General features: G+C 37.1%; 3 protein-coding genes across 3 annotated transcripts; all 3 read right to left on the reverse strand.

Annotated features, from left to right (window-relative positions):
- Positions 1–2,980: 2,980 nt before the first annotated feature.
- On the reverse strand, positions 2,981–17,698 carry LOC140227762 (uncharacterized). The gene is made up of 9 exons (XM_072308162.1): positions 17,687–17,698; positions 12,757–12,970; positions 11,227–11,406; positions 10,496–10,573; positions 9,867–10,136; positions 8,685–8,894; positions 6,173–6,290; positions 4,596–4,749; positions 2,981–3,796 (listed from the first exon to the last, which is right to left on the reverse strand). The coding sequence occupies exons 1-9, from the start codon at positions 17,696–17,698 to the stop codon at positions 2,981–2,983; spliced, it is 2,052 nt and encodes a 683-aa protein (XP_072164263.1).
- Positions 17,699–28,514: 10,816 nt separating this feature from the next.
- Positions 28,515–36,153, reverse strand: LOC140227971 (uncharacterized). The gene is made up of 7 exons (XM_072308353.1): positions 36,021–36,153; positions 34,817–35,038; positions 34,204–34,269; positions 33,533–33,608; positions 30,902–31,027; positions 29,920–30,139; positions 28,515–29,273 (listed from the first exon to the last, which is right to left on the reverse strand). Exons 1-7 carry the CDS (start codon positions 36,151–36,153, stop codon positions 28,515–28,517), a joined length of 1,602 nt encoding a protein of 533 aa, XP_072164454.1.
- A 12,240-nt stretch (positions 36,154–48,393) lies between these two features.
- Positions 48,394–49,473, reverse strand: LOC140227973 (uncharacterized). Its single transcript, XM_072308354.1, has one exon. The coding sequence runs from the start codon at positions 49,471–49,473 to the stop codon at positions 48,394–48,396; it is 1,080 nt and encodes a 359-aa protein (XP_072164455.1).
- Between the last annotated feature and the right edge of the window lie 22,616 nt (positions 49,474–72,089).

Genomic DNA, 72,089 nt, shown 5'->3' on the forward strand with positions numbered 1-72,089 from the left:
TAAAACATATTGAAGCACAAACATGCCCTCATCATTTCAACTGATTTTTTTTTTACTTATCAACATAAGCGTATACACACAAGAGTGCTAGAATTCTTTTTCTTAACTGTCATGGTAGCAGAACTAAAGTAAATGATGATGAGGAACACTTTTTGAAGTGATCTGGGAAAGCACAGCAGTTAAATCTGAGACACCCGATTCATTTTCTTAGGTTTATGATCATTCAATGCTTTTATACGTATGGAGTAATTATAATTTTGTATAAAAAATGTTTGGGGTTTTCTTTTGATAAATTACTATCATCATTTCACATTCACTTTCAACATGCCAGGGCTGGAAGTAGGAGATGATATTGAGACTAATATTCTTGCAGTGTGTGTCTTTGTATGTCACAAGTCATACGGTGTGATTTCAGAAGGGGCGTTTTCCCAAGCTGTAGAAAACTTATGACTACAGATGATTGCCCTCCTTCTGTCGATATATCAGGTCGAAGCGCGGGATGAACTACTCTTCCATACTCCACCGAGTGTGAAGTGAATGTAAAAGTGTTACTGAAGTTCGTCGAAGCATATTGTATGTTGATATTTTTGGTCTTTCGTAAGCTGTCTATGTCCATGAAAACAAAAAAACAAAAATCCCACTCCTCGTTTTTTTTTTTCACTTTTATATCCTTGATCGGTAATAAATTCATAAATGTTGTTTGCCTCAAACATGCAGCTAATGAACGAAAGTTGCTCCCTATTCAGTATACTTTCATTGCACTGAACACACATGTGTTTAATGTATTATAACACTATAGTCAGCATCGAAATCTTTGGATTCTGAACGCGGAATTTCACTTCTTGCATATGATTCAGATTGAGTCGTTGACAAAAAGGTTAATGAAATGGTGATTTTGTTCCTCTTTAATTCAAATCAGTTGCTCCGGTATAGCTGTTAACTTTAACGGTCGGCGTTTGGAGTGATCGTATCCTTTAGCTTGAGTGTTTTAATCTAAATAAGATGCATTTTTAGGATGAAGGTAGAGCTGTGATCAAACTCTTTCAAGCCTTTTCCAGGATGTCTCCTCAGCAGTGAGTTCTTCAATGACGATGTTTACACTTTCACATCATAATACCACACATTACATTAATCACGAAATAAGCGGCTAAGGGGGTTATGATTAAACGCATTTCCTCTCAGTTACAAAATTATCGATTCTCATGTTATTTGCCATCGTTGTGATATACTCGAAACCACAAATTCCATAAAGGCGTAATAATCTTTCTATTCCACGATGGGCTTTCTCCTTCCCTTCCTCAGCAAATTGTAAATGAACAACATCAGTCTTAAAACCCTACTGAATTTTCATTGTCTTCAACACCTTCAGTAGTAGCACTGCGGACACTGATTATCCTCGTTACAATGTAAATCAGTATTAATGACCAGATTTTAATCTTTATTCCAAGTCCGAAATGTTAGCTCTGGATGTCTTTTGGTCATAAATGAAATGATGCCGGTTATGTCCTAGTAATACGAATTCTGCTACTGCGTTACACCATACTAGATTGCTTCCTATGTTTTCAAATTTATGAACGATTAACTCCTTACCATCCACTTGATAATTGAAGCACTTGTTTCCAAAAGGCGCTAAATCTATTGAAAAAATGATGGATTTAATGCCTTTTGAAAGCAAGCTCTTCAATTTATGATGATATCACATGATAAATCCCTACCTGAAATTACTTTATACAATATCTCACTGAGATTATAAGAGTTATTAATTCTGTGTTACAGCAAACACTGAAACTGGGTAGGTTGATGTATCAAGCGTCAGTCGAAGGTCAATAGAAAAGCTCTCATAAGTGTTTGTTGCTTCCTTGTGCTATGTTCGTTCACTTGTTCACTAATGAATGAATGAAAATGCATTCGTTTATCAATGTACTACGGTAACATTATACTCCAACACATTTGATCATGGTACATACACAAACGTTATGGTGCGAAACAGGTATCTTCATTGAGGTGTACACATAATGTACGTTTGCAGCGTCTCAACAAAACGCTCCACAGCACTTAAAAATGAACTTTCTCTTATACTTTAGTATTCAACTTATAGCAACGCAACACTATATGACATTTTTTTACAAAACGGAGTAAACGTCTGTCTCTAATAAAAATATTTTAAAGAATGAGTTTTGAATATGACAACACTGCTTTTTTCATCATTTTCATCAATGGATTATGATAAACATTACAGGTTAAATTATTTTTGGTTTCCTTTGTATTTTTGACTCTGCACTTGAATTCAGCCTATTAAAGGTGAAAGTGGAATCTTTTAAGGCACTTTTAAAATTGGCATTTGTTCTCATACTTCCGGATTATATTGCATGGTTGTCATGCTTGTAATTAGGTTTATGAAGCCTATGGGATTCCCTAGCTCCGTCATGATGAGCATGGTTCAGAGATGATTTGGCCAAAATATAAGTCAATATTAGAAGGTTCGTCAGTGGGCACCTTCTCATTATTTTCGAAGAACCTTCGGACTTACAAACCTCATTTCATTTTCAGATTAACAAACCTTCGGCGTAACAAACTGTAATTAATTTTCGGAATAACAAACCTTTAGAATAACGAACCTTATCTAATTTTCGGATTAGAGAACGTTCGAACTACTGAATCTTTTTCGTTTTCTGATCAACAAACCTTTGGACTTACGAACTTTATTTACGAATCTCATTACATGTTAGGATCAACGAACCTTCAAAATACCGAATTTGATGTCCTTTTTAAAGACCAACAAGCCTTCTGAATCACTCCACAAATGTTCGGATTAAGGAACCCCATTTTATTTTCAGAATACAAACATCTGGGTATGGGGATTTTGTTTTTTTCGGACCAACTAACATCCAGAATGGCGAATATCATCCATCGTATATATTCGTCGTTGTTGTGACGTATACGTCAAGACACAGTTCATAAAATGAGTGTAAAAGCATATTTAGAGTTCTGGTTCACGAGGAATACTCTCATATACTGTTGAATTGAAGTCATCTTCTCTTCTTGGGGAAATGTCGCTTTCGTACAAATCTCTTTTTGAGGACGGAAAGTTGTTTTGGCTCTCACAGCGACCATTGATGTTTTCATCAGTATGTGCTTCTAAAACGAGATAGCCATGTTCGTCCACCTCATGCTCCACTCTTGGCGTGCTAGGATAGATAGAAGCCGCATATAAAGGATCGTTCTGGGTCATCGCATAAGGGCCAAATTCGTCATTTCCTTCGATATTCCAGTAAGTAGGACAGTACTGCGGTTCTGGAATAGGCGTGGATTGGTCAGAAGCTGAGGGAATTTCATGGTATATTGACGATTGGACGTTTCCAGACTGACTAGTGTCACCTGCAGCTCTTGTGGGCTGATTAGATAATGCTGTGCCAACTGTGTTACCACTGGGTGAGACTCTGTTGATCTCACAAAGCTCTATCGTACCCCGACTTGCTTGAGGTTTAACTCTAGTAACTCTGTGCAGACTGACATTGGAAAGGAGGTAGCCGTCTTCATCAACGTCTCTTTCCTCTTCACTGATATGTCTGGATTGAAGAAATATGATATTCTTGTTCCCCTTCTTTCCTGAACCTGACATGTCCATGTATAGTGCTTTCGTGTTATCGGCTCCAGTATTCATACACTCAAAAAAGTGTTCACTATCCTGGTGTATGACGTCATGAAAAAGGAGTGATCTAGTTTCAGCTGAGCTTTCAACACCTCTCCTGCTGCTCATTTTAGGTTCACGAGACAGGTCCAGTGACATGCGACCCTATCATACAAAAGTCACACACAAAACCACCATGAAGCACATCTGTCATCCTTTCCTGAAAATTATTTTTTGCTTTAAAGTGAAATATTGCTCATGAAGCTTTCATTGTCCAACATTATCAAAACAATTTGGAATAGAACTTTAGAGAAAAAAAAGAGACTCTGAAGAATAGGACCTATTCTAGTGCACCGAGTCAACTTGTGTTGATGACTGTGTGTGTGTCAGCATTAGAAAATATAAGCCAACTACATTTTTTTGTATTGTCAGATAAACGTAGAACTTGGGGCACTCAGCTGCAATATTCTATTCCTGATTATGTGAAACTCACTGCTGTCCGTAAAATGTTTTAATAGTCACGATAATGATAATAATAATACATACAATTTCTATAGCGCCGTTCTCCACAGACTTTGATTAAATGCTCAAGGCGATAGTATGCTTACACATTTTGAGGTGGAAAATTGAGATAACAAACAAAAGTGACTTGATGTACGATACTGCTTAAAACCACCACAACTTTCAAGAAATGATTCCAAGCACAGACCCATAATATTAAGGTGTACCATTGTAAGAAAATGCTAGTCAACAAGTTGACCAGATACGCATTATTCGATTTTATATGCCTATTAGAAAAAAAGCTAAAAGCCATGTGATTTTTTTTTTCTTGATTTTTCCTGTCATATTTTCTTTCTCAAGCCTCCTCACCCCCTCACCCCATAGAAACACTCATATTTACAGCAAAATTCGCCCTTCTTAAATAAAACCTGTTACCCAAAACACGTAATTTGTGTGTCATTACCGCTGCACGGTTCTCATACGTGTTCTCTGGATGAGCTGTGGCGGCTCTGTGATCTCCTGTGCCTTCAATATGAGTCGAAGTGTTTGGCGGATCCAGCTGTGACAGCTCTTCACTGGAGTGGACTTTCAACTTTTGACTTGAAGCTTCTCGACGCCTATACGCATCAAACAGGATATGAATAAAGAAAGAAAACAATACTCGTAAAATGCATCCTTTTAAACTGGAGGGAACGTTACTGTAAATTACAGCACAAATAGTTACATTATTTTTGATAAATTACTAATATTTTTTCCATTTTCTCATTGCTTTTCATAATCAAAGTGTGATACAAAATTACTGTCCCTCTAACATAATATAGCACAGTGAATTACAAACGAAATACCAAAAACATTTTTGTTCTTTTCTTTCGATGTATCTAAACTAGCGCAAATTAGTCTAACTTTTAACAGCAAAGTTTTGAGATGAGCTTTGAGAAAATTTCGCTGAATCTTACATTACATGTATAATCATGTCACCAAAAATCAGCAGAAGAGCGCAAGGGGTAGAACAAGTAATTCTAGCATAGATGTTTTCTCTGCTCTCTGACAATCATCTTTTTTTTTTATTATTGCGATTTCTATTTTTTTAAGAATGTCAAGTGTAGAAGGAATAATTGCGATTTTTCAAATGTTTTAAACAGTGGCAGAATGCTGATTCAATTCTAGGACTTCGACTGGGAGAAATAGTCATCCCCTTCTTAAAGACTGAATTTACCAATGGCACTAGCCTAACCACTCACACTTGCTTAAAGGGATCGTACAGTTTTGGTTGAGACCTAATTTCAGGTTTCTAACATTTTTGGTGAGATAATGAGAAACTTCTTATGAAATATGAAAGAGCATGTAATTCCATGAGGAATTAACGTTTATTTGATGAAAATTGGTTTTGAAATGGATGAGATATCCAAAACAGAGCGATTCTAATAAAGTGTGGGACCCACCTTTTATTACGATCGCTTTTTTTCTTTACTTTGTTTTTGGATGTTTCAGTCATTTCAAACTCGATTTTCATTAATAAACTTTGATTTCCTCTTAAAATGGTATGCTCTGAACTATTTCATAAGTGTTTTCTTGGTATCTCGCAAAAAGTTAAAAGCCCAATTCTCATCTCCACCAATACTGTACCATCCCTTTAACAGCCTTCAAACTTCCACTTCTTCGGTTTTTGCTTGTTTTTTGTGTGTCGTCCGTATTTTTCCTTTAGTTTTTGACTGTGTATACATAGGCGGCTTCTTTCTTTGTTTTGGTGGTGGTTTTTGTACAATAAGTCAAAAAAAAAAATGCTGTATCAATGAAATATTTTGGTCGACAATTGAATACACATTAAACACAATAAAATGTCTTTTGAACATAAACTCGGGTTTTCGCTACAATAACTCCACCCACCAACTATGTAAGAGGAATCCAAATCAGCAAAATTACTTCAACATTCATATGCATTCAATATACACTTACTTCTGAATATGCTTTGATTGTTATGTGAGTCGCATACAATGACTCACACCTCAGATCAACAATCTAGTTTTGACAAAAATTCACCTTTTCTGTTGATGCCTACACCAAGCGATGGACAGTATCCCAACCACAGCAAAAACAACGAGAAGGGTTCCCAGGATGTACGTAATAATATTATAATTTTTCTCGTAACTATTATGATCTGGAAGATAAAGCATTAAGTTCAAGTTTAATTTAGTTCAATTTATAATATTTAACACATCTAAAGATATAAATATATAATACTTATATATATTCCCAATGTCACATTTTATTTCGATACATTTACAAAAAAAAAAAGTATGATGTAATTACAATGTTTAATAATGTCTACACCAAGCGATGGACAGTATGCCAACCACAGCAAAAACAACGAGAATTGGTCCCAGGATGTACATAATATAATTTGTCTCCTGACTCTCAGGATCTGGAAGATAACGTATTAAAGTTATATTTAATTTCTAATTGCATTTATGTTTCCTGTATGACATTTCACATCTATACAATTACACACAAAAAAAGGAAAATTATGTACATATGTTTAATAAGCATTTATGTAAACATACATACATATATAAAACTTTTTTTGGATGGGCAAGTAGTAAAGTTTATTAAATCAGACTCTGATCTATAGGCAGAGCATTTAGACTTAAAAATCATAATCATTCTCGTAACTCTCAGGATCTGGAAGATAAAGCATTAAGTTCAAATTCAATTTATATTATCTAACATATTTAAGACGCAAATATATAATAACAATTATTCATATCTATTCCCATGTCACATTTTATTTCGATACAATTACAATAGATATGATGTAATTATAATGTATGATAAAACATGTATATTGCAATGAATTATAAATATATGTAAACATATATAATATGAAAGCATTTTGGGTGGTAAAGCAGTAAAGTTTATTACATCAAACTCTGATATAAAAGCAGAGCGTTTAGACTTTCCAAAATTATAAAAGAATGACGGGGGAACAAAATATGGTCAATAATTGCTTACTTTACTTCACAGTATTAATTGGCCATTTTGCACAGTTATATTGAAGCACTTTCATTGCACTTGTAATCCATTTTCCCTCATTGAGCTTATTTTTTTTTTTCTTCAGGAAAATGCCTTTTCATTAGATCAACAAATATTTGCATAATGATAGTTACATCACCACGAAAATCTGATAATCGATTAATAAGAGTTTTCTTTTCAGTTCCTTTTGAAGAATTGAGCATTGCAACATATCTTCATTTCTTCATGGACATTTTTTTATATTCTTGTATCATAAGAATTAAACTCTTCTTCAGTATGAGACATCACCCTGTCAAAAACACTCACACACACACACACACACACACACACACACACATGGCCCCTACACTGTATTGAAGTCATACCATTGTCTTGTTATTGTATGTCGCAAAATAGTAAAAAAAAAAAAATGAAGTTATAAGCTTTGCAGACAACAGAAAGTCAAGCTAGTCGCCATTACTCTCGATGTCTGCGAACTTCACAATTACCATCTTTTTGTTGGTGGTAATGTTTATTCTAAGCGCATAGGGGCCTTTGAGCTGGTAGTTTATGAATATGCCGAATATGAATTACTGTTAACATTGTGATCATTTTATCCTTGCACATACGGTTTTGCTCATATGTTACACGGTATTTGCCAACTGTAGTACATACTCTCAGAAGTGTTTCTATACTTTGTGTAGGCATTGTGCTGTTATTGCCATCTTGCCACTCTGCGTCTGTGAACAAACATTCCCATTAAAAAAAAAAAACATGGACAAACACACGAAAAGATGTTTTTGCACAGCAAAATAATTAATTTAGGAACTTCACGGAGTTAAAATATCGTCTATTAAAGTGTACTGGTGTGCGTGTGGTATAGTATGATACGCACGTCTGTTGTGGCATTTGCTCTTTTGATATACTTTCTAAGATACCAAATGAGTTGTTCAGAGCAAGTATCATACTCATAACATGACAGACAGAGTAAAAAAAGGTGATCTCTCCGAATGAATCACTCAACCGGTAACAACACAATTGTGTCTATTCTGTCTTCTAACAAATTATGCTGGTGAGCATTTTCCCACACCAAAAAATTTAAATTGATTACTTTCATTTTTCTCCTGTCAGATGCGAAAGTACTGATTCCGAGTCCATAAAACACCTCTCATTGGTGCGCTCTATTCAGTGTCGAACACTTTTGAATGTTCGATGTTTGTTATCATCCGCACTCAGATGATAATATCTCTCATATCGTGTAAATTCACACAAAATAGTTAAATCAAAATATTTGACAGCTCCTCCTCTTAGGAAGCCAAGGAAAATGCTCCCTCTCTCCCTCCCCCCCCCCCCTCTGTTTTCTCCCTCCCTCTCTCCCTCCCCCCCCCCCTCTGTTTTCTCCCTCCCTCTCTCCCCCTCTCTCTCTCTCTCTATCGCTCACTCGTTCTCTCTTGCACTGTTGTACAAAGCAGGGATTACGTAAGAGGATGATTAATGATAATATACTGTCAAATTGATTTTTAGGACAGGCCGCCTGCTTTACTTTCGACTGCTTGGCAAGAAGGGACTGAAGCGTTCCAAACCGGGAAGTAAGTCGACCATCCAGGTTGTCTCACACACTGCAGTGCTGCACTCCCGTTGACGGCGTAACCTTTGTCACAGCTGAGAGTTATCTTCGACCCGAAGTTCGTGATATCAGAATCCCAACTTCCATTGGGCACAATCCCAGGATGATCACAAAATCCGACAGAGACTTTCAATAAAGGAGACATGTAGGGATTCTCGTGAACCATGGGGGAAAGGTTAAAGTAACCAATACCATCACGATATAAAGATATTATAGAGAGAGAGAACTAGTGAAGCAATATCATGGATGAAGATCATGACACTAAATACATTTACAATCTATGACACCACTAGCAAATATAATGAATATGAAATCATAATGACTGCATACATTAATTTATTTCTGATTTTGAAGAGCAATACAGAGCATACGACTGGATGGCTTCCATAATGATTATTACTATTTCCGGGACCCTGTACCACCAGGGTGTCTGAAGTATCAGTTACTAATGAAAAGCATCGATGTACATTGATAAGTTTCGTTTAATATGCGGATGAACATGATTAAACATATAAGCCATTTCGTAATTCCACCTTTTTTTTCGTGTGTGTGTGTGTGTGTTTTGTTTTGTTTTGTTTTGTTTTGTTTTGTTTTTTGGTTTTTTTTTTTTTGCTTTGCTTTTTTTTTTTTGAGGGCGCTGGTTTGTAGTGACCAATCCACATGCAATTCAAATGCAAGGAACACATCCACCCGACAGCAACAAAGTGTTCATAAAAGCCTAGCGTTGGCAAAATGATTGAAAAAAAAAAAAAAATCTGTGTTCAGGCATTCAATGCAAAACAGTGCATTGATGCTTCCCACTGGTCTCCTGCTGGTTTAGGCAAATACGTCCTTCTTCTTCTTCATTTTTAACATGAATTCCAAAGAATTTTATGTCGGCAAGCCTATAATACATTATGTCTCTTGAGTGAAGTGCGTAACCAACTGAGAAAAAAAAAAGGGCATTTTCGAAATGTTCACATGACTTAATTACAAAAGGTATATTGTGAGAACTGCAGGTATTAACAAAAACAATAATACTGTCTTCATATTCATTGATGCTTACCTACGTGTTTCACACTCTAATGTCAAGAAATCTTTGCTTTTCGGATTACTCACGGTTAAATGAATGATGTCGGTTGGAGTCAACCTCTGTCGCAAGTGCACATGTCCAATTGTGAGAAAAGTTTCCGACAGAAATGACCTGTGCATACGTTTCAGACTGAAAACAAATGCACACTCCTTGTTGCATGACAGCAACGCCATTGCTTTGGGGCTGTCCTCTACAGGTGGACATGCACTCGCCGTCCGAATCAACGCCAAGTACAACTTGGGATGCTGCTTGAAGGTTTAGATGGTTGCCTTTGTAGCATCCGAGAAATCCAGGTTCTATGGCAGTCATAGAAAATTATTATTTGAACGTGCCTATGTTTGTTTGTTTTTTTATAAAGAATTATTCCAGTTGCTCGTACCTCAAATTGTAGATATCTGATACTTTTCAACAACTACTGAAATGACACTTTTACAAGTCCATTATTATATGCATGTAACACATGGAAATAATCATGGCAATAAAACTTATTCAGTTGACACCGGCATTTATCGTTGCTCTCAGTATCGAGTTTCATTTCGTCATGCACATCCATTATCAAACATGAAAAAAAAATGCATCTGTGTGCCGTAGAATCATACAAAGACATATGATAATAATATAATGTTCGCAAATTTCTGATTTCTGCATCTCTCACCTCGACAATGGAGTCTAACAATCCTGTTTGAGGAACACTGGGTTGTTGTCTTTAAGCAGTCCACTGTACTCAGAGAACCTGTGCATTGATATTGTGCAAAATATTTCATGAACTATTCTTAGGTTTTGAATGCTGCATTTCTCATGGAACTTTGAAACATAAAAAAAAAATCGCTGTCATTTTGATAAGTATGCATGCATAAGAAGAAAATAAGCTAGGGAGCAAAGAAACAGAATGAAATTATCATTTATGAAAATATATCTGGGCATCAAAGATTTTGCATGTACAGAAAGCAAATCTTTAAATATTCTAATGAAAGTTTGATTGCTGCGTCTATACCAATTAAGCTTGTAACAAATTTGTAATTTGTATTATTGCTCGTCATTTATATGTCAAGCAAAAAATGTAATATAGAAAAAAAAAACACCAATGAGATTAATATCAGTTATGCTATAATATCATGATATCAAAAGTGTTGCACGTACAGAAAACGAATTATGACAATGACAACACCTCACAAACTTTTGCTTACGAATTTCAATCTTTGAATACCTTGCAGATTTCACCGTCTGACGCAGACTACTACATGTAGTATGCTTGTCAACTATCAACTTCCCCTTTGTCTGTGATGCGATGCATGCTATATTCTACATGAAATGGTACACGTACATTATGCACTCACAAGATTTTATCGGCATGGATAATGACAATCATGACAATTCTGCGATTACCTTCACCACACGAGAGAACTAGAGTCTTGTCTCGTATTGCTGCAGTCCGATTGGCCAAAATAAACTGGCTTGTATACTCCTTTGCGGCCGGGAAGCCGAGCTCTTCGCAGACCAATTCAGCAGCTTCGGGGGTAAATTCATCATAGCAGACATATTTGTCTGATTCGATGACCAATAGGCCTTCAAGGGGAGAGGGTCCATCAACCAGCTTAACTGATGGTATCCCTTTAAAATTGATGTTCCAGAGAATAAAATCATTTGTGGTTGCTGCTAAACGAATAATTATGCAATCATTCATTGTAGCTCATTCGAGGTAAAGATGATTTACGGATGATTGTTACGGAGGAATATCGAAGTGATAAAATCTGTATTCCATATCAGGCTATTCACCGAAGTTTCCCTTGAGGATAAAGTATATCAATTAGAACAGGAGAAACATTGCACTCTTCGTTTTTGTTTTTTTGGTTGTTGGTTGTTTTTGTTTGTTTTTTTTTTCGGGGGGTTGTTGCTGTTGTTGTTGTTTTCTTGAATTAACATCAACCTTGAAGCCATAAAACCCCTCCTACAATCGCGAAACGAATGTAAAAAATGATAATGACCCGGTATTAGAGATACCAACGAAGTCTTGAAGGATTGTCAAATTCTTTGGACACATTGCACTGCTATTGCCATCGATTACATGTCTCTGCAAATTTCATTTTGTACCATTTCAGGGATAAACAGTGCATTTTACAATCAACCGTTTACCTATACTGCTTTGTTGCATTGACAATATGGATTTTGATACAAAGGTTGCAAAATTTATATGCAAGTGGGGTTATTTCTGCAATGATTGTAAGTCTTCGTTGGTAGAAACTGCCGTTAAATTTGATGTTGAGTATGAATGTGGATTATTGTTAGTGGCCACTATGGAAGAACTGAACTGTATAAAAACAATAATTCCACAGTAGAAACGGTGGCCTTAAATCCCCTGCGAATGACCATATACAGGAACTTGGGTGGGGGATACAGATTGAGAATCCGTGATTCTAGCCCCTGAGCTACAACAATTATTATGATATTCTCTCGTCAATGGATAAAAACTTGTATAAACTTTGTATTGGTAAACCATCGTATTGATATCATGGCTTTAGATGAAAATGACGCAATTTTAGTTCTTTGATTTCTTTTCAATTATGTCTACGTTTTGAGACAGTCTCATACAGATACTATCGATGTTAGGACTTGGATTTTTGTGCAGGATACCTATTTTCTAGTCATAGTATCATCATTCTGTGCCAAAAGAATGCAATGTTTGCTTGTTTGCATGTAGCTATTACCGTTTCACCTTACAGTATACATGGTCTACTGTCTGTCACATGTGCGCTTTGAAATCACATGCATTTTTGACAATTAAAGTATACGCGCCGTCTACATGATCATAATCTGTTGCAATTCAAAAGAAAAAGTCAGGTTTAGGAGAACTGAAGGAAAATTATTGTTGCAGTTAATACAACAAGCACAGCTTCCCCAATTGTAGTATACACTTACCCTCGTAACACTCCACGGACAAGGTAAATTTCACGGGGGAGATATACCATAACCGTTGCTTCGTCTGATGGGTTAGTGATAAAAAGGGAGAAGACTCCTTGTCTACCAATATCAGACTCCGAGAGGTCTTGTTTGCTATTTCATCAAGCCTTTCGAATCCCACCACAACATTGATGGAATTGAGGGTGTAGAGGATTCTCCTTCCAGGGGGTGCCTGCAGAATCAAATTATCACGGTTGTCGACGCATGATTTGTCACACCATATCTCCAGTTCTAGTGGAATCCCCGAACAATTTAGACTGAAATCTGTATGATGATAAGGATCACAAAGAGTGCACGTAAATTAATGAATTATGAGAATAGCAATAAAAGGAACAATGAAAAATTCCTCTAAGTATTCGAGCTGATGTCAGTTCTGTGACATGATTTAAAATGCCAAATCATGTACTATTTCTTGCCGAATTCTTGTAACGCATTCGTCTTCCTGGAGATCACATGTCAGTAGTTAAGTTATCAATCAATGTTCTTTCACAAACGCAGTAAATAAAAATGATAAAGGTTAACTTTATTGAACCTATTACTTGTGGGATTTATTAGGACAAAAGTTCAAGCATATCTGACAGAACATTCCATTCTCGTGTAAACACTGACTTGCTACAAGAACTGAGAAAGAGAGAAATGTGCGAGATATGTCAATGATGGAAAGAAAATTGAAAGGTACCCACATGTATTAGTTCCAAGTGCTGAGGACTTCATAAAAGGATTGCTAAACAAGAAATGAGCAGAAATCCATACGAGGAATATCATTCTTTCCTCCATCGCAAAAAAAAAAAAAAAAAATGGGGAAATCATAGCACAGCCACTGCAGATAACTCCGAAATAACAGCACGCTACGAAAGTCTGAAAGTCGGTGTAATGTTCCCTTCAATCCTTACATACAATAGAATACAATAGAAATACAATGGAATAGATATGAGCAAAAAATATTGTTGATGGTACTGAGCTGATTGATGACGTTGGAGTATTAAAAAGTCTGAGTGCATGATAAGAATGCGTTCGAGCAGAATCTCATAAAGTTGCCTGGGCTTTCAAGGAAGCGATACAGGAGGATCCACAGCATACAGCCACTCGAGAATGCCAATCATTAGTTTCAGTGATATAACGCCCACGCTGTCGTTTTAGATATTGTATTGTGTCTTGTTATTATCACAGATCTATTGTCATATTTCTGTGATAGTTACTGAAATTAGTAAGATATACTTTTGGACTACATTATTACTGGCTACAGAAAGTGCTTCCAGCAAGCTAAACGACTCCATACAGAATTGTGATGTACTATAGATGCATGTTTTGAACATGAAATATGTAAACCAAAGTGATAAACAAACCTCTTAAGCAAGGGTGGAAAACTACTTTCGACCAATAGTAAATTCACAAAGCATCGTCTCCCCCTCTCTCTCTCTCTCTCCATCTCTCTCTCTCCTTTTCTTTTTCTCTCTCCCTCTTTTCATCTCTTTGGCTCCTGCAGCTGTCGTACACTTTAAATGATATAAAATGTATAGTAGTCTTAATGCAAGAAGCTGAATCCGCCCATATTTTTTTTTCATGAGTACTGGATTAAAACCTGATTGATTAAGCTTTTTTGTATGTAATTGAAGTCTTTGAGATATTTAAGGACATGTCCATCCTCACATACATATGGATTGAGTGAATGCAACAATGTTAGCATCTCAGTAAAAGTTTTGGGAAAATCGGACAATCCTTCAAAAGTTATGAATTTTTGAATTTTCTGCGTAGTCATTGCTGAATGAGAAGACTACTACAGTGTATGATGTCACATGCGTAAAACAATATAAAGAATATATAAAGAGAATTTCACAAAATTCAGTTTTTTTTTTAAAAAGGGAACATTTCCCCGACTTGTCACTGACGTATGTTAAGTATGATATTATTCCCCGCCTTCTGAAAGAGGCAAGCCACGTGTGCTTTTATTATACGACAAAAGTGAAAATATGTTTGAATTTTCTTTACGTTTCTTTTATCATTCTACACACATGTGACATCTTTTGATCGTGCAGTGACTGAGCAAAACCTTCAGAAATTCATAACTTCTGAACGGATTGTCTGATTTTACTCATACTCCCTGATGGCTTCTACTGATATTGCTGCATTCACTTAATCCACACGTCTACACAAGAAAGCTGTAAAGACAATGCTGCTTTCTAGATATCAGTGATCTTATAATGTCATTGCAATTGTATCGTATGTGAAATTCCCTTGTTGAATTATCGCTGTTCAGAAGTTATTGCGTAATGTTATGTAACCGACCATGACCTGTAAGTGTTCACCTGTACCTCGGTGAGAAAATACTTTGCTATGCTTTACTATTCAGTGATCCAGCCTGCATCCGCTCTGCATCCGCTCTGCATCCACTCTGCATCCGCTTTTTCTGCTATGCGTCCGTTTCGCAATTATCTCCGGTAACCCCTTCGGAGCTGTCATCCCCTTCCATCCGCTTTCATCCGCTAGGCTTCCGATGAACATCCGTTTAACATCCCCGCTACATACTACCCACGTCCGTTCTATTTCCGTTCTGTTACCGCCAATTTTCGCCAATTTTGTTAATTTCTGGAGCGGATGAAAGCGGATGAAGCCATCCCCGAAATTTTGCTCGTCCGCTGTGTCCTTTCTGCATACGCTTTGTGTCCGTCGGCCAGTGGGACCGGGCCTTTACTTTGTGTATAGTGAAAGCAGACAGACCTCTCCTCTCTCCTTTCTCCTATCCTATCTCTATGCAAGTCATCCCTCCCCTTATTTTCCTATATGTTATGTATTATGTACGAGGGCTGCATGCAAATCAAGCAATGCTTAAGCTGTAGCCCTTCTGCATTATTCATTGCATCACTGATATGCTCTGTTGTACATTGTAAAGGCAATGAAGAAACTGTATTGCTGTACATTCTAAAGGTAATGAAGAAACTTACCTTGTTAGCACTTAATGTTTATGTATATCCATTTATATGTATGGTACCAACAATGTATATGATATATGTGTATGTATCTGCATAAGCAATGATATAATGCAGGAACCAATAAATCAAATCAAATCAAATCAAATCTATGAAGGTGGACTTGTCCTTAAGGATGGTCGCCAAAATTGCAGAGAAAAAGATCTGACGTTCTGTGAAAAGAGGGAAGCAAGAATTTCAGATTTACTTTATCTCGAGTTAGCTGACCTTAGGAATTATGAGATATTCAAGATGGCCGTCAAATACAGAAATTGCCTTATATTGTTTTGATAACAAGCAGTGAAAGTCAAAAGTTTGGATGATTTTAAACGTCATTGGAGGTGCAGAACACTTTGCTGGCTTAAATTCAATTAAAAAAAGATCAGAATCACCTACATTGACCTAGATGACACACATTAAGGTTCCCCAGATCCGTTCTGGGGTTTTCCCCGAGTTCTTAGATATGTAATCATTTTTGTTCTAATATTAGTGTAATAACTATGCGCGAAAATAGTAACGGATAAGCAAAGATGAATAAAAGTTAATAGAGGCGCCATTATTGCCACTACTATAGAATGAATATACAATTTTTTCAATGTTTTTTTTAAATCTTTATCATAATTATGTTGAATTTATTCCATATACTTGGGCTCGTTCCCCCACGATATGGAAAATCACGACAGTGGTAGACTCTTCCACCTGACGTGATATTTGCAGATCTTTCCTGCTCTGTAGAGTTATGTGAATGCAGTAGTATCTCTGCTCTGTCAATGTCGCGGAGGAAAAGGGCTCGAGTACATGTCACGAGACCTCTTCAGCTAATCGGTCACTCCCTGCGCGTGCGTAGTTGTCCAATCGAAAGCGTACTAGTACACTCAGCAAAAAAAAAGAAAGTAAACACTTTTTTAAGTTTATATTTTTCATAAACGTTTGGCTAAAGAGTATTATATACCATATGAAAGGTCATATAATTGGCTGTCAATCTGATAGGTTAATAAAAAGGGAAAATTCAGGCATGATTGAACATCTGTGCATTTCTCTCCCAAGGCACAAAAATAAAAATTGCAAAAATGTATAAGTTGTCATTCATGAGTAAATGCTCTTCCATACCGATTTTATAAGAATAAGAATAAAAGACAAATTAAACACAATAAAAAACAAAAATTACGTTGCAAAAATAAACCTATGATCTCTATGATATTCCTTGAAGGCCACAAGATCAATAAAGGTTTAAAATAATGGAGGAAAATGAAGAATCTTCTGTCAAGTCCAAATTCAAGTGATATGAGAGAAGAAGAATATTAACAAAATGGTTGGAATTTGAATTGATTTCCCAAATTTGAAAAATTGTAAATAACATTTACTTCGTGAACTTGTCTCATGAATTTTTAAATTACTCAATCAAAGAATGAAATAAGAAATTTTCTGATCATTTATACATTTTCGTGCCCTTACACCCTATTATTTGAGGTTTGAGCTGACAGAAGATTCGCAATCTCCTCATTTACTTTCCCACTTTACTTTTATTTGAGGTTATGAAGAGATAAAGAGAAGCAAAACTTGTTTTAAAATTTCATTCATGTCTCTCATTGTGTTTAACTTCTTTTTTTTTTTTTGGTTATCATTGTCCTCTTGAAGGGCATTTGCAAATGAAAGAGAACGTGTCAATTTTTGCAATTTTTTTATTTGCTTTGGAGGACAAAAACGAATGTGGTCACGCATGCGTAATATTTAAATTCATATTGACCGTATGGGTTGATAGCCAATTAAATTACCTTTAATATGGTACATAAAACATTGATTTTCATCAAATGTTTCTATGAGAAATATAACCTCAAAAAAAGTGTTTACTTTTTTGTTGAGTGTATATCCCATACGATTTCCAAGGCTTTCAGGAAAGTGGCATTAAAGCGAGTACTTACATTGTCGATCATCTTTCGATTCATTTACCACATACTCTCTCTCTCTCTCTCACACACACACACACACACACACACACACAACACAAATTTCCTAACAGGATACACTGTTTCCTCGATCGGGCAACTAAAGTTATAGACTGTTTACTTCTGTACCTGGCCACCAAATTTTGAAATTTCAAGATCTTAGTGGCCCGCTAGGGCTATCAGACACACACAAAAAAAGTATATAGTGTCTACCCAATACATATATAATTATATACATGTGTGTGTGTGTGTGCGTGTGTGTATGTGTGTGTGTGTGTTTGTGTTCACATTATGTATTAGTATACTTATGCATATTATGTAAAACATATTAAAGCACAACATACCCTCATTATTTCATATGATTTTTTTTTATTAAATGAACAGTAGCGTACACACAGGAGTGCTAGACATTTTTGTTGTTTTTTTTTTCTAACGTGTCATGGTTAACTCATTGCGCTTAAACAGGACTAAAGTAATACAGGTTGTATGATGAAGAACACTTTTTTGAAGTCCAAGATCCCCGATTCATTTTCTTAGGTTCATGATCATTCAATGCTTTTATACGGATGGAATACAATCTTTTGTCATAAATGTTGAGGATTTTCTTTTAAAAATTACTATCATCATTTCACATTCAATTTCAACATGCAAGGCTAGAAGAAGAGATGACACTGAGACTAATATTCTTGCAGTGTATGTCTTTGTATGTCACAAGTCATGCGGTTTAATTTGACTTCAAAAGGAAACTTTTCTTAAGCTGTGAAAACTTACTAATGACTTGAAATGATTGCCCTCCCGCTGGATGAACTTGTGCAACTCTTCTTCCATACACCGAGAATGAATGTAAAAGTGTAACTGAAGTTCGACCAAGCATAATTATTGTTTGTTGGTATTTCTGGTCTTCGGTCAGCTGCCTATGTCCATGAAAAAATAAAAAATAATCCTCTCTCAAAATTTGTTTTCACTTTCATATCCTTGATCGCTAACAAATTTTTAAATGCTGTTTGCCTCAAACGTGGAGTTAATGAACGGTAGATGCTCCCTATTCACCCCTATTCATCTACTTCCACTGCACTGAACATTTTAACTATTTTAGTCAGCATCGAAATCTTTTGATTCTGAACGCGGAATTTCACCTCTTGCACATGGATTAAATTGAGTCGTTAACAAAATGTTGATTTGATTCCTCTTTATTTCAAATCATTTGCTCCAGTATAGATGGTATAACTTTAAGGGTCGGCGTTTGGAGTGATCATATCCTTTTACTTGTTTCTGTTTTTCCAAATTCATGAATTTCTTCCGTCGAGATGTTTTTCATTGCAACTGATTGACAAATTGCCCTACATCGACGTATAAAATAAGCACTGAATTGATCAGTGTTTTTTAGTAGTAGCCATGATAAAAATCATGGGCGTACATACTCGAGCAGGATTCGAACCTACGACCTCCTGATCACCGGACAGGCGTCATCTCCACTAGACCACCGAGCTTTCGCCCGACAGCAAGTGTTGGTTCTAATCCTTATAGCATGCAGCGGGTACTGCTTTGTTATTCAAATTCATGAATTTCTTCCGTCGAGATGTTTTCATTGCAACTGATTGACAAATTGCCCTACATCGACGTATAAAATAAGCACTGAATTGATCAGTGTTTTTTAGTAGTAGCCATGATAAAAATCATGGGCGTACATACTCGAGCAGGATTCGAACCTACGACCTCCTGATCACCGGACAGGCGTCATCTCCACTAGACCACCGAGCTTTCGCCCGACAGCAAGTGTTGGTTCTAATCCTTATAGCATGCAGCGGGTACTGCTTTGTTATTCAAATTCATGAATTTCTTCCGTCGAGATGTTTTCATTGCAACTGATTGACAAATTGCCCTACATCGACGTATAAAATAAGCACTGAATTGATCAGTGTTTTTTAGTAGTAGCCATGATAAAAATCATGGGCGTACATACTCGAGCAGGATTCGAACCTACGACCTCCTGATCACCGGACAGGCGTCATCTCCACTAGACCACCGAGCTTTCGCCCGACAGCAAGTGTTGGTTCTAATCCTTATAGCATGCAGCGGGTACTGCTTTGTTATTCAAATTCATGAATTTCTTCCGTCGAGATGTTTTCATTGCAACTGATTGACAAATTGCCCTACATCGACGTATAAAATAAGCACTGAATTGATCAGTGTTTTTTAGTAGTAGCCATGATAAAAATCATGGGCGTACATACTCGAGCAGGATTCGAACCTACGACCTCCTGATCACCGGACAGGCGTCATCTCCACTAGACCACCGAGCTTTCGCCCGACAGCAAGTGTTGGTTCTAATCCTTATAGCATGCAGCGGGTACTGCTTTGTTATTCAAATTCATGAATTTCTTCCGTCGAGATGTTTTCATTGCAACTGATTGACAAATTGCCCTACATCGACGTATAAAATAAGCACTGAATTGATCAGTGTTTTTTAGTAGTAGCCATGATAAAAATCATGGGCGTACATACTCGAGCAGGATTCGAACCTACGACCTCCTGATCACCGGACAGGCGTCATCTCCACTAGACCACCGAGCTTTCGCCCGACAGCAAGTGTTGGTTCTAATCCTTATAGCATGCAGCGGGTACTGCTTTGTTATTCAAATTCATGAATTTCTTCCGTCGAGATGTTTTCATTGCAACTGATTGACAAATTGCCCTACATCGACGTATAAAATAAGCACTGAATTGATCAGTGTTTTTTAGTAGTAGCCATGATAAAAATCATGGGCGTACATACTCGAGCAGGATTCGAACCTACGACCTCCTGATCACCGGACAGGCGTCATCTCCACTAGACCACCGAGCTTTCGCCCGACAGCAAGTGTTGGTTCTAATCCTTATAGCATGCAGCGGGTACTGCTTTGTTATTCAAATTCATGAATTTCTTCCGTCGAGATGTTTTCATTGCAACTGATTGACAAATTGCCCTACATCGACGTATAAAATAAGCACTGAATTGATCAGTGTTTTTTTAGTAGTAGCCATGATAAAAATCATGGGCGTACATACTCGAGCAGGATTCGAACCTACGACCTCCTGATCACCGGACAGGCGTCATCTCCACTAGACCACCGAGCTTTCGCCCGACAGCAAGTGTTGGTTCTAATCCTTATAGCATGCAGCGGGTACTGCTTTGTTATTCAAATTCATGAATTTCTTCCGTCGAGATGTTTTCATTGCAACTGATTGACAAATTGCCCTACATCGACGTATAAAATAAGCACTGAATTGATCAGTGTTTTTTAGTAGTAGCCATGATAAAAATCATGGGCGTACATACTCGAGCAGGATTCGAACCTACGACCTCCTGATCACCGGACAGGCGTCATCTCCACTAGACCACCGAGCTTTCGCCCGACAGCAAGTGTTGGTTCTAATCCTTATAGCATGCAGCGGGTACTGCTTTGTTATTCAAATTCATGAATTTCTTCCGTCGAGATGTTTTCATTGCAACTGATTGACAAATTGCCCTACATCGACGTATAAAATAAGCACTGAATTGATCAGTGTTTTTTAGTAGTAGCCATGATAAAAATCATGGGCGTACATACTCGAGCAGGATTCGAACCTACGACCTCCTGATCACCGGACAGGCGTCATCTCCACTAGACCACCGAGCTTTCGCCCGACAGCAAGTGTTGGTTCTAATCCTTATAGCATGCAGCGGGTACTGCTTTGTTATTCAAATTCATGAATTTCTTCCGTCGAGATGTTTTCATTGCAACTGATTGACAAATTGCCCTACATCGACGTATAAAATAAGCACTGAATTGATCAGTGTTTTTTAGTAGTAGCCATGATAAAAATCATGGGCGTACATACTCGAGCAGGATTCGAACCTACGACCTCCTGATCACCGGACAGGCGTCATCTCCACTAGACCACCGAGCTTTCGCCCGACAGCAAGTGTTGGTTCTAATCCTTATAGCATGCAGCGGGTACTGCTTTGTTATTCAAATTCATGAATTTCTTCCGTCGAGATGTTTTCATTGCAACTGATTGACAAATTGCCCTACATCGACGTATAAAATAAGCACTGAATTGATCAGTGTTTTTTAGTAGTAGCCATGATAAAAATCATGGGCGTACATACTCGAGCAGGATTCGAACCTACGACCTCCTGATCACCGGACAGGCGTCATCTCCACTAGACCACCGAGCTTTCGCCCGACAGCAAGTGTTGGTTCTAATCCTTATAGCATGCAGCGGGTACTGCTTTGTTATTCAAATTCATGAATTTCTTCCGTCGAGATGTTTTCATTGCAACTGATTGACAAATTGCCCTACATCGACGTATAAAATAAGCACTGAATTGATCAGTGTTTTTTTAGTAGTAGCCATGATAAAAATCATGGGCGTACATACTCGAGCAGGATTCGAACCTACGACCTCCTGATCACCGGACAGGCGTCATCTCCACTAGACCACCGAGCTTTCGCCCGACAGCAAGTGTTGGTTCTAATCCTTATAGCATGCAGCGGGTACTGCTTTGTTATTCAAATTCATGAATTTCTTCCGTCGAGATGTTTTCATTGCAACTGATTGACAAATTGCCCTACATCGACGTATAAAATAAGCACTGAATTGATCAGTGTTTTTTAGTAGTAGCCATGATAAAAATCATGGGCGTACATACTCGAGCAGGATTCGAACCTACGACCTCCTGATCACCGGACAGGCGTCATCTCCACTAGACCACCGAGCTTTCGCCCGACAGCAAGTGTTGGTTCTAATCCTTATAGCATGCAGCGGGTACTGCTTTGTTATTCAAATTCATGAATGCAATGAAAACATCTCGACGGAAGAAATTCATGAATTTGAATAACAAAGCAGTACCCGCTGCATGCTATAAGGATTAGAACCAACACTTGCTGTCGGGCGAAAGCTCGGTGGTCTAGTGGAGATGACGCCTGTCCGGTGATCAGGAGGTCGTAGGTTCGAATCCTGCTCGAGTATGTACGCCCATGATTTTTATCATGGCTACTACTAAAAAACACTGATCAATTCAGTGCTTATTTTATACGTCGATGTAGGGCAATTTGTCAATCAGTTGCAATGAAAACATCTCGACGGAAGAAATTCATGAATTTGAATAACAAAGCAGTACCCGCTGCATGCTATAAGGATTAGAACCAACACTTGCTGTCGGGCGAAAGCTCGGTGGTCTAGTGGAGATGACGCCTGTCCGGTGATCAGGAGGTCGTAGGTTCGAATCCTGCTCGAGTATGTACGCCCATGATTTTTATCATGGCTACTACTAAAAAAACACTGATCAATTCAGTGCTTATTTTATACGTCGATGTAGGGCAATTTGTCAATCAGTTGCAATGAAAACATCTCGACGGAAGAAATTCATGAATTTGAATAACAAAGCAGTACCCGCTGCATGCTATAAGGATTAGAACCAACACTTGCTGTCGGGCGAAAGCTCGGTGGTCTAGTGGAGATGACGCCTGTCCGGTGATCAGGAGGTCGTAGGTTCGAATCCTGCTCGAGTATGTACGCCCATGATTTTTATCATGGCTACTACTAAAAAACACTGATCAATTCAGTGCTTATTTTATACGTCGATGTAGGGCAATTTGTCAATCAGTTGCAATGAAAACATCTCGACGGAAGAAATTCATGAATTTGAATAACAAAGCAGTACCCGCTGCATGCTATAAGGATTAGAACCAACACTTGCTGTCGGGCGAAAGCTCGGTGGTCTAGTGGAGATGACGCCTGTCCGGTGATCAGGAGGTCGTAGGTTCGAATCCTGCTCGAGTATGTACGCCCATGATTTTTATCATGGCTACTACTAAAAAACACTGATCAATTCAGTGCTTATTTTATACGTCGATGTAGGGCAATTTGTCAATCAGTTGCAATGAAAACATCTCGACGGAAGAAATTCATGAATTTGAATAACAAAGCAGTACCCGCTGCATGCTATAAGGATTAGAACCAACACTTGCTGTCGGGCGAAAGCTCGGTGGTCTAGTGGAGATGACGCCTGTCCGGTGATCAGGAGGTCGTAGGTTCGAATCCTGCTCGAGTATGTACGCCCATGATTTTTATCATGGCTACTACTAAAAAACACTGATCAATTCAGTGCTTATTTTATACGTCGATGTAGGGCAATTTGTCAATCAGTTGCAATGAAAACATCTCGACGGAAGAAATTCATGAATTTGAATAACAAAGCAGTACCCGCTGCATGCTATAAGGATTAGAACCAACACTTGCTGTCGGGCGAAAGCTCGGTGGTCTAGTGGAGATGACGCCTGTCCGGTGATCAGGAGGTCGTAGGTTCGAATCCTGCTCGAGTATGTACGCCCATGATTTTTATCATGGCTACTACTAAAAAACACTGATCAATTCAGTGCTTATTTTATACGTCGATGTAGGGCAATTTGTCAATCAGTTGCAATGAAAACATCTCGACGGAAGAAATTCATGAATTTGAATAACAAAGCAGTACCCGCTGCATGCTATAAGGATTAGAACCAACACTTGCTGTCGGGCGAAAGCTCGGTGGTCTAGTGGAGATGACGCCTGTCCGGTGATCAGGAGGTCGTAGGTTCGAATCCTGCTCGAGTATGTACGCCCATGATTTTTATCATGGCTACTACTAAAAAACACTGATCAATTCAGTGCTTATTTTATACGTCGATGTAGGGCAATTTGTCAATCAGTTGCAATGAAAACATCTCGACGGAAGAAATTCATGAATTTGAATAACAAAGCAGTACCCGCTGCATGCTATAAGGATTAGAACCAACACTTGCTGTCGGGCGAAAGCTCGGTGGTCTAGTGGAGATGACGCCTGTCCGGTGATCAGGAGGTCGTAGGTTCGAATCCTGCTCGAGTATGTACGCCCATGATTTTTATCATGGCTACTACTAAAAAACACTGATCAATTCAGTGCTTATTTTATACGTCGATGTAGGGCAATTTGTCAATCAGTTGCAATGAAAACATCTCGACGGAAGAAATTCATGAATTTGAATAACAAAGCAGTACCCGCTGCATGCTATAAGGATTAGAACCAACACTTGCTGTCGGGCGAAAGCTCGGTGGTCTAGTGGAGATGACGCCTGTCCGGTGATCAGGAGGTCGTAGGTTCGAATCCTGCTCGAGTATGTACGCCCATGATTTTTATCATGGCTACTACTAAAAAACACTGATCAATTCAGTGCTTATTTTATACGTCGATGTAGGGCAATTTGTCAATCAGTTGCAATGAAAACATCTCGACGGAAGAAATTCATGAATTTGAATAACAAAGCAGTACCCGCTGCATGCTATAAGGATTAGAACCAACACTTGCTGTCGGGCGAAAGCTCGGTGGTCTAGTGGAGATGACGCCTGTCCGGTGATCAGGAGGTCGTAGGTTCGAATCCTGCTCGAGTATGTACGCCCATGATTTTTATCATGGCTACTACTAAAAAACACTGATCAATTCAGTGCTTATTTTATACGTCGATGTAGGGCAATTTGTCAATCAGTTGCAATGAAAACATCTCGACGGAAGAAATTCATGAATTTGAATAACAAAGCAGTACCCGCTGCATGCTATAAGGATTAGAACCAACACTTGCTGTCGGGCGAAAGCTCGGTGGTCTAGTGGAGATGACGCCTGTCCGGTGATCAGGAGGTCGTAGGTTCGAATCCTGCTCGAGTATGTACGCCCATGATTTTTATCATGGCTACTACTAAAAAACACTGATCAATTCAGTGCTTATTTTATACGTCGATGTAGGGCAATTTGTCAATCAGTTGCAATGAAAACATCTCGACGGAAGAAATTCATGAATTTGAATAACAAAGCAGTACCCGCTGCATGCTATAAGGATTAGAACCAACACTTGCTGTCGGGCGAAAGCTCGGTGGTCTAGTGGAGATGACGCCTGTCCGGTGATCAGGAGGTCGTAGGTTCGAATCCTGCTCGAGTATGTACGCCCATGATTTTTATCATGGCTACTACTAAAAAACACTGATCAATTCAGTGCTTATTTTATACGTCGATGTAGGGCAATTTGTCAATCAGTTGCAATGAAAACATCTCGACGGAAGAAATTCATGAATTTGAATAACAAAGCAGTACCCGCTGCATGCTATAAGGATTAGAACCAACACTTGCTGTCGGGCGAAAGCTCGGTGGTCTAGTGGAGATGACGCCTGTCCGGTGATCAGGAGGTCGTAGGTTCGAATCCTGCTCGAGTATGTACGCCCATGATTTTTATCATGGCTACTACTAAAAAACACTGATCAATTCAGTGCTTATTTTATACGTCGATGTAGGGCAATTTGTCAATCAGTTGCAATTGTTTCTGTTTGTTTACGTATTAAAATGCATTTTTAGGATAAACACACAGCCGTTATCAAACTCTTTCAACCCTTTTCCAGGATCTCTCCTTCTCAGCAATGAGCTCTTCAATGATGATGTTTACACTTTCACGTCATTTTTTCATACATACATTACATTCAGACATACTACATTAATCATTAATAAGCAGCTATAAGCCAGTTCTAATTCATCGATTTCCTGTCGGTTACAAAATTATCAATTTTCAGGTTAATAACCATCGTGATATAATCGAACCCACAAGTTCCATAAAGTCGTGAAAATTTTCTTATTTTTCCACGATGGACTTTCTCCTTCCCTTCCTCAACAAATTGATTGTGAACAACGAGATCAATTAAATAATGCTTCTTGTTAATCTTCTTTATATTGTACAATGGTAATACAATGTATTTTCAGTGTCTTTTATTGTACAATGGTGATACAATGTATTTTCAGTGTCTTTGTGACCTTCAGAAGTAGCACTGTGGACATTAATTAACCGTCTTACAACATCTACTAATGCTTATTTATTACCAGCGTTGCTATCATTATTCAAGTTCGAAATTTTAGCTCTGTCTGGATGTCCTTTGGACATAAATGTAATAGTGCCGGGTATTTTCTGATAACACGAATTCTGCTAGTGCATAACACCAGACAATCAAGATTGTTATATTTTCGCTGTTTTCAATCTTATGAACGATGAATTCTTTACCCTCTATTTAATATGACAATATTACATGTGAAATCCATACATGAATTTACTTTATACAATGTCCCATTGAGATTACCAGAGTTTTGAATATTGTGTATACAGCATAATTATACTGAAACTTGGCAGGTTGAAAGCATCCCTTGCAGGGCAAAGCTCTCAATAGGTTTTGTTGCTTTCTCTTGTCACCTATGTTCGTTCACTTGTTCACTTTCACCGTTATTGCGGTAATCTGATATTATATTTAGGATAGTAAAAAGGAAAATCATTAAAAAGACCATTATTATAAAAATCGTATAACACATTTTACGTACTCATATGTATTTCTCAATACTTTTTTTTTTCTACTTTTACACAAAACTAGCTTCTTCAGTAATAGCAAGGCACTTGCGATGTCTGCTAAGTCCAGGCCTGGCACGAAGAACGAAATGCCAGAAACCATTTTTTATTTTAATTCATGAGCAACATATACGTGTGCCATCTACATTGATAGCACTGAAGTCTGATGACGTATCTACCTTAGATTGTATTATAGTTTTGTTTTTGTTTTTTAATTGGAAGGGCGGAAAATGAGACCATTTAAATGATGACATGTCCTAGTCTAAGCTAGAAACATGACGAAGTTTGTGCGTTCCCATAATTTTGAATTGCATTCATTTACCAATGTACTTCGTTAATTATAATTTATAACCCAACACATCTGATCATCGTGCACACACAAACGTTATGGTCGGAAACATGTATCGTCAATGAGGTATACAGATAGATCATGTGCCTTTGCAGCATATAGAGGAAACACTCCAAAACAATATCCGTTAATACAGTCTACAAACATGAATGTGATTTGTCCTGTCAAGTATCCCACTCTCTGCTATAAGTCCTATAAAAATGAAGTTTATCTTACATTCATCTTATAGTAACGCAACCAATATGAGCTTTCACAAAATGGAGTGAATATTATGTTACTAACAAGAATATTGAAAAAAATGAGTTTCGAATGACAATGATGGTTCATGAATAATTTTCATCAGTGGATTATGATAAACATCACAGGCTCAATTATTTTGTTTTGCGTTCGTTCATAAATATTACTTCTGCTTTGCACTTGGATTCAATCTATTAAAGATGAAAATTTGAAGGCTCTCTTCAAATAGGCATTTGTTCTCACACTTCCGGGTTATACTGCATGGTTGTAATTAGGTTTATGAAGCTCAAATGGTTCCTTAATGCTCCATACCGAGTAGTTCACAGATAATTTAGCTAAAATATAAGTTGATATATTGGAAGGTTCGTTAGTGCGCACCTTCTTATTATTTTCGGATTAACGAACCTTCGGAATAACAAACCTGATATCACTTTTGGATTAACGAATATCGAACTGTATTTCATTTTCAGATTGACGAACTTCCGGACGAACGAATTTTCTGATCAACAAACCTCCGGAAATCTGAACTTTATTTAGTTTTCGGATAAACGAATCTTATTATATGTTAGGATTAACGAACCTTCGAAATATCGAATTTCATATCATTTTTAGCCCAACGAACCTTTTGAATTACTCCGCAAATTTTCAGATTAAGGAACCCTATTTAATTTTAAGAATAACAAACATGTAGTTATAGGGAATTTGTGTGTTACGGAATAACAAACATCAGGAATAACGAACATTACCCATTGTATATTCTTCGTTATTGCGACCAGTTTGCAAAATAAGTATACAAGCATCTTTAGAGTTCTGGTTCGCGTGCAGGAATACTCTCATACACTGTTGAATTGAAGTGATCTTCTGTACTTGGGGAAATTTCGCTTTCGTACAAATCTGTTTTTGTGGAAGATAAGCTATTGTGGCTCTCACAACGATCAGTGACGTTTTCATCAGTATGTGCTTCTAAAACGAGATAGCCATGTTCATCCACCTCGTGCTCCACTCTTGGCGTGCTAGGATAGATAGAAGCTGCATAATAAGGATCGTTCTGGGTCATCGCATAAGAGCCAAATTTGTCATTTCCTTCGATATTCCAATAAGTAGGACAGTACTGCGGTTCTGGAATAGGCGCGGTTTGGTCATAAGCTGTGAGAATTTCGTGGTAAATTGACGATTGACAGTTCCTAGATTGACTATTGTCATCTACAGATCTGGACTGGGTAGCTGACACTTTGCTGATTTCTTTACCACACACTGACACACTTGCTTCAGGTTGAACTCTATTAACTCTGTGCAAACTGACATTGGTAAGGAGGTAGCCGTCTTCATCAACGTCTTCTTCCTCTTTATCAAAATGCTTTGAATGAAGAAATGTGACCTTCTTCTTCTCCTTATTTCCTGAACCTGACATGTCCACGTACAGTGCTTTCGTGTTATCCGCTACATCATTATTACCACCCTGGTGTATGACGTCATGAGGACATGATCTAGTGTATGCTGAACCTCTCCCGCTCCTCTGTCTAGTTTCACGAGATTGGTCCGTTGAAGATGACATGTGATCCTGTATTAGAAAACCCACAAAAAATCACCATGAGGCACATTTATATGAGCATAGCTTCTGAAAAGGGAAATCTTATTACTCATCAAACTTACATGTTTCCTCATCATCGAAATACATGATTGGAAATCAAAACAAATAGGAATAATACTTTAGAGAAAAGAGGATCCGAAAAATACGGTATAGCCTAGTGCAATAAGTCAACTTAAGTCGACGATTGTGTGTGGACTAAGCTGACATTTAAAACTAAAAAGCAACTACAGGTACAGATTGTCAGTTAGAAGTACATCTCGGGGCACTCAGTTGCAATAGTTTAGCATGATCATATCAAAATATCAAAGGTACCGCTGACTGTAACATATAGTGGACTCCCGTTATAACGAAGTTCTCGGGAACGGCAGTTTTCTTTCATTATATCGAAATTTCGTTGTAACCAAACAATTAACCAATAAAAAACATAGAGTGGATAATGTTGCGGCGTTATTTTTGTCTTTCTTGTAACCAGAATGTTATTATAACCGTGTTCGTTGTCATTATAACGGGAGTGCACTGTAATCACCTACGTTTGCTCGATAAACTGAGATAAAAGGATTTACTCTCATTTCTAAAACCACAATCTGCGAACCCGAACTTGTGTGTCGCTAATTACCTCTGCTGAGTTCTCATACGCGTTCTCTCGGTGACCTATGTCTCCAAATTTGTTGCCCGGATGTTGGGGCAAAACCCGGCCTGCTGAATAAGTGTCGATACTGGTAGAGTGCAATGAAACAACTCTGTCTTTTGAGCCTGGAGTCGAAGTGTTTAGAGGATTCAGCTGCGACTGCTCTTCACTTGAGTTGACATTTGACTGACCCGAAGCCTCTGGACGCCTACATGTATTACATTGCGTAAAATAAAGAGGAAAATCGTTAAGAAGTGAATGCATACTGTCAAACTTGAGAAGGTGTAATTATAGGCCGCTCAAAGGATAAAATAGAATTTAAAAAAAATGTTACTTCGTAACCATAAATTAGCTAGCACAGTTTAATACAAACAAAAAAAAACTCCCACCAATATGGTTTTTTCAGTTGTTGTACATAAATAGGCAAAATTAGTTTGAACTTTTTGTAGCAAAGTTTAATGTGATGAAAATACCATCCAGATTCTTTTCTCTTTCTTTTTTTCTCTCTTTATCTCCAGTTTAGATTTGATTATTGTTATTATCATTATGCTACAAAACATCATCGGGAGAATACACCAAAACGTAAAACAGCTAATTCTAGCTGACATGTTTTCTCCTCTATTTTGATACCTTTGCGCTTTCATAAACCTGTCTTCTCAAATGTGTGTTTATTTATTGTTCACTGTTGTAATCAATTGCTTGTGAGATTTGCGAATTAAGTAACACAATTATCGTTAAAATGACAGAATTACAAAATCAGACATTCTATTCTCGGCGACTTTTATCATGTTTTCGTGATGACTCTTTCCGCACTACAAATCTTGAAGATCTATACACAGAATCACTACATCTATGTGCATTTAACATTTGCATATTTCTAACTATGAATTATTCAATGATTTTGCAGACCACTTTATGAATAAACCACCCCATCCCCTTTCCCCATATGATAGTTTGTATAAAAAGTCACCTTTTCTTTTGATGTTTCCACCAAGCCATAATCATTGAGAGTATGACAATCACGGCGAAAACAACACCGAGAAGGGTTCCCAGGATGTACGTAAAAAAATTCATCTCATAAAGTTCGGTATCTGGAAGATAAATGATTTAGTTATACTGTCGTCACATTGAAAGTCAATAGAGGAAGAATTTGCTCTAGTAGTTTTTCTCTTTCATGATGACTATAGTCAGAAATGAAGCCTCTATAATTAGATAAGACCATTATGAAGAGAAATAGTTCCATTCCATAACTTTGCAAGTTTTCTCACGTTGCTGAATTATCGCAGAATGATAACAAAAAAGGAATTGTTTTTGCAGCTGACGCGTGACTGTTAAGACAGCATGAGATGGGAGACTTAAGAAAATCAGATTATTCGTGCGCGGTTTGAAGTGTTGTACTTGAATGTTCTCATGGAAGTTCACACACTTGACCGAAAGAGCATAATAGCGGATGGGGAATTATTACACAAATTCGTAAGCAGATTAGATCCTTAAGTGATTACTGTAGTAGGAATGTTTATCTCAACAGTCCCCAATTCCCTGATCTAGGCAGAGCATTCAGACTTTGACCAAAACTGTAAAAGAATAAGGGGATCATTTAAAATGTTTTATAACTATTTACTTTGCATATATAGGCACACATAATGGAGCTTTTGCAAGAAATTGCGTATTTATTACACCAACACAAATGTGCTCTCTGACAGTAACAACACTACGAAGGCCTAATAAAGTCGCCTGACGTCAATATGTTTTCTTCAGTCCCTATTGAAGAAAAGCACATTACAACCTGCTCTTTCTTCACGGACATGGGGTATTCTCACTTTTGAATATGCATCACTTTTTCAGTATTTCTTTGCTTTATTGTCTGAGACTTTATTCTGGTAATGTGTTCATTATTCGTACATTTGTGAAGTCAGCTCACAAAATTTCACTTAAAAAAAAGAACTACGGAAAAACGCTTGCAATATTCCGATGCTGTTCTATTATCAGACATTTTTTTTTTTAGTTATCATAAAGCAGTAGCACTTTCATCCCTTGAGTTTAAATTGAAATAAAATTATGTCGTATTTATTGATAGTCACATGTGGATTGCTTTTGCCATAAAATATCTTGACAAACAGTTTACGCTGAAATGTAGAATAGCAGCAATAATGGTTCTGAAGTAACAAGAATTATCACTTAAGGTGATTAATACCCCCGCCCTTAGTGTTGCTTTATAGTATGTGATGTTATGAGGGCAATGACGTTAATACCAAGTTTGTGCATTTGTCGAATTGGAAACAGAACAATTTTAGTTTACTGTACAATTACAGAGTTGACACGGAGTATAAAACTTACAGCAAATGGAAACATGCTTTCCCCAAGCATCACTACACTTAAAGACCATCATACACACCAAATTTGACCTTCATAGCTTCAATGGTTTATTTTGATACAAAAATGAGTGGTTACCATGGCAACACATTTTCCTTAAACTAAAACATTGGTGTCTTCCAAAACTACACTTCTAGATCATGATACATACTAAATTTGACTTTAATTGCTTGAATGATGGAAAAGTTATTCGATCTGCAAAGGTTTTGGTAAAATTGTGGTTACCATGGTAACGGTTTGTGTGACAAACACAAAAATTATGTGTTCCACATCTATACCTCAGGGCCATGATGCCTACCAAATTTGGTTTCAATTGTTTGAAAACTGTGGAAGAAGTTCACTCCACAGGATTAAAAAAAAATGCGGTTACCATAGCAACGCATTGTCCGATACAAATACAAAGGACGTTTTGCAAAACTAGACTTATAGAGCATCATACACACCAAATTTCACCTTCATGCGAGTAGTTTAAATGGTTCAATTTGATACAAAAATGAGTGGTTACCATGGCAACACATTTTTCTTATATTAACATATTGGTGTCTTGCATAACTACACCTCCCGATCATCATACATACTAAATTTGACCTTACTTGCTTGAATGATGTGGAAGTTATTCAATCCACAAGGTTTTGGTAAAATTATGGTTACCATGGCAACGCTCTGTTCGACTAAACACAAAAATTATGTGTTGCACATCTATGCCTCAAGGCCATAATGCCTACCAAATTTGATTTCAATTGCTTCAAAACTGTGGAAGTTGTTCTCTCCACAAGTTTCGAAAAAAATGCGGTTACCATGGCAACGCTTTGTCAAGTACAAACACAAAGAGTGTCTTGCATAACTACACCTATAGATCATCATAGATACCAATTTTGAAATTGATTACTTAAATACTATGGAAGTTATTCAATCCACAAGGTTTTGGTAAAATTATGGTTACCATGGCAACGCATTGTCCGACAAACACAAAAAAAAAACACGTCTTGCACATCTATACTTCAATATCATCATTTACCCTAAGTTTCATTTAAATTGCTTCAAAACTGTAGGACGAGTTCGCGACGCAAGATTTTGCAACAGACCGACCGACCGCCCGACCAACATCGCGGTGATTCCTATATACCCCCTTCACACTATGTGTGGCGGGGGTATAATTACTGTCAGTGGGAAGGGGGTAAATGCAGTAAAAACAAAAATGCACTTGCTTTGCGGGTTGAATCATTAATTACTATACTCACGTGACAAAGACGTTACAGTTGTCTCTCCAAATGACGTCAGAATTTGAGTTGTCTGTCTATGCCCTGTGCATTCCAAGTAAAACAAAGGCAATCTTGAAAGTTTACTAGTACAGGTCGATGGAAAATCTCCAAATCAGTTTGTACTTTTTGTGACAGCACTTTTCTGTGCGATATTACAGTTTTCACACTTTCCAGATCAACAAAACGTACATCCATATACAGAACAATTCTTTTATCTGTCAGATATCAGACTTATTTGCATGATAATCAAAGTACAACAGTAACTGTCTGTAGTGTATGAGTCCTCACAAAGGAAGAGTCGACATTTTCTTGAATTCATGAGATTGTCTTTGTTTTCTAACATACCTCAAATTAACCGTCGCAGTCAAATGAAATAATTATTCGATAACGACGACTGAATTTCGAAGAAGATAAACACTTTTGTTTTATTAATATTTTCGATATTGGTTGACATTATCTTTGATGTCATATTTGCTGTAGTTGTCACGGTTCTTCGAAAGCGCTTAGAGGCTGTGCTTCATGAGCATGCAATCATTATCTATTACTATTATCATAATCATAATTTTCGGAACATTACACAAGAATTTTGTTCGTGCGGATAATATGATGCCCTGTAATTGCAAACCTTGGTACTTACCATTAGACGTGTTTTGTCTACTTTGTGTGGGCTTTGTGCTGATGTTGCCATCTTCCCACTCATCGTCTGTGAACAAAAGATCCACGCACAAAAACAGTGACAATCACATAAAGCGAAATGGTCCAAAAGCGTGGCATAAAATGCCACTCAGAAACTTCATGGACTTAGACGCTGTCTTGTTGAAACGTATAATAATGAAAGTGCTGTAGTAATCTGTCATGAACCACTTGTTAATGTTATAATACATTCCACTTTGTTTGTGTTCTTATAAAAGGCGGAAAAATATCCAGGGAGCATTTTTAAAAACTTGTCATTCTGATAAACATAAAAGACCGAATTAAGACTGGCTCTCCCAAGATTTGTATATTAGCCAATAAGAATCTGTGCATTCCGAGTTGTATGATATTAAGTTGATAAATTTTGAATGATACAAACGCATTTCAGTTACTTAGTTTAATTGTTCCATCAGCTGTGGAAGTGCCAATTCAATGTCTTTACAATCATTTGTCATTGTTCCGCACAATTCGATGGTAGATCAGTTTTAAATACTTCATTGGTTGTCAGAATTCAATCAATATCCTGATAGAGTCTAGGATGTACTTGCAAATCACACCGTTTGTTTCATTTCCGGCTTCACGGCAAGACGGTGTTGAAGTGTTCCAAACAGGGAAGTATGTCGACCGCCCTGATAGTCCCACACACTGCATTGTCGCATTCCCGTTCACAACGAACTCTTTTCCACAGGTGAGAGTTATCTTGGACCCGAAGCGTGTGATATTCGAGTTCCAAAAGCCATAAGGCACAATCCCCGGATGACTACAAAACCCAACGGAGACTTTCAATGAATAAAGAAGGCAGGGATTGACGTGTCACAATCAATTATATAGTAATATGCAATCATAATAATAATAATCAAGGGAAATTTAGTGCAATATTTGTTTAATGTAGTATCATAAGTCTTTTATTTCATTTTCTTTGTCTATGTAATCTGTAACTGTCATTAAGTACTCTGGGTGTAACTCTGAATCTGTATTTGTATATTTTTATGTATTCATCTCTACAAATGGGATCACATCTGTCTCAAGCCTTGGCTTTCTTTGTGCACTCCCCGGCACATTTTACACTGTATATATTTCTGTTTTTATGATTATTAATGAAGCGAATTGAATTTGATTGAATTGAAACATATTTTTCTTACAACATATTCACTTGTTAGTCCCTTTGGCCGACGCAGCGATCAGAAAGACCAGCACACACACACGCACACACACACACACTTTAATTACACGTACAAGGAAAATGTTTGACTCAATCTTGTCTTTCTAAGCTATGTATAGAATCACTAAGAAATATGAATAACATAATTGTGCATATATATTTATAATTATATAACAGTCCCTGTAGTTTCTTTAATCTTAATGTACGATGCCATCAGCGAAGATAATGAAAAATTAGGGATAAACAATTGATCAGTGAACACTTGTAAACTAGCAATATTATAGGACTCGTGTATTATCTGCCCAGAGTTTGGAATAACTTGTTATTTCAATCAAAAGCAACTACGTGCAACAAAATACATTTTATGCCATCATTAAGCACAAATTTGTTGTTGGTCGTTAAAGAAGTAGCAAATACAGTAGACACCGAAAAAAAAAATGAAGATCATTTTTAATAAGTTACAAACATTTCGAATGTGGACACTGCAGATTTTAACTATCAAGACCAACCTAGCACCGACTATGACTGGTGCTTTCCGTCATTCATTCTCTGTCAGTCTGTCAAAAAAAAAAAAAAAAAAAAAAACTTCTGATACTCACGGTTAAATGAATAAAATTGGTCGGATTCAAGCTGTGTGCTGAGAGGGCATGTCCAATTGTGGGAAAAGCTTTCGCCAGAAAGGGCGGTTGTATACACTTCCGACCGGGAACATATGCATTCCTCTTGATACATGACAGGAACGATATTATTCACCGGGTGGTTCAGACAGGTAGATATACACTCTTCGTCCGAATGAACGCTAAATCCAAAGTTAGAAACGGCCCGAAATGCTCGATCGTTATCCTTGAAGCATCCGAGAAAGCCAGGTTCTACGCAGTTACAGAATATGATGATGAAAACCTCCTAGTGTGGCTCATTATCATACTAATCATTTTCTATTCAGGTGATAATGGCTTTAGATGATTAAGATAGAGATAGAAACATAAATAGTCAATGGACATGAAGAACTTAATCAATTAAAGGAACGGGAACTCATAAGGGATTTCGTAACTGCTGACACAATTCTAAGATTTTTGTTTTCTCACAATTTAAAAAATTACATCAAAATTGCAAGTAACGTCAAATCCTTGAAGGAACCTCAAAATATGAGTACGTATGTGTAAATGTGTAAAGGCCTACATGATAACATGATAAATTGTGAAGTATCACAATATTATTTGCTGGGGGCCTTCGGACATGGTGGTTCGAGGGTCAATGGTACTTACGACCCCCCCCCCCCCCAAGTAATCTGCGGACGTTATCCTTTGGAAAGTCATGAATTTTGTTGTGATTTTTTTTTTCGATGGTTTTTTTTTCCTTTTCCTGAGACGGGCCAAAAATGTGTTATGTATATGTATATATATATATATATATATATATATATATATATAATACCCAACAAACATAAAACGTTGGTTTAAAGTCCTCTCCGTCTTCGTCTTTGATAATAACCGTTCAAAAATGCTTTTTATTAGGTCCGCTAAGTCTGCGTCATTTTTAAACGTCCATAAAAGGTATTTATTTAGTCTTCTACTGGTTTCTATAATATCATGGACATTCATACCAAATGCATAATTATGAATATTCCAGTGAGGAAAATATAAAATGTGAAAACTAGTGGGAGTGTATAAAAGACATTGAAATCTAAAGTATTTCTGCTGGGTGCAAACTTTTTAACCGTCTTGAGAATTGTACTTACGTTATTGCTCAGTTTTTTTACGCTTTCTGTGTTATGAAGAGGTATTTTCATATCTTAATAGGTCTAATTAAGGTTTGTGTGATTTAATTTTAGTAACCATGTCTTCACTCATTAAAACATTTTGCTGGTACATAAAAGAATGTGATAAAGATACATCAGCTAGGAATAGGATGTAATAGGTATGGTGGTAGGAACAGGTTAAAACAGGATTGATTATTACATGATAAATTTTAGGGTACACTTATCTGAGATTGTGCCTATATAATCTCATAAGTAAGATGGTCACTACAACCTTTTTTTTTTCTTTTTTTTTTACCCAGATGGGCCCTTAGTGGAAACGTCAGCTGGGCTTCTTCAAAGGTTTGTAAAAGTTCTTACAAGGTTCTTACTAGTTTTTTCTAACCGTTTTTACAAAGTTTTCTAAGCGTTCTTAAAAGATTTTTTTTGAGCGTTCTCAAAACGTCTAAAGGTTTACTGCAGGTCCTTCGTCTGGAAAAAGAAAATTAATGAAAGGTTTTTATTGGTTTCTATAACGTTTAAAAACGTCTAATAAAACGTTTCATAAATGTCCAGAAAACATTATTCTTTTTCTTTTGCGAATCGTCCAAAGAACAAACTTTGAACGTTCTAAGAACGCTCAAAAAACGTCCGGTTGTTAGCGTGGTACACATATTCAGGGATCCTGTATACGGTGTGTCTCACCTCGGCATGTGAGTCTAACAAATGTGTTTGAAGAACATTCGGTGGTTGTCGATAAGCATTCATCCAAACGAAGAGAACCTGTACATCGGTATCGAGGACAATCGAGTTATTCGATAGCAGTTTAAAGCTCACGATTTATTCAAATTAATGAAATTCTTGCGTCGAGTTGCTTTTATTACGACTGATTGACAAATTGCCTTACGTCGACGTAAATAAGCACTCAATAAGCAATCATTCATTCCGTAGTTCGATAAACTTCGATGTATGGGACGATCTGTCAATCAGTTTCAAGAACTCACAATATTAGTAACAGTCATCTCTTGTCAGCACGAAATGACTCATTTAATGACAAATCTTAATGATGTTAACAGTGATAACAGAAAAATACGGGAATTTTAAAAGAAAACAAGTCAATAATGAAAATAAATTGCACTATTCAACAAAAATATTGACTCATGAATTTACCATGTGTTTTTAATCGAAATAATCTTTTGATTATTCAGTGAGGTATTGTACACTCGAATACGCATGCAGTATTAATCTCATTGCCAAATTCTGTAGTCACCGTTTGAACACGATAGACGTTCAATCCTCCTCCCTGCTGCTGTATGATTACTGGTCAAAATCTGACCAAAGAACTCCTTTGCCGCTGGAAAGCCGATCTCTTTGCAGACCAGTTTTGCAGTTGCGTTGGTAAATCCATCAAAGCAGACATAGCTGTCTGATCCGGTGACTAGTAGGCCGTCCAGGTGAGAGGGTCCGTCAATCAGCTTTACCGACGGTATTCCTTGCAAAATAATGAACAGTGGTTTTATGGTCTATTGCTTGTGATTATGTGTATAGCATTTGATGGAGTGTTCAACTCAATCATGGTATGAGTGTAAACAGATTGTACTGAACATGTTGAATGAACGCTATAGTCTTGCAGGGTATTCGAGAACGGAGAATGATGATTACGCCTATTCCAGTTACAGAAAGTCGTTGAATGAAAGTTTTGTTTGTTTGTTTGTTTATTTTTTGTTTACCCCTACCATGCCTACTTTGCCAAATATATTATTTACATCAATTCATCAAAAGATTCGTCCATGTCAATTTTGTCTTGGATACATAATCAAGACCGCTGAAATTTACCCCGGGGAAGCTATGTGTGTAGCCTGACAATGCCTATTGGGAAATGAAAAAACACAACAACGAATATTATAACTGTAATAGCTGAAGAGTATACTTTACGGTACACAGAATGCCAATTTGTCTTGATAGATTATCAACACAAAGAAAGTCTTACAGAAAACTTTTTTGTTAGGTCTCTAGGTAATGTCTATACGTAATCTGTCAACAAAGGTATAATACAGCATTACTTCATGCACAGGATGCGTTTTGTTAGTCATACTCTATTCTAACTGCATTCACTTTACGCAAAGTGGCAAATGGATACCCGAATATAAAAATGTTCCGCTTTTACTCGACTTGAATTTTGTAAAACTTAAGATAATCAAGAGGTGGAGTCACTACAGTCCGTTTTATTTGTCGGAATTAGGCCTAAAAGTGATGAAATCGGCCTTCCAAGAGGGTGAACTTTTGAACATTTTCACACCACACAGCTCTAGTTTACACTTTTGCGTATATTTCTGGACACAATTTACTTTTATATTACACGTTTTATCATAAAGGCGAAATCTTACTTCAGTAATTGAATGATAAGCAATAAATCACCAGCAATATTCTAGAGTCAAAATGAATCTTAAATGGGACTGCTCAGAAAGATTCAGGTTTAAACCTCTGACACGAAAGGCATAAACATGACACCATGCATTTGAAATGCTGTTGTGCATTTAGCCAGCAACCTCCTTGGTAAAACATTGAAAACAAACGTTTTCAAAGTCGTGAACAAAGGCTGCTTATGTGTATTAACCCGTTCCATACTGAATTGTGAAATGCCCATAGACTATTATACGCAGGCAACCATGTTCCCGTTCATAACGGGTTGAAATGAATTGATTAATTGATTGATGAATTGATATGATTGATCTACATGGCAAACAATCAGTGATAATCATTATTCTCTCTACAATAGTTTTCACTGAAGTAGGTACAAATAGTATTGGTGTGTAAAGTCAAAATTTGTTAAGGAAAATCTTAAGAATGAGTGTGAATTTTGTTCACGTAGCCACCAAGGAAGGACTTAAAAAGGTAGCTAACCACGACTATGAAGGTTTCAGACCCCCTTCAAAGGACCAAGCAGTTGTGATAAGGTGTCTTGCATGCATAATAACACTACGAACCCGATCGAAGATTTCCAACATTCTTCAAGTACTTAATGCACCTAATATACATATTCCGAATATGCATTTCAGTATTACTTGTAATAATTAAGTAGCGAAAAAAAGACAAGCCATTATTTTGTCTATCGACCTGGTTCGGTTTTGGCGCTGTTTCTCATGTTAATATGCGCCTAATTCAGCCATAACTGCAAGCTACGGGATGCCTACATTTAGAAGATTTATGCACTGAAGTAGCAATGCACCTAACTCATTGCGTATAACCTATCGAATGATATTTTCTTCGTATTGTGGAATCCCACGAGTTACTACCGAAATGGAAATGTGTTTGGATCCCTAAAGTACGTCTATATTTTTGGACTATTTCTATGTCGTAGAGGTTTTTGAGCAAGTCTTTGATGAGTGAAAGTTCAATGTCATTCGTTAAGAGACAGAATTTGCATTTTTTTTTTTATGTAAACAGATGAAACACTAAAAAAAAAAAAAGTTTTCAGGAGTTGCTTGCTAGTTTTACATTCAATTGCAGCCGATCGCACCCTGTCACAACTACGTTTTCACTTTACCCTGCTATAACCATATTTATCACGCTTGACATTAATGGTCAGATATATAATCATACACACACACACACACAAAGGAGAAAATCATGTTCCAAGAAAAGAATAAGAGAAAAAGAACGTAATTTGCGATAGTAGTGAAAATCACATTACATTGATATTCACATTCATATACTTACGCAGATAACACTGTAACTACTTACCTCCATAACAAGTCACGTTGATCTTGAATTTAACTGGGTAGGTATATATACTGTATCAATAGCTTCACTCGATGGGTAAGAGATAAAGTGGAGGAAGGCTGGTTTTGACCGAGAATTAGGAAAGAAGTCTTCGTGTTTGATATTTCATCGATAATGTTGAATGCCGTCACTCTGTTGTTAATGGACTCCAGAGTAGAGAAAATTCGCCGTCCAAGAGGTGCCCGTAGAACCCAACTAGTACCGTTTACAACACAGCTTCTGTCACACGATATCTCGCGTTCCAATGGCTTTCCCGAACAATTCAAAGTGAAGTCTGCGCGAGATTAAAAAGGGATGACATACATATCTTTTGTTTTGTTAAAAAGAGAGAAAAGCACCAAGACAAATATCTATAGGAATAAGGATATTCAGCAAAAGCTTTCACAGAAAAAATCTACCCCACTATAGTGATACTTTCATCTGTTTAGAGGTCATAAGACACACAAAAAAAATGTAGTAGACCTAGTATATCTCAGTAAAATTGGAATGCTTTTAGTAATTTTAAAATTTTGGATAAAATGTGAGGTATACATACCTGTCGTTTGTAAATCTGGCGCTGTAGAATTCACGAAAGGACAGCAAAAGATGAAGCAGGCAAACCACAACGAACCGGACTGCGTTCTTCCTTCCATTGCGAAAAAGCAGTAGGGAAAATCGATATCTGACTATAGTAATTCTTTGACCAGTTCCAGCTCAACACAGAATACTAATACTCAAGCTAAGGTAGTCTAATTTACTCCATAATGAAGGTATACGCTATATTTGTTGCTCTGTTATCCCTTCCCTTTGTTGTAAAATGTAGAATTTAGCAGTTGCCACTTCTGGTGATTTTGTGCCTGCTGATGACATTGAAAAAGCAGAATCAGATTTGTTCATGTGAGGCTGCGCAACTGCACACGGCCACTCCCTGCGTTTATCTTTCGCCGTTGAATTGTGATGTATCTTCGTTTTCCAAGGCTTTCAAAGAAGTGGTGTGTTACGAAATGCAGTAACCCTTGAAAGTGTCAATCAGATGTTCTCTTGGCAACATCGTCTCTCGATAGATGATTACTTACTTTAGTTTCTACTATCTTTTGTGGTTTCGGGGCAATGTAATGGTTTATGCCTTGCAACAATGCACGTCGTTGAGATATCGACAGTCTTCATATGATTGTATGTTACTAATATCATCGTGCCGGATGTTAGTTTTGAAGATCAAGTGTATACAATATTATGATCATGATAACTTGGAAACGCCTGGGATTTTACGGTGCTAATCTAAGAAGATACCTAGTCCCGACGTCACCTCAGGGTGGTATGAAAAAAATTATGTTGTTGCATTGTCGCCCCTATATTACGGTCGAGTTTGTTTGGCAATTTTGATAACTGCAACTGTGAACATAATCATTTCACATTTAGAAAGCCTTACCATCTGTTAGAGCATAATATAGAATAAATTCATTTCCTTAACTTTTCACTTGACGTGACATTGCGAGTGAGAGTGAAATTGTGTTTTATACGTTGTACCCTCAAGAGTAATGGCTTACAAGTAATTCGCTTTGATAACATCAAAAAATTTGAAATGATGTTAGTGTAAAAACTATGTAATGCAACCATTAAAGCTTTAGTCAAACTAACAAGAGCGCACTACATGAACACTTGGTCGAGGAAAATTATTGACACTATTGACCGCAAAACAAAGACCTTTGTAACGATATTCTTTATCTTTTTTCGTGTAACAAATGCACTTACAAAATTAGAAATTAGTATTAAAGTTTACATTGCCGTGTGTGCGTGCGTGTGTGTTTTTTTTTTGGTTTTTTTTTTGTTGCTGTTGTTGTTGAAGAAATCTGCTTTTTAATCACATTAACCAAAAGAATCAATGTTGATAAAGTACAGTGTATATAACGAGGGTCTTCGGTCTTTCGTCTGTTGGTTTCTTTGCCAATTACTATCTATATGCATGTTAAATGGAAGCAAGATATTATTCAGAGGGGTGAAGGTTCAGGTGTGAGTTCCTTCAATTTGTCTCCATCTGCAAATGACATTTGTTAAGACCGAAACAAAACAAAAAAATTAATGAAAGGTGGGTCTCACCTTTTATTAGGATCGCTTTGTTTTGGATATCTCAGCCACTTCAAAACCAATTTTCATCAAATAAACGTTGAATTCCTTTTGGAATTACATGCACTTTCACATTTCATAAGAGGTCATTACCTCACCAAAAAAACTGACTTTAGGTCTTCACTGAATTCTGGTCTGCCAGAATCGCACGCCAAACTCATGAAACGACTGCGATGCGGGTCTATTCAATAAATGGTGTGCTGACAACCCCCCCCCCAAAAAAAAAAAACAAAAACAAAAACAAAACCAAAAACAAAAAAAACAAAAACAAAGAAAAAAAACAAAACAAATGGGCTGTCTAAAATATTTTAGAAAATTCTAATTCACCCGAAGTTCACCGAATAAAATTGACAATTTGTTTATATAAAAACTGATGCTTCAATTAATCATGCATGTCGTTCATATGATATGTCATTTGTAAATCTGATCTTTTTTTTTTTCAATTATCGAGTTTCTAGGAATTCAGGGCTCACAACTGGGAGAACATCAAATTGTAAAGTCTAAACCCCTCTAAAGCCATACACATAATTGACGGACTTTTTATGTGTTTTTCGGGGGTTGGTTTTTTGATTTTGTTTTCTTGTCTTGTCGGAACAGGATAAGGAAACATAAAATTCTGGAATATTGTTGGCGTTTGTCACATTTGGTAAAACTAGAGATTTCTGGGACAAATAAAGATGGTTTATGTGCTGTTAAGATTTTTGAAAAGTTAACTTTGATAGTTGCATAGCAGGATTCAGTCAGAAATATTTTTAGGACGTTCCCTAATCATTTAATGACAGCAGAGAGAATGAAAAGCACCTATAAGTGTCTAGCAATTAGATACATATAATCACTGAAGAGTGCATCCAGCAGGTAAAAAACTAGAGACTATCTTGCCTCTCATGTATATTTTCCCTGCACATTATTAGAAATGTGGTAGGCACAGAGTGACATTGCAGGCGTACATATGTAATATATATATATATATATACATATAATATATATATATATACATATATATATATATACATATATATATATATATATATATAATATATATATATATACCGGGTGTCCCAAAAAAAGCGGAACGGTGGATTTTCAGTACCTTGCGTTCTTTAAGTGATATATTTTTTGACATCATTAGAAAGAACATCTTCCGCAGAAGACAATGATACCAAAATCATTAAATTTGGTTCAGTACTTCTTATTCTACGCCAATTTCTGAAAATGCAGCCATTTTTAAATTTTTTGAGATAATAATTTGAGTGCGACACGCGATCCATACGGTGAATATTGTGTAAGCTCGGTGATCCATGTCAACAAAAGATACAGCTTTCACATTGGGCACGGGCCAGGAAAAAACTGTGTGTGTGTGTGTGTGTGTGTGTGTGTGTGTGTCTGTCTGTCTGTCTGTCTTTGTGTGTCTGTGTGTGCGCGCCTGATATGAAAGCGTTATCTTTTGTTGACATGGATCAACGAGCTCATAAGTCGCAAAATATTGAAAATGACTGCATTTACACAAACTGACGTAGAATAAAAAGTACTGAACCAAATTTAATAATTTTGGTATCATGGTCTTCTGCGGAAGATGTTCTTTCTAATGATGTCAAAAAGGATATCACTTTAAGAACGCAAGGTACTGCAAATCCACCGTTCCGCTTTTTTTGGGACACCCGCATTCTTGAATATAACGCTGTCCAAGTCCAAATATCTGCTTTATCTGAAAAAAAGTTGTATTATCTCATTAACATAATATATGATACATTTTGTGTCCTTGTCAATCTAATGCTCCATTGAGCCCAAACGCATAATTTCGGAAAAGGGCAATTCTTGCTTTTTTTCTTAATACTATCATGCTTTTTATTTAATTTTTATCCAAAAATTGTTATGTACTCTTCTTTAGTTTTTTTTTTCTTCTAAATTTTCTCTTGCGCTTTTTTTCTTTCCCGTATTCACATACACACACACACACACACACACACACATACACACATACACACATACAGCTTGACCCCATGTTAGGCAAGCTATTGCAGCTGAATATGGGCTTTCCAGCCGTCGTCACAGATGGAAATGAAACAAACAAATACATATATATACGTATAAATGTGTGTGTATGCGTGTGTGTGTGTGTGTGTGTGAAAAACGTACTGTTAAGGGTAGAATTTTATGGAAAATAAAAAGAAAGTGCGTACTAACGAACCTTCGGAATAACAAACTGTAACCCATACATTCAACTTGTACATTTACTTATAAACATACTAAAAAAAAAAAAAAAAAAAAAAAAAAAAAAAAAAAATGCAAGCACAAAACGAAGTCTCTGCTATGGATCTTTAGACGATTATCTGTTTTTATTTCGCATGCACTATTTCCATGCTTTTCTCTGTACAAATATCTCGTTGCACTTTTATCACAATTTTAAATGCGTAGGTGGTATCTCGTGCTTTCCGCTCTATTTCGGTAAGAGTATTTGGTTCTCTGCTCTCGATACACTCTTCCATAGACAACTTAAGCCATTTAGGACAGGCTGATTTTGCTTTGACACACATTTCCCAGTGACACCAGCCCGAGTTTACTCGGGCTGGTGTCTCCAACGGGTTAAATTATTTCTAGACAACAAATCTTTCCTTGAAAAGAAAAGCAATCCTCACAAAGGCAATAAAATACTTTAATTATCTATTACCGCATCATGGGGTGGAACATCCTGATCAGAGAGCTGGTTTCTATAGGGCTCCATCTCTTTGTTGTTATATCCAATATCATTATGTAGTATGTTAATGAGTGTATTTTTACATAGCACATTAGCCTACAAATGTTATGATTAACTGTTTTCCCGAGTTATTCAACTGATCTCCATCTTAGATATCAAGCAAAACAGGACGTTCAGACCAATGATGTAATATTCGTCTCGTATCTTTCTTATCCGTCACCACGCTGCAGATATGTCGACAAGCATATATGTGATTTAAATGAAAACAAAATAAAACGTTGCAAATGTTGGTTAAAAAAATCTAAATTTCTTTATGCCATAGCTGCCTGTAATAGCTGCCTTCGATCCAAATTCTGAATTCATTTTTTTTTTTCATTTGACTTGACAGAATGCAGGATCTCATTCTCAAATCCCATTTCTGTTAGAACTTTGACAATGATTACACTTGTAATAGGTGCTGGGTGAGAAGTAGCATTAAACTTTTCCTCGTCGAAAGCAACACAGAGAGTAAGTAATTGTGTTCTAATTTTAGGGGAAAATATATGTGACAGTAGCATTGCAAAATGGAGATACACATTGTTCGCTACCAGTCATCAGTAGACAAGATGGAGTGAACGAGTTACTTTTTTAACCTTTAACAGTCGAAATTTTCCATATTTACATACCGTAAGCACTTAAACTAATCCTGGGCTGTGAGTGAACGAGTTACTTTTCTAACCTTTAACAGTCGAAATTTTCCATATTTACATACCGTAAGCACTTAAACTAATCCTGGGCTGTGCTCTGAAGTTTACACAACTACCTCGACCCTATAGCCTTTCCTGCTTCCTCGACATTTCTCCGTATTCTTCTAAATTTATTAATCTAATTTTTTGCTTGTCTTCATAAAGTTAGAATCTGTGTAGACTCTTCTCTATTTTCTGTAATTTTGAGATGTTTGAAATATGTGAAAGTTATCTGTAATATTTGTATGCAAATAGAAAATTAAGGGATTTATAACTACCTATGAACCCTTAAAACTCTAGAGTTTCAATATTACTTTGTTATTATTTCAGTATTTTTTGTACACCTTTGATGCCTTAAAGTTCTAGAGTTTCAATATTAGTACTGATTAGAGTTCATACTTCAACGTTCAAAATGACAAACTGCTCAGCTTTAAATTTGATACATTTAGCGGTGTTCATCCCAGCATATCTTCAATTTACTTTTCCAAAATAAGCATACGAAGATTTGTCAGGTTCATTAATTTGCTTTCAACCTTGTTTGTGTTTTCTCGTTGACCTGATTTCAATGCCTCCAATGACAGGTATAAAAATACCCTCACATACCATCCGTATGGCATATAAGCTTCATGTGGACAGTAAAATGGGAAAATGTTATGGAAATGAGATTCCCCTAAACGACAATCCTGTCCAAAAATAAATCAGTCCGATAAGAAAAAGTAAAATACTACAAGTTCAATGGTAAAATTTTGATCGAAAGCGGGTGAAAAATAAAGAGGTTAAGGACATTTTGAAGTTTCGCTAATTTTTTCAGGAAACAGTTCTTGAACAGTCAATAATGCAAATGGCAAAGTGAGCATGTCATTCCCTCACATCTTGCCAGATAGTTTGTACATAGAATAGTGCAATTTCCAGTGTTTTATTCAAACGCAATTATGCCCCAGGCTAAAATTCTGGCATGTATAACTATTCACTGTTCTGAATTATTCAACCAGGAATAACATCATGTTTCAGACTTCAATGACAGAAACATTGAGTTTCATCATTTTTTTTTTTTGTACACGATCAATGGAAAATTGTAAGGTTATGACATGATTAGCTCACTCATTTGCATATTCAAATCCACTATACTGTTTTGCAGAAATTAGCAAAATTTCAAAATGTCATAACTTCCTTATTTCTCACCCAATTTCGGTCAAATTTTTACCGTTTTCTATCAGACTCACTTATACATGTATTTGGACTAGATTTTCCCTTTAAGAACGCTTCTCAGTTTTCAAATATGACCCTGTTCTACTAATTCTCATCAAAAGTCAATAAAATGATTAGACATGTCATCAGCATCAGTACTATTTTCATGTCCGTCTTTCAGGAGACGGGCAGGAAATCGACCATAATGTTCATACAAGTTCATGTTCAAATTCACACATATACACAACACAAACATAATACTTAAGGTACTTAAACTTTTTTTTACTCTTGCCTTGTGATGAATAAGACATTACCGTTATTAAATGGAACTCTAAAGTGTTGAAAGTCGCGCTTTCTTTTGGTCTCACTGTTTTTGTTACGATTGTAACACTACATAGCAATCAAGAGAATTGTGTTATTTTGCCGAGATGCATACGTCATTTTATGTAATCATTAAAAAAAAAACGTGGATGAATAATAAATTTTTCTCATCTCATTACGACAATTGTTATGTACGTGTACTTGTAAGTTTCTTATTCATGTCTTTTGCGCATGAATATGTGTAATCTTTATTGTCCACTGTTATTACATCAACAACATAATCGTTACTATAGTATTTTCAGTGAATACTGTTACCATTCATTAAGATACAATCACAAGCTTTCACTGAACTTGATGGGATATGCGATTTTTCGGTATATACATTCTGTGAGAACTCATAGTGTCCTCTTTCAAATAGCCACCTACATATCAATAAAGTTCATATAGATTTCTTCCTGCGTCGTTGGCTCTGACTCAACCCTAGAAGCTCCTCGTGTTTTATCCACCTGTGCATACAGCTCCTCACACGGTGACGGTTCTGCGACCGAAATGTTACCTACTGTTTTGTTCACCGTCGCGTACATTTCCTCACAGGTTTGGGGAGTTGCCGTAAAGCTTCTCGGGTTCTGAATCTCGGTGTCGTGGCAGTCATTGACATTGAAACTGTCCCCTTTTATCATCTTAGGACGAAGATCATTGGCGAAGTCTTCTTCAGGATTCAACAGACTATAATCTCCCGAGTCGAAAGCATCAGGACATCGCGGTTGCTTGTTGGTATCAATGCCATTTTGTTGCTCCGGATTCAGTTGATAGTAGAAGACGTCTTCAGAAGGCATGGCTGTTATGGCATCCTTGCTGGAACAGGGCTTATCATATTTCCTGTCAGGGTAGATCTTATGCTGTAAAGTTTGTCCAATAGGTGACAGACCAGGGTTGTGACTTCCTGTTCTGACGTCAGGGAAAGCATGATTGATGCGATCGTACTCGCTTTCTGTAGGCATTTCGGATGAATCATGAAATGACGTCAGTGAATTGTAATAACTGTCATCAAACAAGCACGCTTTACCTGTGGGTCTAGCTGCAGCATTCGTCATCTTGTCCAACTTACAAAGGTCTACATCCTGGTATTCATCATCATCACCATAAGCACACGCTGGTTGGTCCAGCAATGTCTCCTGCAAGCCACAATATTCATTATCAGAAGGAATATTCATTGAGGTCAAAGAAGTGTCGATGCCGGTATTTATATTACTTTCTACAGGAACTGTACAAGGGAAGCCATGATTTATGCTGATAAAGGTAGAAATCCCCTCGTCTATCTCTTCAGCATCCTGGTAGATGTGACTAGTGTGCGCTAGATGGCTCCCTCTGTCTCCGACGGTGTTACCCAGAATGTGGGGCAAAAAGCGACCAGCTGTATTAGCATTATGATTGGCAGCGTCCGACAAAACGGCATGATCCGTCCTGACTGGCTCTTGTACAGAAGTGTCGATGGGATTCATCTGAATCTGTCTGCCATTTGGGTGAACATTTGACTGATGCGAAGTTTGGGATCTCCAACGTCTGTAATTTAATGGGGAAATTGAATTCATAATCTTAAGCATAATTATGTGACCGTGCATCGCAAAACCACAAAAAAGTCGCCATACAAGGATTTTTAGTTAAGAGTAGATTGTGGAAGAGCAGAATCTAAGATTAAAAATGAAATATAATCAACTATACTTCAGTGTAAATAGACTTGCCAAACCCATTTAAATAATGGAAAGAAAGTCCACACTGCAAAAATGTGTACTCAGAACAGAGGCTTTAAAGTTTAGGGTCTAGGCAAATGCGTAATTTCCCCCAGTTGCCTACAATAAAGGGAACAAAGAACATGATACAGATTTCCATGAAAACCACTATTAAGTGGTTGTTAGACTTAACTGAAAGTTTGCTCATCATTCAAAAGTACATTTTATTTATTGCCAATATAAACTTCAAATGCAATATCAGTGTGATTTCAATTATTAGAGATGAAAGGTGTTTGAAGATTTTCTAGTGTTTTGAATCGGCAAAACTGAGAAAGCCTACATTAGACCGAAACAAAGTGTTTGAAAAAAAAAAAACTGCAAAAGAAGCATGGTGCGCAATCACATAGTATAGTGTTGTGGAATCAACAGCGCTTGAAGCGTGACCATGTAGTTCAGCGTAATAAAGTCGGAAATCCTAGAGCTGACAAAAAAGAGCTAAATTTATTTTGCCCTTGCTTCGTGTTCACCAGTGCCACTTCTAGTGCCACTTTTTTAAGGTTCATTTAAATTTGAAGGTCTAGTAAGCTTGGCTTTCTCTTCGCACACTCGTCAGACGAGTGGTCAGAATTTTCAAGAATTAAAGACCCAGTAGCATGGGTAAATGTGGGTGTCCGATTGAAGTGGTCATAATTCGTTGCCCATCGGGCACACTACGAAACCCCGAATAGTGCCCATCAGCCACGAGTCAGCGAGTAAGTGCATCGAAACGTACGCTCATCGGTACGGGTCGATTCCAGTCAAGGTTTTTTTTTTTGTTTTTTGTTTTTTCGGCTGTGTATTTACTTGCACAGAGATCAGTGATAAAACTATGCACAATTCGTCACGGGAATTATCGAATATACCCAAACCGGGCCCACCTTCCGAATCCATGCATCACCACGCTACGGGGTCTTTAAGAGATGCGATATTTGATCACTAAAAATTATGATAAGTATTACAGTTGTTTTTGAGGTCAGCAAAGTCAAACAAGATAAATGTCTTTTTATGGTTTTAAAAACCAACGGGAGGCTAATTCAATACTTGGAATTAGACTTGGAGAGATACTCATCCCGTATGATAAGCCTGCATTTACCAGTTGCAGTCTAACCACTCACTCTCTCTTGACAGCCTTAAAAATTCAAATCAATGTCATTAAGTCTTTGCTTGTTTTCCTGTATTTTCGTATTCTTTTTTCTTTATTTTTTATTGTGCGTACATAGGCGGCACCTTGGCATTGGTGTGTTGTTGTTTTTTGTTTTTTGTTGTTTTTTTTGGGGGGGGTTTGTTTTTGTTTTTGGTGGTGTTAGTGGTGGTGGTTTTTGTCTAAGATATTGAACAAATACTGTGTCAATGAAAGTTTTTGGCGACAGATGGAATAATGACATAATAAAATGTCTGGCGACAAGAAACTCAGATTTTCGTGACAACAACTCTATCCACCAATTATGTAAGAGGAATGCAAATCAGCAAACTTACTTAAAGATTCATGTGCATTCAATGTACACTCACTTCTGAATATGCTTTGTTTAATGAGTCGCATAAAATGGTTTCACACTCCAGATTTACAAACTAGTTTTTATAGAAATTCACCTTTTCTGTTGATGCCTACACCAAGCAATGGACAGTATGCCAACCACAGCAAAAACAACGAGAAGGGTTCCCAGGATGTACGTAATAATATTATAATTGTTCCCGATACTCTCAGGATCTGAAAGATAAAGCATTAAAATTAAATTTGATTCATTATATATTAAACATATTCAAGATATAAATGTATAACATCTATGTCTATTCCCAATGTCACATTTATCTATGTACAATTATAAAAAATGATGTTCTTGTAATGTTTAATAGAATATTTATATTAAATGAATTATGCAAACATACATAATATGAAAATATTTTTTATGGTAAAGTAGTTAAGTTTATTACATCAAACTCTAATATATAGACAGAGCGTTTAGAATTTCCAAAATTATAAAAGGATAACTGGGGAAGAAAATATGGTCAATAATATAGGTTTTTCCGGCCAATTTCGCACTTTTCTCAGTCCAATTCCTAATTGCTGCATTCAATTTAGCAAAATTTAGCGTAGATGACATGTTTGGTATATTGTATTTCAGTTTCATGATCTCTTCATTCAAATTCATTTAGGAGCATTCAAATTACCTTTAGTCTCATTCTAATTAACATTTGATCAAGCGAAATTCGTAAAACAAGCACAATTTCGTTATTCGTTCATTCAATTTAGAATGACATAGTCCCGTGATCATGCCCCACTCGTTCATTCGAATTCATTTTTGGGCATCCAATTTAACATCTTTTGCAGTCAATTTAGCATGTTTATGCTTTGGTTCTTTCTTTCTTTTTTTCAACATAGTTATTGTTTTGCAAGCGTCATTACATTTTATATGTTCGTATTTATCTTAGAGATTTTGAGATGCTTATTGAGTCTTCCAGTCCGAAGAAAGTGCATGTGGTCACAATTTATCCGGCCGTATAGAGCGCTTTATTCCGAGTGTGTCGCCCAGTTGTAGGAAGTAAAGGTTATGATCACCAAATGTTCCTATAATTCCTATTCTGTCTTCTTGAGAACTACATGTACGACTGTATCTGTATCTAACTTGTATTGTCATGACTGTAAGAAGATGAAATCAATCTGTAGTATTGGTACATGTAGGTCTAAAATGACATGTATGGAAGGAAAGGGGCGTTACAGAACAACAAACTCGAGTTATATAGTGTCAAAAATATGATACTTTAACTGCTTAACAGTGCGTGGATGAAACAAAAATTCCCATAAAAATACGTGTTTAAATGTTCTCACCTTTTCAAAAAAAAAATAATAAAAAAATAAAATAAAAAATAAAATGACGTTAATTTGAATGAACATGTTTGGAATTTGACTGCCCATACGCGAAATTGAATGAATGAAATATCCTTTCTGCCAGTGCTGGCGAATTTGAATAACTGAAGACCACGTGCCAATTTGAATACCCGTTTTACGAATTCGAAAAGCATATGAGCAAATTTCATTGATCGAAATGCTAGATTGAACGACCAACTTGCAATTTTGAGTGACAGAAAGTGCAGTGACGAGGATTTTCGCTAAATTGAATGAACCTTTAATCAAGTGGACTGACAAAGGTGCGAAATTGGCCGGGAAAACCTATAACTTTCTTCAGGCCCTTTACTCCACAGTATTACTCGGTCCTGTAGCACAATGATATGGATGCACTTTCATTGCACTTGTAACCCATTTTCCCCCCATTGAGCTATTCTTTTTACAGGAAAATGCCTTTTCATTAGATGAACGGATATTTGCATTATGATTGTTATATCACCACCAAAATCTGTTAATCGATGAATAAGAGTTTTCTTTTTAGCTCCCGTTGAAGAACAGCGCATTGCAACATTTCTTCATTTCTTCATGGACGTTCTTGTTATTCTTGTATCATAAGAATTAAACTATTCTGCACTATGAGACAGTAACAATTTCAAAACTTGAATCCAGTATATTGATTCATGATGAATTCACTATGAACAAACGGTGAAGAACTACATCTTGTGTGTTTCCGTCAAAACCAGGTGGTGAAACAATAATGTTTAGGCAATAGTAGCAAAGTAGTCCTAATGTAATTATTGCGTATATGCAATTAATGCGTTGAGAGGTAAAAGTGGAAACACTAGAAGCAAAATATGTTTTACTGCGAGTCAAATCATTTTGATACTAAACTCACTTGACTGAGACGTTTCAGTTGTCGTTCGCAATGACGTAATGGCTTGGGTAGTCTGCGTCTGCCCTGTGCATTGAGATAAACCCACCACAATCAATTGATGGTATGTACATGCTCACGATATAATATCTGGAAAATACGTTCATAATAAATCTTTTAATCTGTCAAATGTCAGATTTTTGTACGCGGTGATAAAAGTATGAAAATGTGTAATGCATGAATGCTCATAATGGAGATGTTGACTTTGCACAGGCCGCCAACCCCCCCCCCCTCCAAAAAAAAAATAATAATAATAATAACAATAATAAATAAGTGGTCTCCCGAAACAAAAAATCAGGGGAAGAGGAATCAGAAATCCTGAACGCAAAAAAAAAAAATAGAATAGATAAATAAAAAAAGTAACTTAAAAGATTCCGCCAGGAGATTCTTCCCTCAAAGGGAAATATACACTACACAAACATTGACCCTTGACCCTCTGTGGCGCTGTCATCGCCCTATCAAAAGAATAAAAAACACACACACACACAAACAAACACACAAAGAAACACACGCACACAAACACTTCCACATGGCCCCTGCAGTATATTGAAATCATGCCACTGTCTAGACATTCTATGTCGCAGAACTAATTGTAATACATGTAGTAAAAAAAGGGGGAAGTGATAGGCTTTGCGGACAACAGAAATTTGAGCAGCTAGTCGCCAGTATACAATCCATGTCTGCGAACTTCATAATCACCATCTTTTCTGTTGGTGGTGATGTTTATTCCAAGCGCGTAGGGGTCTTTGAGCTGGCACTTTATGAATACTCCAAATATCAATTACTGTATAACATTGTGATCATTCTATCATAGCACATACGGTTTTGTTCATAGTATGTTACACTGTATAATTGCCAAATGTACTACATACCTATAGACACGATAGAAGTGCTTTCTGTACTTTGTGTAGGCATTGTGCTGACATCTGGCCACTCTGTGTCTGTGAACAAACATTCCCATCCCCAAAAGCAATGACAAACTCATGTAAAGATCTTGTGTGATAGCAGACAAAAGATTTATCATAAAGCATACTGAGAGATACATGTGGTGTCGTAATCTTACGATATTAAATGGTAAAAATATCAATCTCTTTGGTCGTTGTTGTATGTAGGTTTTTTCAGCCTATTTCGCACTTTGTCAGTCCATTTGATAGAAGGTTCGTTCAATTTAGCAAAAAAAAAAAAATAAAAAAAAACCCTCGTTATCATACAGTCTGTCTTTCAAATTTGCAACTTGTGCGTCCAAATTAGTATTTCGATTAATGAAATTTGCACATGTGACTTTAGAATTCGTAAAAAGGTATTCATATTGGCAGGTACTCTACGTTCATTCAAATTCGCTATCATTGGCCGAAAAGGGTATTTGATCGAGTCATTCAATTTCGCGAATGAGCTATCAAATTCCAATTATATTCATTGAAATTTACTTCATGTTATTTCTTTTTTGAAAAGGTGAGAAAATCTAAACGTGTATGTCAATGTACCTCTCTGTTTTCAAATTGTTAAGCAGTAAAGGTATCATTTTTTTTTTACCCTTTTAGAGTTTGTTGTTCTATAACGCCCCTTTTCTTTCACACATGTCATTATAGGCCTACAAGTACCGGTACTTTTTTTTACAGTCATGACAGCACAAGTTACATACAGACGTATATCTCAAGAAAACAGACAAAGAATTATAGAAACATGTGAGGATCATAATCTTGACTACCTAGAACTGGCCGACACATTCGGAATAAAGCACTTAACGGCCATATAAGTTGTGACCACATGCGCTATCTGCGGACTGTGAGATTCAATACGCACAATGAAATAAAAACTGTTGCCAAAATCTAGATACGAAAATATGAAATGTGATGATGTTTACAAAATAATGGCTATGATGAAAGAACATAAAGAAGGAAGCGAGGCATAAACATGTCTGCTAAACTGACTGCAGAACATGTTACATAGGATGCCCTAAAATGAATTCGAATGAACGAGTGCAGCATGTACGTGATCACGTGACTGTATCATTCTAAACTGAATGAACGAATAGTAAAATGGCGCTTCTATTACGAATTTCATTTGTTTGTTTTTTTATTTATTTTCTTTCGCAAAAGTGCTGATAAGAACAAAGTTTAAGATAATTCGAATGATTCAAAATGAATATCACTGAAGAGATCATAATATCAAAATACCGAACATGTAATCTAGGCTAAATTTTGCTAAATTGAATGCAGCAATTAGGAATTGGACTGTAAGAAGCGCAAATTTGGCCGGTAAAACCCATATTTTCAAATTAAGAGGAAGGAAATATGCAGTGAGCATTTCAGAGCACGTATCATACTCATGAAGAAGATATACCGAGTATAAAATAGATTGATATTCCTCAATGAAATACTCCACGGGGAAACATTGTGTATAATTCCGAGAAATGGAAAATTTTGCTGGTAAACATTGTCTCATGTCAATGCATTTGAATGACTTATTTCAATTTTTCTCCTATCATGCTTATCAAATATGGCAGTACAGGTATTCCCATTGGTGCGTTCTATGTCATGTGGCGTGTTTTAGGTGAAGGCTCAAATGGCATATACATGTATTTGTTATCAGCCCCACTCAGATGCCGATAACTCTCGGAAAGTATGCTTTAAAAAAAAGGAATACCAAGGAAAAAAGATACAAAAAAATAGAATATCATTTGCAGCTCTTCCCTTTGAGGTATAATGTACAATGCTGGGTTTTTTATATTTCTCTTACACTATTGCACTTAGCAGAGATTTCTTTTTTTTAAATCATAATCACTGATAATATACTGTCTAATGGATTTCTAATATAGGACAGGCCGTTGCATTACTTTCAACTGCTTGGCACGAAGGGACCGAAGCATTCCATACTGGGAAGTAAGTCGACCATCCCGGTTGTTTCACACACTGCAGAGTCGCACTCCCGTTGACGGCGTAATCTTTGTCACAGATGAGAGTTATCTTCGACCCGAAGCTCGTGATATCCGAGTCCCAACTTCCATTGGGCACAATCCCAGGATGATCACAAAAACCGACCGAGACTTTCAATGAAGGAGAGATGTATGGAAATCTCATGAGCCATGAGGGGAAAACTTGAAATAATCATATCATTGCGATATGTTCCATAGATAAATCATTATGAAGAAAGATACTATGATTATATACATTTAAACAGATTCACTTTTGTATCTCTTCTGGTAGGGTTCAGATACCTGTTTATCTGCAAAAATCAATTGACAAGCTGACTTGCACAAAACTTTAACATGATTATAAACATTGATTGCATAAAATAAATAACAGTAAACATATATGAAGTTTAATTTGGTAACTGAAGGTGTGAACCTGACAGAGCATATCGTGAGGATTACAGCTTATTAACAGTCACTGACAAATGGCTGAATAATACTGTCGTTATTATTGTCACTGATGCTTGCAACACTTGTCTTATTTCACTCTCTAATGTTAGGTAATCTTTGGCCCTGAATACTCACGGCCAAATGAACGATGTCGGTTGTATTCAAAATGTGTCGCAAGAGGACATGTCCAATTGTGAGAAAAGTTTCCGCCAGAAATGATCTGCGCGTACGTTTCAGACTGAAAACAAATGCACAATCTTCGATGCATGAGAGCAACGCCATTGTCTTCGGGCTGTCTTCTACAGGTAGACATGCACTCGCTGTCCGAATCAACGCCAAATCCGGTGTTAAATGCTGTTTGAGAGTTTAGTTGGTTGTCTTTGTAGCATCCAAGAAATCCAGGTTCTACGCAGTGACAGAATATTATGATAATTTCAACCTTCCAATACCTGAAACTTTGAAGTGTACATTATTTCAAATTCATTTCCACAGCAGCTAGTCACAAATCATCCCTGAAATGGCAGTTGAAAAGCCGTTTTTTTTTTTTTTTTTAGATACAGGTCAACTATTTTACAACTGTAGCGCCTGAAAAAAATATGTATATGTATAATGTGCGTGTGTGTGTATGTGTGTATGTGTGTGCGTTGATATCTAAATTTATGGCTGTTCAGAGTGTCGAGTTGTATTCCACCATAGGCCTACACAATTAACGACTAAAAGAGCTCTAGTTCGCATACACCAAACACACTAATTCAGTAAAGATATCAAAGATATCATTCATCAAAGATATCAATATGTTTGCGAACATCTGCTTTATGAATGATAACGAAAATTAACATGTTTTCATTTGACATTTTGCATTTCTTACCTTGACATTGGAGTCTAACAATCCTGTTTGAAGAACACACGGTAGTTGGCATTAAGCAGTCCATTAAACGCAGCGAATCTGTGCATCGATATTGTACAAATCGTTCATGAAATGGATAAAGTTTAATGCCGCATTTCCCTTAAAAGTTTGATGCATAGATAACGGCTCTCGTGTTTAATGAATATTCATGTAAAGAGAAAATAACTATGGTATAGTAACAAAACATAAAGAGAATATCAGTAATGAATGCGTTTTTATATTATAAGAGTTTCTGTGTAGAGAAAACGAATATTATTCTAATGAATGTTTTAGTGTTTCATCTATATCACTAAGCTCTGTAATGTAACGATGTCATTGGCAAGTATTATTGATCATCGTTGTGTACGTGTACAGCAAGAAAACTGGCAGTATAGTTGAAAAACAGAAGAGAAAGAATAACATTAGGAATTTTGGAATGCCGTGATATTAAAAGTGTTGCACGTTAAGAAAACGAACCATAGGAATGGTAAAATGCCTACCTCATTAACTTTAGTTTTCTAATATGTACATTGTATTTCCATCGTTGAATATCTTGCAAAGTTACCTTTGGACGCAAAATGTGCTTTCAGGCGATCAAGATTATTTGATGCGATACATGCTATTCTACCTGGGATGATAAATACATATGCATACACAAGTTCTGATCGGCATGCATATTATTCTGCAGTTACCTTTACGACACGACAGCACTTGGGTCTTGTTTAGTGTTGCTGTAGCGATTGCGGCCAAATTCTCAAAAGTATACCCCTTTGCCGCTGGGAAGCCGAGCTCTTCGCAGACCAATTCAGTAGCTTTGGTGGTAAATTCATCAGCCTTGAATTCATCATAGCACACGTATTTATTTGACTCAGTAACCAATAGACCTTCAAGGGGAGAGGGTCCGTCAGCCAGCTTCACAGATGATATCCCTTGAAAATCAACGACCAACGTTCGATTTTTTTTTTTTTTGGGGGGGGGGCTAACAGATAATCTATAAGCAATCATTCACACCTTACCTCATTCAAAGTGAAGACAATTATTAGAATTATGGTCTAAATCCCTCTTCGAGTTATACACTGTGGTTTCCCCTTCACAGTTCCTCTAAAGGAACGGAAGAAGCAACGCGATTTATAACTTGTTTTTTTTTTTTGTTTTTTTTTTTGGCTTCTTTTATGTAGATCGCACTCTGCTTTAATTCTCTTCCCCAAACTGGGGAACAGTATGAAGAAAACTGAATAAACTGGGTCATCAATAGAATTCATGAATGCAATTCATACGTGACGTAAGGAATAATGATAACACCTATTATTCTAGATAATGTAGTGAATGTCGAGAAATCAATCTATCAACTAATAGTCAGTACGTGATCAGTACGTCATGGCTTTCTGTTCATCCGGTATTGGAATAAACATATACACCAAATTGAGTACAATATACAGTATAATAATACATTATGACAGATACGGATATGGAATGATGGCTATTAGATGAATTGATTTTCACAACACTCATGGACAACGACATTAATGTCGTTGAATCTAAAGATTGCAAAGGTTAAGAATTGTTGGTGTGCTGGCATTTTAGACTCATCAACCTCTTCCTTATCGCCACTATCATAATCACCATCAACATTATCGTCACCATCATAATCATCATCACCATCATCATCACCATCATCATCTTCATCAATATTTTCATCATCATCATAATCATCATCATCATTATCATCACTATCATCGTCGTCATCATTATGAATTATACCACAGAGGTGAGAGGAATATTATATGTATATCATATGTTTATATACAGTCATTATTTACGGGCCGGTTATGTCCATTTTGATTTTCCCCCTTTGTATTGTTAAATAAATATGTATGTTTATAGGATTTATATTTTTGCATATGCATTTATCATTATGTAAATTTTACGTTTTTTCTATAATATTGGATGTGAAATAATTATGATTATGTTGGGTGGATTTAATGGAATTTATTGGTAGTGAATTTCGGTAGATTCATATAATTGAACCAATGATTAGAGCTACTTTTTTGTGTGAGTGTTTCTCAGGTTAAATATATGCTGATATAAGCTCATTTTAGCGGGTTTTTTTTTTTTCGTCCTGAAACAGCTGTTCATGTATCATGTTTGTGTGTAAATGCACTTGTATACATGTATATATTTGTGTAACTGTCAATTGTGGTGTGATGGACCGGGTCCACTGTATTTCTTTCCTTGTACTTTCCTGCCTGTGGGCAGGTAGTATCCTAGGAATATTTCTCACATGCTTTAAGTTGCAAAGGAAATAAAGTATGTTATATACTCTTTCCTGTTTGCATTTTGGGTTTTATTTCTTTTAAGATAATGGCCAGGATATCTACCAAGGAAGTATTAAAAACCAACAACTAAAATTTCAGATTTGCCGAACACCCCGCATTGAAATTGCCATCATGTATCTTCCAGGACAAATCAATGTCGCAAATTTCATTTCGTACATTTCATATTAGTGGGGGACAAACCAGTAATTTGGTGTTTAAGTCGCGTACATATACCTTTGTATATTTCCAATTAATAATGGTGTATCTAAACTGTTTTGTGTGTCATACACTGAATGTAGCTATGCAATGTTTGTGATTCTCTTTTGGTGCACTGTGTCGTGGAACTTTGTGTTTGAGCTTGAGAGTGGCTTATTTTGAGTAGTCACCGTGGAAGAATTGAAACTGTATATAAAAAAAAACAAACATACAAAGAAACAACCACGGGAAAAGAAACCTTAAGCCCCCTGCAAAGGAAAGGACAAGACACCTTGCTTAAAAATGCAAAATCGCTACCGCCATGGGACCCAGAGCGGGAAAAAAAGAATTGCTGGTTCTCTCCCCTGAGCCATAACAATCCCATGAAATAATGTTGTCAATCACTGAATATTTGTATACATTTGTCATTCTGATACATACTTGTATTATGGCTTCGATGAAAATGAGGTATATGATACGGCATTTAATTACTTTGTGTACTTTCATTTTACTTCCATGTGATGTCACTGTTTCATCGCGTCTTTTACGTTATAAGACTTGAATCTATGTTTTTCATTAGTAATGTGTGTCAACGTGTGAGTACGTCCTCGCTGTATAGGTCTTCATGTTTCACTCTTTTAAAAACACGATGTCGGCCATTTTGAAATCATCCGGCCTGCTTACTACTAGTGTCAACACAATCATACATTTTATGTCCTGTCATCAAATGGAAACATCAGGTTCGGAGGGAGAAATCAGTGTAGGAGTAGATAAAAGTCAGTAAACAGTTGTATTCATGGTGATAAAAGTGTAAACTGCACTTACCTTTGTAACACTTCACGTTCATGTTGAATTTCACAGGGTAGATATATATACCATAACCGTAGCTTCGTCTCATGAGTGAGCGATAAAAAGGGAGAAGACTCTTTGTCTTTCACTATCAGATCCCGAGTGGTCTTGTTTGCTATTTCATCAAGTCTTTCGAATCCCACCACTCCATTGTTGATGGGATTGAGGGTATAGAGGATTCTCCTTCCACGGGGTGCCTGCAGAACCCAACTATCACGGTTTCCAACGCAGGTTCGGTTACACCATATCTCCCGTTCTAGTGGAATCCCCGAACAATTTAGACTGAAATCTGCATGACGATAAGGATCACAAAGTAGTAAAGTAGCAAAGTGTAGATTAATAAATTATAAGAAAAGTAGTAAAAGGAACAATTAAACATTCCTCCAGTGTTCGAACTGATATTAATTTGGTGAAATAATTTAAATTCGTAAATCATATACTATTTCTTACCGAATTCTTGGAATGTATTCGTCTTCCTGGAGGTCACAGCTAGTAGTGAAGTCATATATTGTTTTTCCTTAAAAAGCGTGGCAGATAAAAATGATATAGGTTAACTTAATAGAACCCTAATTACTTGTGGGAATTGTTAGAACAGAGGTTCAACCATATCATTCCATTCTCCTGTAAACACGGACATGCTATAAGAACTGAGAAAGAGAGGAATGTGCGAGATATGTCATTGATGGAAAGAAAATTGAAAGGTATACCTACATGTATTAGTTCCCAATGCTGAGGACTTCAAACAAGGATTGCAACACAAGAAATGAGCAGAAATCCATACTACGAATACCATTCTTTCCTCCATCGCGAAAAAGGGTGAGTCATAGCACAGCCACTGCAGATAACTCCGAAATATCAGCACGCTACGAAAGTCTGAAAGTCGGTGTAAGTTCCCTTGAATGTCAATGCATGCAACGTGGAATGAAAATGAACAATAATTACTGTTGATGGTACTGAGCTGATTGGTAACGTGGTTGGAGAATTGAAAAGTCTAAGTGCGCATGATAAGAATGCGTTTTGAGAGCAGAATCTCATAAAGTTGCCTGGGCTTTCAAGGAAGCGATACAGGCGGATCCACAACATGCAGGTACTCGAGAATGCCAATCATTAGTTTCAGTGATATAACGCCCGCGCTGTCGTTCGAGATATTGTATTGTCATGTCATTACTGTTATATATATTATCATATTTCTGTGATCAAAATCAACAAAGTACTTTCGGAGTACTGTATTACTGACTAGAGCTTCCAGCAAGCTGAATAACTCCATAAAGAATTGTGCTGTACTATAGATGCATGTTCTGAGCCATTAATATGTAAACCAAATTGATACACGAAACTCTTGAGGTTGTATATTTTAAATGGAGACTACTTTCGACCCTTAACAAATTCACAAAGCATTATCTCTTTCTCGCTCTCTCTCTCTCTCTCTCTCTCTCCATCTTTGGGCCATGCATTTTAGATCATCTTAAATGTATAATAGTCTTGGTGCAAGAAGCTAAACCCGCCCGCTTTTTTTTTTCTTTATAGTGAGGCTGGATTCAAATCTGGATGAAAAAGCTCTTTCACAATTGAGGGCTGTGGAATATTAAAGGACAAGTCCACGTTCATGTGAATTGGGTGAATAAAGTAATATTAGTACATCAGTGAAAGTTTGGGGAAAATCGGACAGTCAGTTCAAAAGTTTGGAATTTCTCCTCTGTCAAAAGTTTGGAATTTCTCCTCTGTCACTGCAGGATGAGAAGACTGTTACAGCTTGTGATGATGTCACATGTATAGAACAATATCAAGAAAATATAAAGACGTTTCAACATATTTCCACTTTTTTTCGCATCATAAAAAAAAATGACTTGCCTCTTTCAGAAGGCGGGGGATGATACATGACCGCTTTTTTGTGCACCACATAAAGGAATACATAAGGTGTCATCACTTTTGGCCCCCACTTTTTTTTAAACCCGGAATTACGTAAGTGGCTTGAGTGGCATTAAAAAGAAATAGTAATAGAGTGTGAGCGCGGTAAGGTTATGTTTTTCCTTTGAAGACCTTTTTTTTTTTTTTTTTGCTTGTCAGCTGGAGAAACCCGGAAGTGGAAGGAGAAAGATGAGGTGAAGACCTTTTTTGGGGAAGAAATCCGGGATTGGAAGGGGAGAGATGAGGTGAGGACCTTCTTTTTTTTTGGGGGGGGGGGGGTTGTTGTTGTTGTTGTTGTTGTTTTTTTTCTTTTGGTTTTTAACTCATGAAACTAAAACCCTGAAGTGCCCCCCCCACACACACACACACACACTTTTGAAAACGCTCCGCCGGCCCTGATGCTATAGGTCTTCCCGCCTAATTTCATCAGATCTGCATTCAATTTACAAAAAAAAAAAAAAAAATCGAGTAAATTTAAATGATCACTTTAGCATTCAAGAAGGTATCTAGGTCATTCAATTTAGTTTAATCAGCATACGATTTCATAAGTTTCTCAAATAAACATGTATAAAGGGCGTTAAAAGAAGGTTAAAGGGATCGTATAGTTTTGGTTGAGACCTAATTTCAGGTTTCTAACATTTTTGGTGAGATAATGAGAAACCTCTTATGAAATATGAAAGAGCATGTAATTCTATGAGGAATTAAACTTTTATTTGATGCAAATTGGTTTTAAAATGGCTGAGATATCAAAAAAGAGTGATTCTGATAAAGTGTGGGACCCACACTTTATCAAGATCGCTTTGTTTTACTTTGTTTTTGGATGTTTCAGTCATTCCAAACCCGATTTTCATCAAATAAACTTTGAATTCCTCTTAGAATGGTATGCTCTGTACTATAAACCACACATAAGTGTTTTCTTGGTATCTCGCAAAAAGTTAAAAGCTGTTACGGCACATTTTGGTAACTGCACATTTTGCACATTTCGGTAATTTACCAAAATACGCCGATGGTGCACCTATACCTGGCGGGATCAACTGTTACTAAAATGTGCAGTTAAAAGTGGATTTGCCTACACATTTTGGACAATCTGCACATTTTGGTAATTGGACTAAAAACCCATGGATAGGCTCGAGATTTATAATACTGTCAAGGAGATTTATAAGGTGATAAGGTCCTGCTGCAGCAGTAAAGACAGGCAAGACACTTATTTAGCTCACCCGAGCTGAAGGCGCGAGTAAGCAATTGCGATTGCTTTTCGTGCGGGTATGCTGTGTGACCTACGTGCCAGGTGCGTGGGGCTGACAACTCAGTGAAGGAATTCCTCTGAAGGAATGGCAGAAGTACTACAGAATGTCATTAATTTGGCCGCATACGGGGACTGCGAAATACATGCGTGGGAGTTGCCTGCGAGGTGCTGCCGATAAGGGCCTCCTACTGGCGTTCTGCGTGTACCTCTGTGGGCAATTTCCATGACTCACACGGAAAAAGTTTTGGTCATGCTGTAAACTTAGCTGCGGGTAAATCGGACTTGCTTGCGCACCTCCGGGCAAATACCGGCGAGATACGCGCTAGGTACAGTCAGGTGCGGACCATCTGCGGAGAGCTCCGGGTAGCAAATTTGCTTGCCCGCAAGTCAAACTTCCCCAGATACGGTATGACAAGGCCTTGAGCATGTTCAAAATAATTCTGTTCGAAGAGAGTTGCGGGGTACACGCAGAACACCAGTAGGAGACCCTTACCGGCAGTACCTTGCAGACAACCCCAACGCAGGTGCTTCGCAGTACCCGTAAGTCGCTCGTAACAGAAAACGGATCGGTTTCAAAGTTGTCACCCAGGTCAAACGGAATACACGCAAGTAGAAGGTAAGTAGCACGCGTCTAGCAAATAAGACACAAGTGCGAAACTCGTAAATATTCTTGTCCGCCCGCAGAAAATTTTCCTGCGTGAGAAAAAAAAAATCCCTACTCGCAACAAGCCCGCGTAGCTTGCCCGGGAAGGTGTGACACGGCCTTACAGGCCGTGTCACATCTTTCCGGGCAAGCCTTGCGTGCGACTTGCGAAGAACAATTTTTACTACCCAGAGGTCCCCGCAGATGACCTGCACGTAACAGTACCTAGCACTTATCTCACCCGTAGTCGCCCGGAGATGCGCTCGCAAATCCTTTTTACCCGTAACCATGTTAAGGCCTTGTCACACCTTTCCGGGCAAGCTACACGGGCTTGTTGCTTGTGAGGATTTTCCAGCATACCGGACAACTTCTGAGGGCGGACTAGGATTTGCAAGAGTTGTGCATATGTGTCTTACTTGCTGGATGCGTGCCACTTATGTTCTTCTTGCAAATATTGTGTGACCTGCGTGCCAGGCGCGTGGGGGCTGACAACTCAGAAATTCATCTGAAGGAATGTCAGAAGTCCAACAGAAATGACAGAATGTCATTATCTTGGCCGCGCTGACCGCATACAGGGACTGCGAAGTACCTGCGTGCGAGTTGCCTGCGAGGTGCTACTCAAAATTTGGCTGCGGGTAAATCGGACTTGCGTGCGCAGCTCCGGGGAACTACGGGCGAGATAATTTTCCTGCGTGCTGGGAAAACCTTACTCGCAACAAGCCCGCGTAGCTTTCCCGGAAAGATGTGACACGGCCTTTAAGCTGCCGAACTCATTCGGTGGGGACAAAAACCAACTGCACTTACAATGTGTTTTTGTATGTGATGATTGTGGACGAACAGAAAGTTACCAAAATGTGCCGTCAATGTCCTGCACATTTTGGTAAATTTACCAAAATGTGCCGTAACATATTTGTAGTTACGGCACATTTTGGTAACTGCACATTTTGGTAATTTACCATAATGTACAATTTACCAAAATGTGCCGTAACAAAAGCCCTATTCTCATCTCCACCTATACTGTACTAACATTGCTGCATTCACTCAATTCACATGCCTACGAAGGTGGACTTGTCCATAGATGGTCGCAAAAAAAAAAAAAATGACGTCTTGCCACATTTTCTTTTAAATTGTTGAAAACGGAGAAATAAAAATTAAAGATTTACTTTATCTCGAGTTGGCTTAACACGGATCTGGATGAGGTAACTTTTGCATCCTTGAGAATTATGAGATATTCAAGATTCAGAATAAATGTACCAGTTTATTTTATGTTAAATTTATGATAGTATAATATGGATATCCAGGCCCGTTCCGCCTCGATATGGAAAATTACTGCAGTGGTAGGCTCCTCCATGTGCTTGTCTGCAGAACGGGTGACGTTTGCAGGAGATCTTTCCTGCTCTGTCTGTAAAGTTATGTGAACGCATAGTATCCCTGCTCTGTCAATGTCGAGGAAGAAAAGGGCTCGAGTAAACGTCATGAGACCTCTTCAGCTAATCGGCCACTCCCTGCGCGTGCGTAGATGTCCAGGCGTACAGGCATGTATCTCATACGATTTCCAAGGCTTTCAGGAAAGTGGCACGAGCAATGTCGATCATCTTTCGATTCGTTTACCACACACACACACACACACACACACACACACAAACACACACACAAACACCACACACCACTTTTTTTTTTGTTTTTCAATGATATTTTATTGATTTCATTCAAATCAATCATAAATCAACCCATTCTGGGTGTAACATGAACATAAAAACGGTACAAATGCCATTCAAAAGACAAATCCATTACCAACTTATACTGCCAATCATCTCCCTTCAAGCATAACAACACACCCACACACACCCACACACCCACACACACACACGCACACACACACACACACACAGACACAGACACACACATAAACAGTACACAATTTCTAAACAGGTTATATTTGTTGCTCGATCGGGCAACTAAAGTTATAGATTGTTCATTTCTATATCTGGCCACCAAGTTTTGAAATTTCAAGAACTTAGTGGCCCGCAAGAGCTATCAGACAAGAAAGTATAGTGTCTAGCCAATACTTTTATACATGTGTGTGTATGGTTGTGTTTACATTATGTATTAGTATGCATGTATATAAAACATATTGAAGCACATACATGCCCTCATTATTTCAAATGATTTTCTTTTTATTACATGAACTTAAGCGTATACACACAGGAGTGCTAGATATTTTTGTCGTGTTTTTTTTTTTCTTTCCTAACGCGTCATGGTAACAGAAATAAAGTTAATAATGATGAAGAACACTTTTTGACGTGATCTGGGAAAGTATAGCATTTAGATCCAAGATCCCCGAATCATTTTCTTATTTTCATGATCATTCAATGCTTTCGTATGGAATCATTATGATTTTGTGTAGAAAATGTTTGGAGTTTTCTTCTGATAAATTACTGTCACCATTTCACATTCAATTTCAACATGCAAGGCTGGAAGTAAGAGATGACACTGAGACTAATATTCTTGCAGTGTGTGTCTTTGTATGTCACAAGTCATACGGTGTGACTTCAAAAGGGGCATTTTTCCAAGCTGCAGAAAACTTATGACGACAGATGATTGCCCTCCTTCTGTCGATATCAGGTCGAAGCGCGGGATGAACTATTCTTCCATAGTCCATCGAGTGTGAATGTAAAAGTGTTACTGAAGTTGGGCATTGTATGTTGATATTTCTGGCCTTCCGTATTAAAGCTGCCCATGTCAATGGAAAGAAAACAAAATCCCACTCTTCCTTTTTTTTTTTACTTTCATATCCTTGATGTATGTACTTCGGTATATTATTATACTCCAACACACCTGACCATGGCACATACACAAACGTTATCTGGTTATGGTGCGAATCTTCATGAGGTGTACACATAATGTACCTTTGCAGCGTCTCAAGAAAACGCTCCACAACACTGTGGAAATGAACTTTTTCTTATATTCAACTTATAGCAACGCAACAATGTATGACATTTTTACAAAAAAAGAAGTAAACGTCGGTCTCTACCAAAAATATTTTAAAGAACGAGTTTTGAATATGACAAAACTGCTTCATTCATTATTTTCATCAATGGATTATGATAAACATCACAGGTTAAATTAATTTTGGTTTCCTTTGTATTTTTTGCTCTGCACTTGAATTCAGCCTATTAAAGGTGAAAGTGTTTTTTTAAGGCACTCTTAAAATGAGCATTTGTTCTCATACTTCCGGATTATATTGCATGGTTGTCATGCTTGTTGTTAAGTTTATGAAGCCTATGGGATTCGCTAGCTCCGTCATGATGAATGGTTCAGAGATGATTTAGCCAAAATATAAGTTAATATTGGAAGGTTCATTAGTGCGCACCTTCTCATCATTTTCGGAATGAAAGAACCTTCGGACTTGCAAATCTTATTTCATTTTCAGATTAACAACCCTTCGGCGTAACAAACTGCAATTAATTTTCGCAACATTCAATTTCAACATGCAAGGCTGGAAGTACGAGATGACACCGAGACTAATATTCTTGCAGTGTGTGCCTTTGTATGTCACAAGTCATACGGTGTGACTTCAAAAGGGGCATTTTTCCAAGCTGCAGAAAACTTACGACTACAGATGATTGCCCTCCTTCTGTCGATATCAGGTCGAAGCGCGGGATGAACTATTCTTCCATACTCCATCTAGTGTGAATGTAAAAGTGTTACTGAAGTTGGTCATTGTATGTTGATATTTCTGGCCTTCCGTATTAAAGCTGCCCATGTCCATGGAAAGAAAACAAAATCCCACTCTTCATTTTTTTTTTCACTCTCATATCCTTGATCGGTAATAAATTTGTAAATGCTGTTTGCCTCAAACATGCAGCTAATGAACGGAAGTTGCTCCCTATTCATCTACTTTCATTGCACTGAACACACCAGTATTTAATGTATAGTCAGCATCGAAATGTTTGGATTCTGAACGCGGAATTTCACATCTTGCATATGATTTAAATTGAGTCATTGACAAAAAGGTTAATGAAATGGTGATTTCGTTCCTCTTTAATTCAAATCAGTTGCTCCGGTATAGATGGTTTAACTTTAACGGTCGGCGTTTGGAGTGAGTGTTTTTGTTTGTCTACATGAAATGCATTTTTAGGATGAACGTAGAGCTGTGATCAAACTCCTTCAAGCATTTTCCAGGATCTCTCCTCAGCAGTGAGTTCTTCAATGACAATGTTTACACTTTCACATCATGATACGATAGACTGTAAAAAATTTGTTTAGTTTCTAGACACCTAACTAAACACTTTTCTGTGACAGTTTAAAAACACTGCGACGCGTTTATATATTGAACATGTTTAGGAGCTAAACACATGCTGTGTTTATTTTCAGCACACCCTAGGTGTTTATCACACACACATGTTTATGTATTAAACGGTTCTGATGTTTAAAAACTAAACACCTGCTGTGTTTATAGCCTAAACACCAAACGTTTACACCATAATCACTCACAGTGTTTAAATACTAAACACCGCACAGTCACATAATCACCCACAATGTTTAAGATCTAAACACTGAACAAAAAAATAAACATGACGCACTGTTTACGATGTAAACACTGCGACATGTTTATTCGCTGTGACAGATTAAAAACACTGCGACATGTTTATTTGCCATTTTAGTGTTTATTCTCAGAACACATGTCTGATTTTTAGATCGATCAGAAAAATGCATACACTAAACATGTGACATGTTTACATATTTATTAAACATCGCAATTTCTCAGTGTTTATATGATACATGTTTACAACTTAAACATGCTGAGTGTTTATATGAGACATGTTTACACCTTATACATGCTAATTGTTTAAATGAGACATGTTTACACATCATGCTAATTTCCACGTGTTTATATGATACATGTTTACACATCATACATTAATACATGTTAATTTCTACGTGTTTACATGAGACATATTACTCATCATACATGTTAATTCCCATGTATTTACTAATGCAGGGCTCGACACATTTTTTTGAAAAGTATGTCAATAAATTCGTAACTTTTTGCGCCGGAAATTAGCAGTTAAATTTATTCAAAGGATGGATGAAAAGGACTGAATGAATGCCTGAGAGTGAGTGTTGCAAGTTTGTTGAAGTTTAATTATGAGTAGATATGTCCAACTTCTAATTCTTACTATCATCAATCTTAAATATTTGACTCATTTAAAAAAAAAAGAACTTTTAATGTTTTTTATTGTTGCTGTTTTTTCGGGACGCCAAATTTTTCTCTCGGGCCACCAAAAATTTGAAATTTAGGATTTTGGTGGCCCCATCGGGCCACCAAACAAAAAAGTGATTAATGTAAAATGGATTGTTTCCATTTTTGCATGGAATGAGATAAACGCATAACATTACTTGTATATAGAATTTACCCAGCACACTTACATCGCATAATAACAGGGAAGACCTGGGTTAGCTTTCACAAACATTTTGGCTACAAGAGTCACAGGCAATTCTCTGAATGCAAGTTATCAAAACAGCAGTCAAAGCTTGGGCAACATCTGATGAATAATATGTTAAAATCCTTTAAATATTACCATGTTCTGCTATATGACACCATACTGAGTTAAATGCAAGAGACCTGGGGGTCACAGGCCTGTACACGAAGACATAAATAAAATTCTCTCCTATACACACAGTAAAGTTTGTATATGCAGGAAGTTGCACACAACTCACTTTTGGGGAACAAAAAATATTACATTTAAAAATTACTTTTCAGTCACATGTAATTCTTGGCCTACTTTCAAGAATTGCCTTCTTTCTACTGCTTTCAGAAATAATTCTTAGTATTGTACAACAAACTAATAGACTTGTTGATTGTGGATTGCAACTCAATGCTTCGGAACAGAAACATAACTGCAGTCTGTGAACAAATCCATGCCGACCTTGAAGATTGCATCAATTATTGGTAAAGTGCTTTGGGATATCCGAACCAGATTAGGTTCACGGCAAATTATACAATGCACAACATATGGGCGTATTGGCACTAATTAGGGAGTGTAGATGATGCACTCCACCATAAACAAAAAGAAAAAAAAGTTTTCACAGCATTTAGCCTGTGCTGAACATCTGCGCTCCCTGCATGTGCTGATCAGTACCAATAATGGAACTTAAGTACATGATATTGTTCTTTTCACTGCGACGATCACTGAAAGTACATGTAGGCTAACAGTACTGTATGGATTTTTCACTTTTGCTATTTTGAGAGATGTTAGTGGATTTCAAGGGGGTGAGCGAGAAAAAAACTTCTACCTTGCTAGAACCTGGGAGAAAGAAGTTAAACTCAATGGGTATACATGAATACTAGTAGTCTATGAGAGTCTAATCAGTCTCATCATACTCCACATAATCATGGTATGGAAGGCTAATATCGATCTCGACACAGCTAGAATTTTTAGTAAAGACAAGAGGATATGAACAAAGAAAAAATGATTCATTGCAACTGGAGGCGGGAGGGTATGCAAGGCTGTCATGAATACACGATGTGATCAGAAGGACTCCTCCCTTGTCAATTTGTCAGTCAGCTGCAAGACTCCTCCCTATTCTCCATACATGTTGTACTACATTTCTAATACATTGTACCTCTCTCCATGTGACCTATTTCAAGAATGTCTCTGAAAGAAAATAACTACTGAATACTGCATTTCCTATCAGGTCTACAAGAAAATTGCAAAGAATTCCAAACAAATACAATTACTGGCCTTTTATGTGCGTCCAATATCTGCTGATTGTATAGGAAGCACCTGAGAAAAAAAAATAAAATGGCTGACATTTTTATTTGATTTGCTTTGATTTCTACATTTCTTTTTGTACAAGAATATAACAGAAAGTCAATCGAACAATGTTCTTGAGTAATATCTTAACAGTGAATTACAAGTAGTTGGGGGCCTAAGGGCTCAAAATGGGCTGTTTGGTTCAAGTTCTTCCAAAAGCACCAAATTTGGCTCATAGGTCCCTTGTACCATACTCTTTCGATTTTTGATGGGCGCCAAGACTAAAAACCCTTGGGGCCGCCATATTGGTGAAATCCAATATGGCCGCCATCCGGGTTAAAGGTCAACTGCAGTTACAAATTGAAAAGGTTGATCAAAGTAATGAATCCTATGTGGAAGGGTTTACGTG

The sequence above is a fragment of the Diadema setosum genome, chromosome 4, assembly GCF_964275005.1.
Source record: "Diadema setosum chromosome 4, eeDiaSeto1, whole genome shotgun sequence".
Taxonomy (NCBI): Eukaryota; Metazoa; Echinodermata; class Echinoidea; order Diadematoida; family Diadematidae; genus Diadema; species Diadema setosum.

What these genes read in the sequence shown, in the direction of transcription:
- LOC140227971 (XM_072308353.1), bottom strand. Translation starts at nt 36,153, where the DNA reads ATGTATCAAGAGGAATGCATATGTTCCCGGTCGGAAGTGTATACAACC. An exon ending in TAGACAAAACACGTCTAATG is followed by an intron (nt 33,609 to 34,203) that starts GTAAGTACCAAG and finishes TGGAATGCACAG; the next exon opens with GGCATAGACAGACAACTCAA. An exon ending in TGGAAACATCAAAAGAAAAG is followed by an intron (nt 30,140 to 30,901) that starts GTGACTTTTTAT and finishes TAATACATGTAG; the next exon opens with GCGTCCAGAGGCTTCGGGTC.
- LOC140227762 (XM_072308162.1), bottom strand. An exon ending in TGTTAGACTCCATTGTCGAG is followed by an intron (nt 10,137 to 10,495) that starts GTGAGAGATGCA and finishes TGACTGCCATAG; the next exon opens with AACCTGGATTTCTCGGATGC. An exon ending in TTCTTGCCAAGCAGTCGAAA is followed by an intron (nt 6,291 to 8,684) that starts GTAAAGCAGGCG and finishes TTTATCTTCCAG; the next exon opens with ATCATAATAGTTACGAGAAA.
- LOC140227973 (XM_072308354.1), bottom strand. Translation starts at nt 49,473, where the DNA reads ATGAATCCCATCGACACTTCTGTACAAGAGCCAGTCAGGACGGATCAT.